Source organism: Lactuca sativa, chromosome 4 (assembly GCF_002870075.4).
Source record: "Lactuca sativa cultivar Salinas chromosome 4, Lsat_Salinas_v11, whole genome shotgun sequence".
Taxonomy (NCBI): Eukaryota; Viridiplantae; Streptophyta; class Magnoliopsida; order Asterales; family Asteraceae; genus Lactuca; species Lactuca sativa.
In genome coordinates, this window is record NC_056626.2 from 373,341,860 (window position 1) to 373,413,948 (window position 72,089).

General features: G+C 36.4%; 5 protein-coding genes across 8 annotated transcripts; 4 read left to right on the plus strand and 1 right to left on the minus strand.

Annotated features, from left to right (window-relative positions):
• The first annotated feature begins 27,173 nt into the window (after positions 1–27,173).
• LOC111893917 (uncharacterized) lies at positions 27,174–29,133 on the plus strand. The gene is made up of 5 exons (XM_023889997.3): positions 27,174–27,621; positions 27,714–27,800; positions 27,984–28,133; positions 28,340–28,537; positions 28,858–29,133. Exons 1-5 carry the CDS (start codon positions 27,388–27,390, stop codon positions 28,957–28,959), a joined length of 771 nt encoding a protein of 256 aa, XP_023745765.1. The 5' UTR covers positions 27,174–27,387; the 3' UTR covers positions 28,960–29,133.
• A 279-nt stretch (positions 29,134–29,412) lies between these two features.
• Positions 29,413–32,636, minus strand: LOC111893925 (vesicle transport v-SNARE 11). Of its 2 annotated transcripts, none has more exons than XM_023890003.2 (6): positions 32,442–32,636; positions 32,161–32,270; positions 31,680–31,738; positions 31,408–31,596; positions 31,114–31,284; positions 29,413–29,744 (listed from the first exon to the last, which is right to left on the minus strand). In XM_023890003.2, the coding sequence occupies exons 2-6, from the start codon at positions 32,252–32,254 to the stop codon at positions 29,592–29,594; spliced, it is 666 nt and encodes a 221-aa protein (XP_023745771.1). In that variant the 5' UTR covers positions 32,255–32,270; positions 32,442–32,636; the 3' UTR covers positions 29,413–29,591. The 2 variants fall into 2 exon arrangements, with proteins under 2 accessions (XP_023745771.1, XP_023745780.1); XM_023890012.2 differs by having other exon boundaries at positions 32,161–32,307.
• Positions 32,637–39,419: 6,783 nt separating this feature from the next.
• Positions 39,420–40,765, plus strand: LOC111893743 (uncharacterized). The gene is made up of 3 exons (XM_052771256.1): positions 39,420–39,703; positions 39,791–40,131; positions 40,287–40,765. Exons 1-3 carry the CDS (start codon positions 39,420–39,422, stop codon positions 40,763–40,765), a joined length of 1,104 nt encoding a protein of 367 aa, XP_052627216.1.
• A 1,696-nt stretch (positions 40,766–42,461) lies between these two features.
• On the plus strand, positions 42,462–47,680 carry LOC111893907 (CSC1-like protein HYP1). The gene is made up of 11 exons (XM_023889990.3): positions 42,462–42,619; positions 42,888–43,206; positions 44,081–44,233; positions 44,319–44,382; positions 44,471–44,680; positions 44,773–44,961; positions 45,142–45,440; positions 46,068–46,344; positions 46,415–46,690; positions 46,868–47,101; positions 47,187–47,680. Exons 2-11 carry the CDS (start codon positions 42,938–42,940, stop codon positions 47,343–47,345), a joined length of 2,130 nt encoding a protein of 709 aa, XP_023745758.1. The 5' UTR covers positions 42,462–42,619; positions 42,888–42,937; the 3' UTR covers positions 47,346–47,680.
• An 18,175-nt stretch (positions 47,681–65,855) lies between these two features.
• Positions 65,856–70,986, plus strand: LOC111893889 (CSC1-like protein HYP1). Of its 3 annotated transcripts, none has more exons than XM_023889978.1 (11): positions 65,856–66,083; positions 66,714–67,070; positions 67,178–67,330; positions 67,420–67,483; positions 67,723–67,932; positions 68,008–68,196; positions 68,366–68,664; positions 68,751–69,027; positions 69,120–69,395; positions 70,216–70,449; positions 70,651–70,986. In XM_023889978.1, the coding sequence occupies exons 2-11, from the start codon at positions 66,790–66,792 to the stop codon at positions 70,807–70,809; spliced, it is 2,142 nt and encodes a 713-aa protein (XP_023745746.1). In that variant the 5' UTR covers positions 65,856–66,083; positions 66,714–66,789; the 3' UTR covers positions 70,810–70,986. The 3 variants fall into 3 exon arrangements, with proteins under 3 accessions (XP_023745746.1, XP_023745750.1, XP_023745755.1); XM_023889982.1 differs by having other exon boundaries at positions 66,726–67,070; XM_023889987.2 differs by having other exon boundaries at positions 66,779–67,070.
• The last annotated feature ends 1,103 nt before the right edge of the window (positions 70,987–72,089 follow it).

Genomic DNA, 72,089 nt, shown 5'->3' on the forward strand with positions numbered 1-72,089 from the left:
AAACAATAAGCCAACTCCCTCTTTTCCATTCATATGAATAACCGGAGCAAAACATATTAAATCTAAGTCTAGTGTAGCATAAAAAGTAATCTAATGCAAAAATACTTGTAATAATATTTCTTACGCTAATTATATATATTCCGCATTTGAGATTCAAACCCATTGATACTTACATGTAAATTAGATAAAGCACTTTTGTTATTAAAATCTATATTTAAAGGGAAAACTACAATAAAGTCTCTACATATTGGTCTCAAAATCGATTTAGTCCTTATATTTTTTTTTATTCAATTAAGTCTCAAATACTGGTAATAGTATTCAATTTAACCCTTTGACCCGGTCAACAGGTCATCCAACTTTCAAAAATTACACTTTTGGCCCAGATTTCAAAATTTATTACAAATTTGGTCCAAAATTTACATTTTTGGCCCAGATTTTAAATTTTTTTACAAATTTGGTCCAAAATTTACCCTTTTTGCCCAAATTGTAGAATTTTATTATGAATTCATCCTAACTTTAGTTTTTTTTTACAACTTTTTATTCTCAAAATTTTGTTTTTAATATGTTTTTTCTTTAAAACTCATATTTATACAAAAAAAGTTTGTTTATAATTAGATCTTTAAAACTCATATTCTCAAAATTTTTAATATGTTTTTTCTTTAAAACTCATATTTTGTTTATAATTAAATATTTCATATACAAAAAAAGTTTTTTTTGTATAAATATGAGTTTTAAAGAAAAAACATATTAGAAACAAACTTTTGAGAAAAAAAGTTGTAAAGAAAACTAAAGTTAGGATGAATTCATAATAAAATTCTAAAATTTGGGCAAAAAGGGTAAATTTTGGACCAAATTTGTAAAAAAAAAATTAAAATATGGGCTAAAAGTGTAAATTTTGGACCAAATTTGTAATAAATTTTGAAATCTAGGCCAAAAATGCAATTTTTGAAAGTTGGATGACCTGTTGACCGGTTCAAAGGGTTAATTGAATACGATTACCGGTATTTGGGACTTAATTGAATAAAAAATATATAAGGGCTAAATCGATTATGAGGCCAATATGTAGGGACTTTATTGCAGTTTTCCCATATTTAAATGTCTCTCCGTGAAACTTACAATTTGTCTCGTACAAATTGATTTATTAGAAAATGCATTTGAAATATAGCATAGAAATGTTCAGTTTCTAGGAAATAGAATAAAAAAATAGTCGCATACTTTTTGCTACTTCATTCAGTGGCAGGGTTTATAAATGGTGCCCAAAGAATTTTGAGGGAAAGTCAATACTAGCCGAATTAATAACAATCAATTTCCATGATATTATTGAGATATAAAAATCTTGATAATGTCATTGATAGAGCAATTTCCAGAAGTTAATTACAACATAGATTAGTTTACCTCTCCTCCACAACATATGAAGATAATGACGTTGGTGCTCGACGATGTATTGGGCGGCAATGGTTGTCGGCCTTGGGGAGGGGAAACAAAGTATACGACAATGTTGATGGTGATGAAGGGTCGGTGTTTTGTAGGGTTAACAAACAAATTACCCTAATTTAATAAGGATATTAAATGTTTTAAATATTTACCATAATTAAGTGTAGCCAAAATTACTATTACACCCTTTTATGATTTATTATTGAATTTTATTTTTCTTAATTTTGATTGGTTGTTAGAAGCACACAATAATTATTGAAAACATCTGAACATAATTCTCTCTCTCTCTCTCTCTCTCTCTCTCTCTATATATATATATATATATATATATATATATATATATATATATATATATATATATATATATATATATATATATCATTTTTTTTTCATTTTACATGTATAAGTAGATTTTTTCAAGACTAAAAAAACATTTATATGCTTATTATGTTTTGATAACCGATAAGGTAATTCAAACACTTTTTATTACATTTAGTTTTGACACCAGATAAACTGATAAACACTTGTATAAAAAAAAGTTTGTTTTTAAATAAGCAATCTCAAATACAAAAAAATATATAGATTCAAATAAGATATTATCTCTAAGTAAGGATTAAATGTTTAAATTAAAAAAAATCTAAAGATAAAATGAACTGAAAGTATGTTACTTTGAGTCTTTCTTTAAAAGATATTATATTTTCAATAATATAACTTTTATAATATAGTTATTCCTAATTAAAAAAGTTTGTTATTTTTAGTCTTTCTATAAAAGAAATTATATTTTCAATAATATAACTATGTGTATTCATGTTATACAAGAATATATATATATATATATATATATATATATATATATATATATATATATATATAATTTTTTTGTGTAGTTTAGCTTTGTTATTTATAATAATAATTTTAATAGAAAATTAATAACATAAAAAATCGATTATGTTATAAGATTTCTTTGAAAAAATTTATTATATAATGAAGACAAAATTGCAAGAATGGTCCATGTGGTATGGCAAAACTAACATGTTTGGTCGAAAAAAGTTTGGGCTCACAAGTGTGGTCCAATAGTTTGGTTTGTTGCGAGTTTGGTCCAATGGCTTAACAACCATTACCATGCTCCCGTTAATTTCCACATCCCCCCCCCCTCATGTGAGGGTATTTTAGTCCATTCATTCGTGTAATGTTTCCGCAAAAGATTAACAAAGCAGTTCGTCTCCTCATTTTCTGATCGTCGTCAACAAAACCCTAGACGTAAGTTCTGCTCTATGAGTTACGATTTGTAGAGAATAGTGGTGTATGAACATACCAATGTAGTATATAAGGTTATTAAACAAACCCTTCAACTCCAAGGCTGCTTATGGTACGTAATTTTCCATATTTTCCTCCATTGAGTACTTGATTTCTTTGAAACAACTCCAACTGAGGTCGTTTTCTTTTTATTGTTTTGAAGATGGACACCCAACATTATTTACCATTAAGTTGTACCATGGATGTGAGTTCAACAAGTACTTTGATGTCTGTTACGTCGAGGAAAGTGAAAACTATGTTGGCATTATGGATATAGATGAGTTTTCAATTTATGAACTCAATGCAATCATGAAAGGTTTAAGATATAGGGTCCCTCTTGTTATATACTATCATTTCCTTGTGACTGGTGGAGACTTCCACTTTGGGAAATGATGAATATGCTGTTAACTTTGCTCAGTATGTGAGTGAGCACAAAGTCATGAAGGTATACACAGAACACGGTGAGACAAGACTATTCACCTATTTCTTGAATTCTAAACCTGTTACGAAGGTTACCCTTGTATCGTTAGATGATATTCTGGAGGATGTGCAACACATTGATGACGCTCATGATGACCAATTAGATGAAGCACTTGTGTTGCCTAACCCTAATGATATTTTAGTTGATGTGATGCCCACTCCACCAAACCAAACTAAAATCCAAGGAAATGAAATATTTCAAGTCGTGTCCTTATCACCTGAGTATAATAAGAGAAAGGTTTGGAGGAAGGACGGAAGGATGGCATCTTGTAGTAAGAAATTATGCTTGGATGATATTGGTGAGAATGAGCAAATAGCCAAAGACTTTATTGATGTAGCTACTAATTTTGATCTTAGACTATACCAACAAATATTACAGAGCAATATTGACAAAGAAGTTCTCATTTTTCAGAATGTGGATGAAGTCAATGAACCTTGGGTGAATGAAGTAAATGAACCTTACATGGACGAGACCAATGAACCTCAGGTAAATGATTGGAATGCACCTATGATGAATGAGGTGAACCAACTGCAGATGAATGACTTTTGGGATTTTGACTTTCAAACTAATACTTGTGTCCAAGATGAAAGTGAATATGAGTTTTAGTCTAACATGGATAGTAGTGGAAAACACAATGTAGATTAGCTTGAAAGTGAAGAAGGAAGTGAAATAGACCATGAAGATGATAGCGGGGATAATGATTATTGGGTGGGTGAAGATAATGTTGTTGATGATGTTGAAGTTGATATGAGAGATTTTAAAATGAGCATTGATATAGAAGCCTAGTTCTTGGATAAAAGGTCTTGGAATTCAAGACAACATGAGAGTGATGAAGAACCTGATGAGTTAGATGTCATTGAAAATGATGCTTTTGATTCTATGGATGATGATTCTAATCAGGACAGGAAAAGAAGAGCAATTATGAAACAACTAAGCAAGGGAAAAAGTTTCCCTTTAGGTGAGGTGCATCAGTGTCATTTTAAAATAGGTCAAAAGTATAACGATAAGCATAAGTTGAAAGAGAAAATCAAAATGAATACATTGGAAACAAAAAAGAATATTTCCTTTAAAAAATGATAAATGTAGATTGAGGGACATATGTAAGGGTGTTGTGGCATTTAGTAATGATGCAGTTGGTGGGCCTACCCATGCTGAGAAAAGTAAAGGGAAAACTAAGGTGAAAAGTAAAAAAAAAAAAAAACAAAAAAACAAAAAAAAAAACAAAAAGGGGTAGTTTAGGAAAAAGTAGATTCTTCTTGTCCTTGGATGTTACAAGCTTCAAGGTCTATAGTGGAAAACCTTTGGTACATTAAAACTTATGAACACACACACTTGCATGAATACAAGGAAGATTAGAGATGCAACGGAAAATTTTATGTCCAAAGAAATTATGGATCGGGTAGAATCCAACTCCACTGTCCCAGTTAAAGCTCTTCAAGACCAGCTACAGAAGAAGTATGGAGTGGATTTCTCTATTCATAAAGTTTTTAGAGCTAAAGTAGATGTAAAAAAGAACACGGTAGGTGATTACAAAAAGCATTATAAAGTTCTGAGAGCCTATATCCTTGAGTTTCAGTCAGCCAATCCTGATACCACAGTCAAATTAGAACTTGAAGATGTTTTAGAACCCACTATGCTCAATTACACTTCAAGATGTTTCAAAATACTTTATGTCTATTTAGAGGGGATGAAGAACAGCTTCAAAGCTTGTTTAATAGATTTATTGGGATTAGATGGGGATCACATTAAAGGACCTTATCCAAGCCAGATCTTAACTACAGTTGGATTAGATTACAACAATGTCATACACCCACTTGCATATGCCATTATAGAGACTGAAAATTGTCAAAGACGGAAGTGGTTCCTTGAATGTCTTGGAGATGACTTGAATCTAAATGTTATGTCCAACTTCACTTTTGTTAGTGATATACAAAAGTTAAGGGTTATTTATTTTTTATTTTTAATCTTTATTTGTTAACCTAGTTAAATACTAACTATATGTAATTTGTTGACAGGGTTTCCTACAAGCACTAAAAGACTTGTTCCCATGTGTTGAACATAGGTATTAAGGAATACAAAGATCACCTTTGGGACCGTGCCACAGTTACAACATTGCCAGATTTTAACCATTACATACACCAATTGAGTTTATATTGCAACTCAGCATGTAAATGGTTGAAGTCAATACCACCACAACATTGGGCAAAAAGCTATTTCACAGCTAAGCTATTTATATTGACAAATTGTATCCTTAGCTAACATTATGACATTTTTGCCTTTTTCATAGGGAGAGAAACCATAGACACGATATTAAACAACTTTTGTGAGGTGTTTAATGGTAAGCTAGTTGATGAGAGAGACAAACCAATTATTAACCGCTTGGAGTTTATTAGGGAGTACATGATGAAGAGGATATGAAATATCCTTAAGGTGCAATAGAAGTGTATAGGCCCACTCACCCCAACAGCAACAAAGACCATGGAGAAGAATGAAACAGCAGCTACTCGGTACATTGCAGACTAGTGTGGTGAAGAAAAATACCAAGTCAAAGGCCCATGAAATGATCAACATGTTGTTGATATGTGTGAAATGGTATGCATCTGCAAAAAATGGGAATTAACAGCCATCCCTTGCAAGCATGTGATTTATGTCTTGTTTAACAAAGCAGACCATGGTGAGCATGTAGAAGAGCTCTACACTTATGTCCACTAGGTGCACTAGCTACAAACATGGAAAACTACTTATGGGTACAAAGTGTAACCAATTAAAGGTCGGGCAATGTGGCTTAGAAGTGAGTTTCTAATGAAAATCACACTTTCTCCGACACTGTAATTAACCTAGGAGGACCAAGAGGAGGATAAGGGAATCCATGGAGGAGAGAATTCAAAGCAAGAGTCAAAGGTTAGAAGCTAGTCCCAGTGAGATTCATGGTCATGGACCATGTGATAGTAGGAAACTAACAAGAAACTTTTTTAGCGTGACTTGTAGTAAGTATGGAAACAAGGGTCACAATTTCCAGACATGTAAAGGTCCGAGTGGGAATTGATGGACTATAGCCTGAACTAGTATTGCATTTGGTTTTATCTTTTGGTTTGACTATGTTAATGTGTTATGAATTACACCTTATGAACAACTTTGTATTTTTTTTGGTGTGTTTTTGTTTACTCCTATATGTTAGGATGTCTTTTGTTGCAGTAGCTATGTTTTCAATTAACTAGGTGAGATGCATTTTGAACATAGTAATAGCTATTATGTCTTTAGTATGCTTTTGTGTTTAGTTATTTACAAAATGGATGCATTCTATTTATTTCTTTACAATGTTATGTACACGAAAAAATCCATTATTGGTTAATACATACCAACTTTTCAGTATCATTAATTTTCGTTACAACAAGGTTCTACATTTGCAAAAAAAACTACCCAAACTAGTTACATTTCCCATCATTTCCTTTTTTTTTTTTTTTGACAAAAACAACCAAACTAGTTATAACATGAATACCAACATTTTTGGACTTACAACATGAGCACCAACAACAACGAAAAAGATCCAACTATAAACTAGGTAATACTTCAGCGTAGTTGTTTGTTCTTTAATCTTTTCCAATGCTTTTTCATGCTTAGTTGCTTGTTCTTTAATATCCTCCACTGCTTTTTGCAACTTATTGATTGTCCTAAGCATACCAGGTATTATACCTTTGGAATGAGCAAACATGGGTTCATCAGACCACCCAATAAACCCATATGTTGAATTGTTGAAAAAAGAGAAGAAAGAAACAATAGATGATCAAGACCAAAGTTCAAAAATTGATTTATGCAACTTACTTACTAGCTCAGGACATCCCTAAAATCGACAACCTGGGTTACGATCTGTCCACGATGTTCAAATTATGGTCAACTCTCTGCAGAAGCACATCACCGTTGTCGTTGGAGACAATGAAATCACAGACGGGAGTGAGCGTTAGGGCTTGTTGCTGGAGACAAAAATAGAGATATTGTAGTCTCTTTGTAGACTAAATAATAATAAAATAATATAGAAGAATTCATGAATGGACTAAAATACCCTCACATGAGGTGGGCATGGGGGAATTAATGGGAGCGGGGGAATTAATGGGAGCATGGTAACGGCTGTTAAGTTATTGGACCAAAATCGCAATAAAACCAAACTATTTGATTGCCCTTGCGAGCGCAAACTTTTTGGATCAAACTTGCTAGTTTTGACATATTGTAGGAACCATTCTTGCAATTTTTTTTATAATAAAACTTGCAACTAAAAATATTTTGAAAAAGTATTATTAAAAAATGATATTAATAGCATCAAGGAGATAGAAAAGCTCAAGAAAATATACTTTGTTGAATTAGGAATGAGTTTCGGCTCATTTTAATTTTGGGCTACTTTTTAAATTTAAACCTTTAAACTATTACTTAGAGATAATATTTTATATGGATTGATATATTTTCCCATGTTTGAGATTGTTTATTTAATAAAAAAACTTATTTTTTATATATAAGTGTTTATTAGTTTATTTGGTGTCAGAATAAAGTTTTATAAAAAAGCGTTTGGATTAGTTTATCAGTTACCAAAACATATTAAGAATAAAGTTGTTTTCTTAGTATTAGAAAATTCTACTTATACTTGTAAGTAGAATTTTTCAATAGTAAAAAAATTATTTTTATTATCTTTTGGTAAGTGGTAAATTAATTCCAACGTTTTTTATAAAATTTTATTTTTATACCTGATAAACTAATAAAATTTTTTATAAAAATAAGATTTTTCTTTAATAAACAATCTCAAACATGGGAGAATTTATTGATTCACAACACAATTTTATTCTTATTATAAAAAAAACAATTTTATTCATATTATCTTTTGGTAAATAAGCTAATTCTAATGTTTTTTTTATAAAACTTTATTTTGATACCAGATAAATTAATAAAAACTTATATAAACAAATTATTTTTTTAAATGAGCAATCTCAAACACGGAAAATATATCGATTCATATAAGATATTATCTCTAAGTAATGGGTTAAATGTTTAAATTTTGAAAGTAGTCGAAAGTTAAAATGAGCCGAAAGTCATTCGTGATTCAAAAAAGTACGTTGTCTTTAGCCTTTCTATAAAAGATATATTATATTTTTCAATAATATATATAACTAGGTGCTTGTCCGCCAAATCTTTATCCAAAAATACATGTTTTAACCATTTTTAACATTGACAACAAAAAAATCCCATGATGACGGAGTTGGTTTATGTACCGAATTATACGATACCAAGTTCCTAAACACTTTAGCAAATCCAAGAGCTGGCATAACCCCATCCACCCCATGTATAAATTTTATACAATTATCTTGCAATCCAATTCCATTAGCAATAAATAGACCTACACTTTACACAATTAGCATACAATTCAATTCCATTAGCAATCAATAGTCATGACAGTTTGTGTATGTGTGTTGTGTATTCGTGTTGCAAACGAATTTACACGATTTGATTTTTTATAGCACGAACACACACAAATTGTAAAACATGTTTAGATATGAAATACAAATGCGACATGAAAATAATTCTTGTGATAAATGACATGACATTAATATGATGCGTTTTTAACCATGTTACAAGAAAACATAAATTCTCTATTTTAAAACGTAGCATGTTATATTTCACTAAATTATTCATGTCTCATAAGTGTCTAATGTGTCGCATGCCAAACAAAAATTAATCATGTATTATGCGTGTTTAAACATGTAACATCTTGATTTCTAGGTATTCTAATTATACCCTTGATATGAGAAATGTTGGCAACATGGGTCCTTTGTGGCATTTGAGGAAAATGCACAACTAGAAGGAATGATATGCATCCATTTGGCATGCATATCATTCCGAATACTATGCGTCCATGATGAACGCTATGCGTTCTCGGCCAGGACTTAAACCTTGATTTTTAGGGTTTGGACCCTATTTAAGAATCCTTAACCCCCAAGTCATCTTCCTTTCACCAGCCTCTAACCCCATTTCGACCCCTTTGCAAACCCTAATCCATTTTAGAGCATTCTTGAGCATTTTGTGTGTGTTTTGGAAACCTTGAAGGAGAGAGGAAGAAGAGAATATCATCTTGGAGGGGTGGAACTCTTTGGATCCAGAATAGCAACATCATTTGGCACCACTTGAAGGTAAAACTCTTTGAACTTGATGAAGCATTGATTAGATCTTTTTTATCCATGAAAACATGTCCTTTTAGTCCCATAAGTTTGGAATTATGAGCATGGATTACTCTAATACATATAAGCTATCCTTTCAAACATTTTAGAGCATATAGAAGCAAAAAAAAATTGATCTTGAATGTTAGTTTCCTTCCATGCATGAGTTTAAAGGTCTTAATGGGTTTAAGTAGTTAAAGTTTTTGTGTTTGGGCACTTAATGGCCATGCAAGACCATAAAGTTGGAAACTTCATGGTTAAGGACATTAGTTTAGGGCTAGATCTAGAGTTTGGACCCTATTTAAGCATCCTTCACCCCCAAGTCTTCTTTCTTTCATCAGCCTCCAACACCATTTCAACCCTTTTGCAAACCCTAATCCATTTTAGAGCATTCTTGAGCATTTTGTGTGTGTTTTGGCAACCTTGAAGGAGAGAGAAAGAAGAGAATATCATCTTGGATGAGCGGAACTCTTTGGATCCAAAATAGCAACACCATTTGGCACCATTTGAAGGTAAAGAGCTCTGAACTTGATGAAGCATTGATTAGATCTTGTTTATCCATGAAATTGTGTCATTTTGGTTCCATAAGCTTGGTATTATGAGTATGGATTACTCTAATACATATAAACTATCCTTTCAGATATTTTGGAGCATATAGAAGCATAAAAATGTGATCTTTAATGTTAGTTTCCTTTCATGCATGAGTTTCAAGGTCTTAATGGGTTAAGTAGTTAAGGTTTTTGTGTTTAGGCACTTAATGTCCATGTAAGATCATAAAGTTGGAAACTTTATGGTTAAGGATGTTAGTTTAGGGGTAGATCTGGAGTTTGGTAAAACGAGCTTATAGATTAAGCTCTTAATGGAAGAAAAAGGAAACGCCTGAAGAACGCTCTGTGTTCTCCATGAACGATATACGTTCTGGACGATATGCGTTCTCAAGATGAGTTGACTCGGTTGACTATTTGATTTTTTTACTTTTACCAAGATTTGACCAAGTTTGACCTAAGGGTATTTTGGGTAATTTGAGTTGTATTTGAGATTGGTCACTATTTGATGAATACGTAACATCCCAAAAATCCAGACCAAAATTTCGTTTTAAATCATTAATAAAAACCATAGTTATCAACCATTTCATTCATAAACAAAAATCAATATATCAAATCAGAGTATCATCTCAAAACATATTCTTTTTATCAAAGTAAACATCCCAGGCTAAAAACTTCTTGTTGTGTGTCATGTAGTCATCCCGAGCTCCTCCCTCCGCTACCGGAAGTACCTGAAACCAAAACTGAAAACTGAAAACTATAAGCACGAAGCTTAGTGAGTTCCCCATACTACCACATACCATACACATAAACACATACTGCAAACATTGGGCCTAGCCCACTACATTGGGCCCCGCCCGGCATCGGACGAATTTGACATCAGGATCTGCCTGGTATCGAGCCTCGCTCAGTATACATATATGTTTCTACTAGGCCCCGCCCGTTACACACATACAACAATAACATATAAACATGCTAATACATAACAAACAATCGCTATACTATAACTGCTAGCCTCAAGGCCCTGCCTATCTTGGACCCCGCCCCTACTCTACTACTAACGAGATATGGAACTTCGTCCACACTCAGCTAGTGATGAGATATGGGCCCCCACCCACACTCATCTCCCTACCAGGCACATACAAGTATCATAAAGACAACAAGTATAACTGAACATACACTACTTCCTCGGGTACCACCCAACATCGAACCGTAGCTCAGAAACATACCTATAATCCTTCCCCAGGCCTCTCCCGGCATCGAACCGAAATTTGGAACATATAAATTGCATCGGACTAACCCCTATCATCGGATCTAAATCTGGTATACACTAACAAACATAAACGGGCCAACATTGGTGCCTTAGACCCGTTCCTACTGGAGAAAACTCACCTCGCAAAGCTGATTGTAGTATCCTGCGAATAACCCCTCGCTGCTAGCTGGCAGATCCCCGAACTGTTGATCTCTCGACTTGTAACAGCCCGGAATTCCAGGTATTGTTATATTTATGATTTTGGGTGTTTTAAAAGGGGACTCAGCGAGTTGGAGCTCAGACTCGCCGAGTAGGATCGCGGATCTGGTCGCGGGTTCGCGACTGGACTCGGCGAGTCCGTGCTGTTTGGCGAAACCCTAACTTTCCAGGTTTGGGACATATATAAGGGGCCTTATGGCCGTCATTGTTCACCCCAGCCCTTTGAGTGAAACCCTAATTCGATTGTGAGCATCTGGAGCAAGGTAGAAGACCATTATTGATCTTGGAAGTGTTATTTTGCAAGGAAGAGGAGGCTCGGTTAAGGGAACAACAGGAGAAGCTATATTCTGAGAGTTGGGGACACAGAGCAACGTTATTCAGGTAATATTTTCGAGTTGTTCCCTTCTATGTTGATGTGTATATGGATTTAGGGTTTATTGAACCCTTTTGTGGCTAGATTGAGTGTTTCCTTAGTCCCCCATGCGATTGGAACCCTATATTGGGACCCTTGGAAGTCCAGAGTGTCCCATGCCTGAGCTTTTCGGGAATCAATGGAGGTTTTGGATTGGAATCCTTATGCCTTAGGTCAAAACGTCAATTATGAGTCATGGGGTGTATTATGAGCACCGAAATAAGGACTTTACGTGGTGAACCAGTCTAGGAAGGCCAGACCTATGAATTGCCGGAGCAGATCTGACCTTAGAAAGCAGTTTGAGCGGTTGCATGGCATGGACTCGCCGAGTCCGATGAACAGACTCGGCGAGTAGCTTGAAGATTGCCTTAGAATGGTCCTGTCCGGGTTATGGGTTGGATCGGTGAGTCAGGGCGAGTTAGAGAGGGTTAACAGGTGGTTTGAGTCGAACTGGGACTCGCCGAGTTGTTCTTCAGACTCGGCGAGTTGAGTCGGGGTGGCCCCGCGATTCTTCCAGGAGGAACTCGTCGAGTCAGGGGGGATACTCGACGTGTAGAAAGGGAATCTTAGAGAATTGGTGAGAACGTCTAGACTCGCCGAGTCGCCCTAGCGCTCGCCGAGTCCGGTCAAAGTTGACCGTTGACCGTTGACCAGAATGGACCTGTGTTGACTTCTTAGGGATAGTCAACATTAGAGATATAAAGTGTTAACTAGGGACATATGATGTTATAGGTGGATTAAAGCTCGGAGAATCGGGCACGAGGGGTTCCCAGGGTTGTGAGATATCGAGACGCGCAAGGTGAGTCTTCTCACTATACTTTACCTTGAGTATGTAACCAGAGTTATGTGATAGAGTATTTGTATGCTATGTATGATATGTGTTGTACTGCATTATTTCTATGTGATTTATGCTGTGCCTGTTTGCAGAGTTGGAACCGAAGGGTTCCTAGAGTTAGAACCTGAGGGTTCACAGAGTTGGGTGCACGGACCCAATAGAGTTATAGCCTCGAGTGGCTTATATGTGTTATATGTGTGGTATTTTGGGGAACTCACTAAGCTTCGTGCTTACAGTGTTTTGTGTTATGTTGTTTACAGGTTTCTTTCAGTATCACGGGACGGCACCGGCTTGATTGTACACACCAGAGAAAGAGTCATATTTTGGAGGATCCTGGTTTTCTATGCAAGTGAAAATGAAGCTATGTTTTGTAATTCAATTATGAATGAGATTTTAAACAAGTGTTCTAAGATTAAAATGATTATTTTAAATGAAAATTTTGTCTTGAAATTTACGGTGTTACAAGTTGGTATCAGAGCCAGGTTTGAGGGATTCGGATGCGCCTTCGGGTAAATCTGGACTCAAACTGAGGAAGTAAGAAAAGTTTTCAAATAAATAGTTTTCTAAAAGTGAATAAGAGTTCAAAGAGAAAGCAAGAAAGAGCAGTGTGTACAATCAGCCAGAGCCCGAACGGTGATTTCCCAGAATACCCTTACTTTTGTGTTATGAGATATTTATGATGCACTTTATGAGATATTATTGCATGCTAGAGACAGGCTAGGTATTTCATATCTTAGGACTAGAGTGGCCTGATTTGTGATGCCTTAGCCTAGGACTTGTTGTTATATGTGTTATGCTTTTGAGTATGTGATGAGTGAGAGTATCCAGTTAGAACCCATGAGGGGTAGAGTTACAAAGTTCAGTGGTACTTCCGAGGATGAGCCGAGAAGGTGGAGTTATCACAGAGAGGGAGTCCTATGTATTCTTCGATGCTCGAATGCTGCTTGTTTTGTGCTTTGTGGAACTCTCGATGATGGGAGTCAGCTACCAAGTGAATATGACGATATTCAGGAGGTAGATGGCTGGCATCATTAGGAGCTCTTCAGCAGCTGATAGCAAAGAAATGGGAGGACAACGGAAGAGCCTAGGGAGTAAACCTAGCCAGATGAGTGCGCCGGTAGAGTAGAGAATTTCGCTGGGGAGCGAGCACGCGCGATGGGATTGGTGAAAGAGCAGGTCGAGCAGCTACTTAGGAGCTCTGGGATGGTCCGTGTGGAAAGTATGGGTAGATGTGGCAGGTAGTATGGGCCCGTACTACTGAAAGCAGAGGACCCATACTTGATACAGGGAGTATTCTGAAGGTCCTAAGGAGCGGATTGAGGAGTGATGTTATGGTTAGGGTACCATACATCGGAGCGGATTGAGGAGTGATGTTATGGTTCGAGTACCATACATCGGAGAGGATTGAGGAGTGATGTTGTGGTTCGAGTACCATACATCGGAGCGGATTGAGGAGTGATGTTGTGGTTCGAGTACCATACATCGGAGCGGATTGAGGAGTGATGTTATGGTTCGAGTACCATACATCGGAGCGGATTGAGGTTATGGTCCAGGTACCATACATCGGAGCGGATTGGGGAGTGATGTTATGGTTAGGGTACCATACACTGGAGCATATTGAGAAGAGAGGTCATGGAATGAGTACCATGGTTTGTAGTGAATGAGGCTTGTGGTTCTCCGGTTATCCGGTCATGATTGATGAGGCAGAGATTGGACGCTATGGGTTTTAGGCCTGTAGACCATGATTGAGTTTGGAGAGGCGTCCCTCGAGAAGGAAGTCGAGTGCCTATCAGAGTATTTTGGTAAGGAGTTAGAGGGAGAGGAGAATTTCGGTCTGAGTTGAGCAATCAGTCGATAGAGGAGAGGTCACCTTCTATGTGGGTGGTGCTATTTATGTTCGTGTGCAAGACACGAGAGGCCTAATGTTTTAGTTTTGGGTTTGGGGGTAAACCCTGCAGGTCATTATCGGTGATGATTTCTCCCAGAGTATTAGGTAGCATGTGTGCCGTGAGGCAGTGACTTATCATGAGCAGACAGTCAGTTGGGACTGAGGTAGTCGAGGACCACACCACACCTATTTGAGAATAGTAGGATGTGTTGTAGTGGTATCAGTGGGGAGTTCAGTCGAGTTTTGCAGTGCAGAGAGTTTTCATCTATGTTGGGAGTGGGTCCCTGTCCTTGGGACAATTCTGGTGTTGGAGCATTGGTTGATGAGTTGAGGTGAGAGGTACGATGATTTTGCGGTTCAGTCTATGAGCCAGGGATGTTATTGAGCAGTTGAGATGCTTAGTGCTAGATTGGTATGAGATTTGGAACGACTAGAGGCAGTCGTGATGAGAAGTTCTTGAGGAGTTCATCAGAGGTTCAGAGTATAGGGGGTTGATTGATTTCCTTAAGGGGAATTATCGGGCGTTGTGTAGCACTTTCCTGGGGCAGGTGCGATTTCGCTGGTGAAAAATAGTTGTGGGTTGGTTGTGTGCTAATTGGTGATGGTTCGAACCCTAAGTGGGGGAGAACCGGGTGCAGTATGTAAGAAAGCAGAGATTTGTCAAGAGTAGTTATAAGTGGAGTATAGAGATATGTTGTAAGAAATCATGAGACCAGAGATGTCGGTGATCGAGGAAAGGGGTCAGAGTGAGTTAATGCGGGAAGTACTTGATAAGAAGGATGAATGTCTCCACGACAGGTGTTTGGTGTTGTTGCAAGTAGATAGGGAATGATTAGGCAGCCAACTCCCGGGTCGGTATGTGTATCCTTGTTTGGATTTTGAGCGGTGGAAAATGGGTTCGGAGAATTATCAGCGTATTTAGTAGCGGTAGCGTTTTCTTGTATTCCAATTGAGAAATTGGATACACCGAGATTGCAATTTGGAAAATGCAGATCTAATTTTGGGGTTCAGAGGAAATATATTATTTTGTCTATATGATGCTTGGGGCAGGAGATCAGTAGTTGTGGCAGGATCTTGTGATGTTCTGTTGGGATATTCTGAGATATCCGGGTATGATATCTTTATTTCGGAGTTACTCGTGAATCTTGAATTGAATTGACTTGTGGTATATCAAGTATCTATGGATCTAGTGGGAGCCCTTTGAGTATGGGCATCCAGGGAGATCATTTGAGAGAGTGGATTTATGCAAAGGTGGGCATTTGTTATGTTGATTGCCTCCAGAGTCTGTGATGGATATTCGAGTCGAGTATGGGTAGCCACTGATGATAGACTGCGGAGCACGAGCTAGTGGAGTCAGAGGGTGTTGTGATACTGCAGGGAGCCGTAGTACTCACTAGTCAGAGGGTGTTGTGATACTGCGGGGAGCCGTAATACTCACTAGTCAGAGGGTGTTGTGATACTGCGGGGAGCCGTAGTACTCACTATTCAGAGGGTGTTGTGATACTGCGTGGAGACGCAGTACTCACTAGATGGCAAGAGAATGTGATGTTGGAATGTTTTCCGAGTAGTGTATGATGCGGAAGAGTTTTGGGTTTGAGTAGCCCTAGTATTGAGTCTTTGGAGCCTGGATGTTGAATCGGGGGCGAGACGGGGGTCTCCGTCTCTGTCAGGAGATGCGGTGAGATGCGCAAGGGATATGCGCTGTAGAAACCGGAGATCAGAGCTGAGACGATCCTCGATTGGATCGTATTCTTCTCGCATGAGGAAAAGAGGATTTCGTGACTTGTGTGTCACTGGGCAAGGAGAGTGGTCACGGGAAAAGGTTAGTGAGATGTTTGGAGCATGTTATGGGTGACCTTTGGAGGCTCAGTTGTGGAGTCAAAAGCTAACCTGGTGCTCAGTCTCGAAGAGGGATATGAGAAATGAGCTAGAGCTTATCATGAGGTTGTCTGAGGACACTCTAGAGCGAGTGAGCGATTCAGACGCTCGAAGTCATGCTTCGGGCATGTGTATTAGATTTCGGAGGAAGCTGCGGCACGTAATTATCCCTGGTTTAGTTGTCCTATATCAACAGCCATCATTAGTGCATTGGTATGCCGCCCTTTGAGCTGTTGTATAGGAGGTGGTGTCGGACCCTCATTTGCTGAGGAGAGGTAACGCATGGACCCGAGAGTCCTTGCGAGCAGATCCAGAGCATGTGCGATACATGGAGTAGTGACAAGGTTGTCAAGTGGATTTCCCTAGGTAAGGGAAGAGAAAGGTATGTAACCCCAAAGGGGGGGGGGGAAGTGTTGGTTCACGGAAGTGAAGGTAGTAGTGTGAATGGATGATTTAGAGTATGAGGGTTGAACGCTGTGTCTGTTACAGTGGTATGGAATGACATCATGATGAGATGTCTGCTGAGGACGCGGAAGGGATTCCGCGGGTGTAGAGCCAGGAGGCTCGGAAGGGATCCAGGGAGAGAATCCTGGACTCTCAGTGTGATTCTGATCAAGGTATTGGGTATGTATCAGTGGTTCATCCTGGGGGGGGGATGTTTGAGGATATCATCAGTGTATCGGGTCTTCCAACCTGTGGGTGTTGGGGCTAGTTCAGCATGTGTATGTGATTGCAAGAGGAGAACTCGTGAGCGTTGCTCTGAGAGTGAGAATGGGTCTCTCAGTCGTTCCGGAATGGATAAAGTGGGCTTTGGATCGGGGATCCGGTGGTTCATGGTTTCCTAACCCTTATGGGTCGAGTGATCGTTGAGATTTAGAGCAGAGTTGCATCTTGGGTAATTCTCGGTTACAGAGAGTGATGGGCAGTACAGAGATCGTGCTTCAGTCGACAGAGCAGATTCAGCAGGTTAGACAGAGGTTATTGACCGCCTAGAGCCGACAGAAAAGTTATGCAGACAGACGCCGGTCCGAGCTTGAGTTTCAGGTCGGCGACTTCATACTCCTGAAGGTCTCTCCTTGGAAAGGAGTGATTCGATTCAGGAAGAGGGGCAAGTCGGGGCCCCAGTATATTGGGCCTTTTTCGTGTGATTGCGAGGGTAGGACGGGTGGCCTACCGTTTGGAGTTGCCAACGGAATTGAGACAGATCCATGACACTTTTCATGTGTCGCAATTGAGAAAGTGTATAGCCGATGAGACGACAGTAGTTCCATTAGAGGACATTCAGGTGGATGCGAGCCTGAATTATGCCGAGAGACCAGTGGCCATCAGAGATCGGAAGATCAAGGTTCTAAGGAATAAGGAGATACCTCTAGTGTTAGTTCAGTGGCAGCACTGGAAGGGATCGGAAATGACCTGGGAGCCGGAGCGTGCGATGCGGGAGCAGCATCCGGAGCTATTTTCAGAGTGAGACTTCGAGGGCGAAGTCTAGTCTTAGTGGGGGAGAGTTGTAACAGCCCGGAATTCTAGGTATTGTTATATTTATGATTTTGGGTGTTTTAAGAGGGGACTCGGCGAGTTGGAGCTCAGACTCGCCGAGTAGGATCGCGGATCTGGTCGCAGGTTCGCGACTGGACTCGGCGAGTCCGGATATGGACTCGGCGAGTCCGCGCTGTTTGGCGAAACCCTAACTTTCCAGGTTTGGGACATATATAAGGGGCCTTATGGTCGTCATTGTTCACCCCAGCCCTTTGAGTGAAACCCTAATTCGATTGTGAGCATCTGGAGCAAGGTAGAAGACCATTATTGATCTTGGAAGTGTTATTTTGCAAGGAAGAGGAGGCTCGGTTAAGGGAACAATAGGAGAAGCTATATTCTGAGAGTTAGGGACACAGAGCAACGTTATTCAGGTAATATTTTCGAGTTGTTCCCTTCTATGTTGATGTGTATATGGATTTAGGGTTTATTGAACCCTTTTGTGGCTAGATTGAGTGTTTCCTTAGTCCCCCATGCGATTGGAACCCTATATTGGGACCCTTGGAAGTCCAGAGTGTCCCATGCCTGAGCTTTTCGGGAATCAATGGAGGTTTTGGATTGGAATCCTTATGCCTTAGGTCAAAACGTCAATTATGAGTCATGGGGTGTATTATGAGCACCGAAATAAGGACTTTACGTGATGAACCAGTCTAGGAAGGCCAGACCTATGAATTGCCGGAGCAGATCTGACCTTAGAAAGCAGTTTGAGCGGTTGCATGGCATGGACTCGCCGAGTCCGATGAACAGACTCGGCGAGTAGCTTGAAGATTGCCTTAGAATGGTCCTGTCCGGGTTATGGGTTGGATCGGTGAGTCAGGGCGAGTTAGAGAGGGTTAACAGGTGGTTTGAGTCGAACTGGGACTCGCCGAGTTGTTCTTCAGACTCGGCGAGTTGAGTCGGGAACTCACTAAGCTTCGTGCTTACAGTGTTTTGTGTTATGTTGTTTACAGGTTTCTTTCAGTATCACGGGAAGGCACCGGCTTGATTGTACACACCAGAGAAAGAGTCATATTTTGGAGGATCCTGGTTTTCTATGCAAGTGAAAATGAAGCTATGTTTTGTAATTCAATTATGAATGAGATTTTAAACAAGTGTTCTAAGATTAAAATGATTGTTTTAAATGAAAATTTTGTCTTGAAATTTACGGTGTTACACGACTCCCCGAGCTATCAATGCCAAAATCTCACTAGTCCAAAACAATAATCCTTCTTAAGGTAAAATGACCATTTTACCCCTAGCCTAACTTGGTCCATATCTAAGGCTCAAAATTATAATATAAAAAGGCCCAACATTAGATGGGCTTCCCAAGCCCATTAGTGGCCCAGCTTGCTAAATTGGGCCCAATCCCTCTAGTGGGCCTTACCCTAAGCCCAAACATCTTCTTGGCCCACATTATCTGACTCCTGATGGCCACTAACGCCCAAAGGACAAAAATCCCCTACATGGCCCAAACTGAGGCCCAAAATTTGCAAGACCCATATCTGATGAGTAGGCTAGGCGTACTCCTATGTACGCTAAGCGTACTAGCCAAATGGTGTGTACGTTGGGCGTACCTGAATGTACGCTCAGCGTACTCCCCTGTTAAGTCACTTTCCCATTAAGTGCATACTCTGATCCAGAAGATAAAATCACAGTCCCAAGTCCTTTTTAACGTCTTAATCCATAAAATCACTGACTTGGACACTTTGCATGCTCCAAACAAGTCCAAACTCCAAAAATAATATTCCATTCTCATAGAAATGCACTTAACTCATGCATGAACCCAATAAGACATTCAAGATGGCAACTTTCTGCCTTAGGGACTCATTTAGAACTGAGTGTATCAACTCCAAGTCATAGAAAAATCGGATTGAACCATAAAGCTTCAACCTTTGGACCAAAATGGTCCAAAAACTCAATCCAAGAGATCTAAGAATATAATCACCAAGTTTAGATCTTTATACCTTGAAAAGGTTAGAAATGAAACAACAATCCCAGATCTGCAACCTCTCCTTTGAACCACCACCTTTCCTTGCTCCTTTCTTGTTTGGAAAATGGATCCACAATACCAAAATGCTTCTCTAGTGACCTTCTAAGCTCCAAGAACACTCAAATATGGATTAGGGTTTTGTAGTAGCTCCTTTAGGGTGGAAATGGAGGCTGGCCATCGAGACATAAGGTTCTTTATATAGGGCTCAACCCTAAAATTAGGGTTTAGGAACTCTGAGCGTACGTTGGGCGTACGCCCCTCCGCACCCGCGATCATTCTCCTTTATACGTTGGCCGTAACCCAACTTACACTCACGTCTACCACCTTGCATGCATGGTCCTTTCTTGCCATCTTTCTCCATTAAGGACCAATTTTGCCAATAACTTCAAAGTGCTATAACTCCTTCATTCTAAGTCCGTTTCCGACGAACTTTATACCCACGAAAAGGTGGCGAGAAGCCCTATGCTCCTAACTACACACCCAAGCCTAAAACCTTCCAGATAAAACCTGTGACCCATAAAAGACCGAATCACCCCTACCCTTGGCCTCCGAGACCAAAACCAAATGCTTCCAAAACTAGGTGTTACAGAATATGTGACGGGTAGAGCTGATATTCAGAGCCGAGACCTATTCATCTATTTGTTAAGACTGAGATGTGAGTTTTCCTCACTGTTCTTGAGGGTCGAAGGCACCAATGTCGGCCCATTAGTTTATGCATCCTGGTATATAGGATGTGCTTTGATGTAGTGATATGTAGATTTGTCTGTTAGTTTGTTGACTGGTTATATGATTATTTGTTCCTAGATATATTTTAATTGTTATGTATATGTCAACATAGTATGTGGGGTTGAGAGTGTATTGTTTTGTGCTGTCAGTCAACAGACCGGGGCATTCCAACTAGGAGTTTGTGGGTCGGGGGTAATCCAACCAGGAGGTTGTAGACCCGTTATGGATTAGGCAAGCTAAGCAGAAGGTTGTGGATCGAGACATTTGTAACGTCCTAAAACTTTAGACCAAAATTTTCATTTTAATTATAATAAAACCATCAACCCCAAACGTGTTTATAAAACCATACAAGAAAATTAGAGTTTGCCAATCAACCAATCCAATACATTAGACTTATATAAAGCGGAAATCATGGTATGTGTGTGTGCGATGTGATGACCTCGAGCCCTTCTCTTTTGATCCGGAAGTAACTGAAACATAAACATAAAAATGTAAGCATGAAGCTTAATGAGTTCCCCAAAACACCACATACCATACATATCAAACATACAATGGGTCATGCCCCACATCTATCAGTCCGTGCTCGGAACAGATTTGTTAATAGCATGAGATGGGCCACGCTACATCACATTAGGCCCCACCTGACATTCATACGGACACATAAAACACATGCATGAATGTGATGATTGCCTTTGTGACAATTGTCAGTTATGCCTTTATTTGCTTGATGACGTTGTGATTGCTGTTATGATATTAGTGGTAGTAGTAAGGGGTGAAATAGACCCAGTATCCAGTTGGAATAGACCAAAGGGGACTGCAAGCACCAAGATATGCTTCATAGTAGTAGGTTGAAATAGACCGAAGGGGATTTCAAGCACCCAGATATGCTTGACAGTATCCGGTTGAAATAGACTGAAGGGGTAGGCAAGCACCTAGATATGCTTGGCTATATGTTTGTTGATATATGGTATTTTGGGGGAAATCACTAAGCTTTATTCTTACAGTTTTTAGTTTTTGTTTCAGGTACTTCCAGTTCGAAGGGGAAGGACCCGGCCTGATCGCAACGCATCACCCTATGATTTCTACATTTAGAGATTTTGGGAATTTGTACTCTGATAACATGTTATTATGACACTCTTTTGACTATTTTGATATTCGTTTCGTGTGATCTGAATGAAATTAAAACAAAAAATTTATCCGTATTTTTGGGATGTTATAGCTTGGGATCTTTTAAAATATGTCTCACATTTTTAAATTATGTATTTTGTTATTTGTAGGTTTAATAAGTTATGTTAATTGTAAATTATGTTTTCTTTTTTATCTTTGTAATATGTAATAAATATTAGGGCAATAATAATTTTTATTAGTCACTCCAAATTGGTTACAAACATAATTAATTGCGATTACATAGGCATTAAAACGACCATCAATAGGTATGATATTTCCTATTCAGATGGAGGAGGAAGAGGGAGCACATTTTATGTTTGGTATGTACTTCGAAACACATCAGTCCGATAATATATCTAAACAATATCGGATAATTATGTGATTTTTGAATAACGTGATGTCGCAATAGCATGTCAACATGCTATACCTAGACTACATCATTTCCCACATAAACATGTATGGCGGTTCATATCTACAACATAAGTTGTTTTAAAAAAAAATAAAAAAAATCGATAAATATCAAAAGGGATCTCGGGTGGGATCTTTGTTGTTTGCCTCTGAACAGTCTTTTGCATCCTCCTCTGAAACACCAACACTACATATGGGTAAGTATGCTAGTTAACCTCCCTGAAAAATAAATATTATCATTTAGGGCTATTATAGAAGTATTAAATAATTCAATATACACGCAATTTTACCCCCCATGAAACTGCGTTCAACAAAAGTTCGTTGAATGTAGTCACAAATTGCCTCAGTAAGCGTTATTACCAATATTGCGTTGATTAACCGATAACACCACCATAAATTATGGAATATCAATATTGATTACATTCCAACGAATGTTGGGGAAATAGGGTATTGCCCATTTCGCATGATCGATATTGGCAAGCACCTCACGTGCATCATGGGTTGACGAAATGTTTGTTGTAAAATTCGACATAGTATAATATTCGCATGAAGGGAAGAACAAATGTTCCAATTGTCTGTTTCCGCCAATTCTTGTCCGCAAATACATGCACTCACTCTTACAACAATACCCATGATAAGCATTAAGGAACACCTGACTTATGAAAGAACTAATGACCTCGTGTTAACACGCGGTCGCGCACATATTAAACAAATAAATTTATCACCGTTGGTTGCACTAAAAATATAGCACAGGAAAGCAGGGTCGAATCCTTAGGGACACAGCCAAAAATTCAATGCCTTTTTGCATCATGCACAATCTCGTCAAGACATAAATTCTTAAGAAGGTGGATTTCAATTAAACTAAAAATGCAGTGATATTAAAATTAAACGAAAATCAATATTGAAAATAATTTTTAGTTCTGTTGCAACTTTCTTAATCATGTAACTGATCCATATCTGATTATTAGAGATGCGTTCTATCTAGGCTGGTACTGAGAAAAACTAACAAGCTCAAGTATAATCTCTTTTGCCTAAATTAGTTAATCAAAACAAGCTCTTTGAATTAACCCTAACCTTTTACTCTATAATCAAACAAGCTCTTAATTAAGATCAGAAAAGTTGCATTAAGTTCTTTGTAAAATTCTCAGCAATATCTAATACTTCTCACAAGCTCGGAAGCGTAAAGATATGATTTTTACAGTTTATACTAAATTCAAATCCCAAACACGGAACCGATTTATTACTTGTTAGTTATCACCAGTTGATAAGAAAAATTACCTTTTCTATAACTGATTAACTTGAATGATAAAACCCTAGCTAGGTGATCAGACTAACAAGAATCAAAATCAAACATTCATTAAGAGCAAAACTGAAGAATCAAGATAGAAACACAAATAAAAAACAAGATCTAATGATCAATCACATGAAAAGTACTCGTCTTTACACAACTGAAAAATAAGGTTTTAGCCAGACATGACTAAAATATGATAAAAAACAAATGAAAAGAGACATCAAATGACTAATCTTACTAATCTAATTAAAGGAGATGATCCACAGTCTTCATGTCTTTAGAAATCGGAGAAGAAACAGCTCCAAAATCGTATTTTCATCGTTTGGTACCTCTGGAATCGCCAAATTAGGTTACTAGAAGGTTATGAGGGTCTATTTACACGTCCAGCAGCAAAAACAACGCGCATGCGATCACATGTTTCAAAGTTGCGATCGCATGTTTTGAGAAAACGCGTCACGTGCCTTTTTAATTAAGTAGGATGCTATTTTGGCACTTTTTGGGATACTTGCGATCGCATAGAGGGAAGGCTGTGATCGCATGTTTTCACTTTTTACTTTCGGATGAAGTTTTGGCACTAAAAAACCTCGAATCCAAGTTGCGACCACAGTTACGATCGCATAAAGGCTCCATGCAATCGTATGGACTAGAATTACAATCACATGTTTCTCCTAAGACGTCTGAAATTTCGTTTACTTTTCAGATCATTTTGAATCGCGTCAATCGGAGTTACGGTTCATGAGATATGGTCAAAATACTAACAGGGGTTCAAAGCTGCCAGCAACATCCTTTAACTTTAGATTGCAGATTCTATCTTCGTGTGATCAATTCGATTGAATTTTTCTTCACCAAAGCATCTTCCAATCATTCCTCAACACACTCCATAAGTTCCAAGCTCCATTTTAAGCTCCAAAACACGCATCCAACTACTCCCAAAGCACTGCGCCACTCGAACTATCTAAATCGACATAAAAACATGAGCAGTACGAGAATTCTAATAGAATACATGCGCCGAACATTATTTAAATAATTAACATGAAAATGTACAAAATATGATGCTAAATGATATTAAAAACTACCCTAAAATATGCATAAAATGGCATCTGACACATCGTCCATATTGGTTATGAACGATACTTCCCTACCATCTTTGAGAGCTTCCATCAACATCATCAGGAACCATGTACAAAAGTCGACCTTATTTGCCACGCCCAGACCAAATGCTATAGGGAGGGTCTGATTGTTCCCGTCCATAACAACTGCTATAAATAGGCATGGTAATTCTCGACACGACCTGCGACACGACACGAAATAAACGGGTTTGGGTTGAGCTTTTCAACCCGTTTATTAAACAGGTCATATATGAGTTTCTCAAAAAATATACGGGTTGACCCGCCAACCCGTTTAGAATTTTGATAAAAACATTATATATATTTTAAATGTATTAAGTATTATACACTATACAGTTTATACTTTATACTAGGATATGATACTTGATACCATTGATCATTTGACATTTGGTGTTTGCCCTAAATAATCTCAGTATCTCACAACAAAATCGAATAAGTGCTTTGTTGCTATCCCCTCTGTGATGAATGACAAAACGAACTCACGAAGAACGACAACATAAATGATTGAATCATTATCGAACGACGTCGACGCATGAACGTGAACGATGAACGCACAACGAAGTAGGCAATAGATTTGCTGCGATCCAACCTACGAACACACGAACCAAAATCTGACCCACAAACCCAAATCTGACCCACGAACCCACCAACCTGTGAACCCGTATAAATAAGTGGTTGACGGGTCATATATGAGTTTATTTTCCAAACCCGCCAACCTGTGACCTGTATAGTGAAATGAGTCGTGTTCGGGTTGGTATATTTTGAGCCGCCAACCCGAACACGACACGATTGCCAGGCCTAGCTATAAACATTGTCTTTAGGTAGTCCCTCTTAGACGAACACTAAGGGTGAGTAGAAACCGAACCAAAACCCAAAAAACCGAAATAACCGCATAAACCGAAACCGAAACATAAACCGATGGTGCAATTTTTAATTTTGAAAAACCGAAAAATTGTGGCGCGGTTCGGTTTTATGTTTAATAACCACACCAAATTAACCGAAATAACCGCAAACCGCATAATTTAATATAGTATTTAAATATTTATAATAATTCTATTTAATTAATAAAAGTAAATTAGCTAATCGAAGGAATGCACATCTTTCATTGACGAAGTGGGACTCCAAAAAATTGAATCAATTTGTTTCTCACTCATTCGTCGTTTCCTTTAGTTTTTGGTGTGTAAATGTTTGTTAGTAAGTGTTAGACATATTGTTAATTGTTTGAATGAAATGAAATATGCTTGGCCGAACTCTTTTCTCGTATGCACGAAAAATTCAATTTCAGTACCACTCCGCTTAATAAAATGCAACTTGAAAGAATAAAAATGGACCAAAATTGTGATTTATTTGCAATGAAAATCTAGAAATAAATGAAAGTCGACTAATTTTTTTGTTTTGAACATGAAAAACCGCACCCTTTTAATCGAAAAACCGCACCACCTCATTTTGTGGTTAAAAAGCCAAAACCACACCGAAATAACCGCAAAACCGCAAAAATAACCGCAAAACCGAACCAAATCAAAACCACAATTTTCGGTTTTTGACTTTAAAAAACTGCAATTTGCGGTTGCTGTTGCGATTTTATACAAAAACCGTATCGAACCGCACCATACTCATCCCTAACGAACACTACCAATAAAGATAACATGCAACAAGCAACGTATGAATGCATGGAACTATACTTTTTTGAGAAAACAAAACAATTAGTTCTAGGTGTAGAAATCATATCAATTTTAAAGAAAAAAAAAATATATTGAACAAAATAAAATTTACCACAAATCCAATAGCCACTAAACAGAGTTGAAAATGATCCATGACATCAATTTAAATGTTTATGAGGGTTAGTCCACCAGTCCACCTAAGGTTGTATAGGTAACACACAGGTTGGTAAAGTTTTCTTTGTGTTCATTCTTTGAGAAACTCATCTTGAAGCAGTTATATGAGATAGTTACGGATGATAAAATCTAACGTCCAACTACATGGGATATTATTTATATATAAGGGACAGGAAATGATGTTTTTTGTAGTCCAGAATGGCTATTCGGAACGAGTGTTCGTAACTCCGTATTGTCAAATCAAAATACAAAGATGACAATAGTACTCTGGAATGTACAAAGATTCTTGTATCGGACCAAAAACTCCAGAATGAATACCCCGATTCCGAAATGCTTTATTCCAAAAAAAACGATCATTTAAAAAAAATGATTATTATTATTAAAATAACTGTTTATATGTGGTAGATTGAAGGTTCTAAAAAACTCGTCATGGCTCCGTCATAGCACGTCATGACTCCAAAACTTGTGTTTGCCGTCAAGCTTTACTAAAACGCCGTATTAACTCATATATATGTATAAAATATAATAATAGTTGAAAATACATATAAAAAAATTAATTACATATAAAATCGTCGCCTTAAATAACGCGTTAATATAAAAAAATTAATTACATATAAAATCTTCGTCTTAAATAACGCGTTACAACCAAGGTGACTCGGGGATAAAACAAGCTCTAGGTTTGATGTATTGTTTTGGTGGTGCACCCCCACCCCTACACCCAAACGCAAGCTCCTCATCCACTCATAGCCCGCCACCTAAAACTCCACAAATTCCCTTTCAAGATAATGCTCGACGTAACCACCGCATCATTTTCCGGTAGCGACTCCTTTCTCCGTCATCCTCTCCCTGTCAAACCTAAATGCACACTATTTAACCGCTGATCCTCGTATTACAATGGCGGTTCTTCCGGTACTAAGATCATGCAACTACCACCAGAGAAATTCCGCCACCAATTTCAGTTTCACGGGAGATTTGAAGCGCAAGCTACTAAAGCAAAATTGGCAGAAGAGCAAACACGAACTGTTATCAGATTCACGAAACCGATGGAGATTTGAGTGCAAAGTGTCGAATGCTTCAACTTACTCTTCGCGAATGGCTACAGATATTTATCTCTATGAAACCCCTAACGTAATCAATACTACTTCTGTGTCAGTTATTCATATGATTTTGTGTGGTTAGAGGTAGAAATTGATTTTTGTTGTGGTTGATACACGATACAGGCATCGTTCGATCAGTATTTGGAGGATAAACCCAGAGTTTTCAAAGCTATTTTTCCTGATAAGCGAAGAAGCCAACAACTAAATGACGTATGCATCTGTCTACTTTACCAAATTTCATGTTCATCAAGCTATAATTTTGTTATGCTTATTCTCTTCCTATCTGAACCCGAATTTCATCAATCATCAGTGATACTATGATATCAGTTCTGAATTTGATTGAATGTTTGCTCAATTAATTGGTTAATATGCTTCAACTTTCCTGTTTTGTAGGAAGAATGGAGAGTACATATGTTACCTATACAATTTCTTTTCTTGACATGTAATCCAGTTATTGACATGCGGTTGAGATGTAAAACAAACGGATACGATTACCCGGCTGGAGTTCCACCCCAAGTCACCAAAGTTCTTGATCTTGACATTGTAAGTTTTTTTAGATGAATCTTTTTGGGGACTGTTTGATATGCCTCTTACTGAATCCGAGTCTGTTAGACTGTTTGATAACACATTTAAAAGCCTCTTACTCAGTCTGGGCTCCTCTGATTTGTCTCTTACTCAGTCAGATTTAGGATTGTGTAGACTTTGTTTGACAATGTTGGTTATAAAATATAAATTAATTTGAATCTTAGATAAGGTGGGAGCTTCATGGGCTAGAAGATATTGTGAAGCCATCTGAATTTTCGCTTGGTGTGAAAGGGGCATTGTATCCTTTTAGACAAGGAAACCTAAGTCGACTTAAAGGTCAACTCACATTGACCATAACTTTTGAGTTACCTCCCGTGCTTGGTTTGATCCCTGAAGATGTTCGCAGAGATGTCGCGCAAACGGTTAGACCTTAAACATGATACACCAATAGCAACCTACTGAACAATTTTTTACCAATAATAGCAATGTACTTTTATTTTTACTAATAGTAGCAAAACATACTTACATTTTTCCTACTAATATGAAAATTTTAATCTTTACTTGTTACATGTTGCTATTATAAGTAAAGAACTGTAAGTATGTTCCTATTAAGTACGTTGTTTTCTATAAAGAAAATGTAGATATGTTGTTATTGGTAAAATAATTTAAGTAAGTTGCTATTATGGGAAAAAAAAATATAAGTATGTTTTTTTTTATTGTATAATGAATGTTTTGGTGATAGGTGTTGACACGATTGGTGGAGAACATGAAGGATAAAGTGAATGGTAGTTTGCTTGCCGATTATAGCAAATTCAAGAATGAACGAATGAGGAAATTAGTATAAACTATGCGCATTTGATAATTGTACATTTGATAATTGTACATTGCAAATCGAGCGAGGTTCACCATTCTTTTTGTAGAGATACTTGTGCATAAAACACAATTAAAATGCCGAGTTGTTAATTGATTTTTGAAGGGGGTTTAATAAAATAGAGAATGATGGTTCAATTTAACACAAGTAAGAGTAGATTTCATTGTACATTCTAAGTAGAAGCTCTTTCACTTCTTTTAGGGATAAAACTATAACTATGACTATGACTTTGTTGTGACTATTATTGTTGGACACTGATATCAATCTCTCATGTGTAAAATAAAATGAATGCACCCCTCATCCTCGTCAACAGACCAAACAGAGCCCTAAACAACTTGTCCAATCCAATGTAACAAAACTAAGCCATAGTGATATGTTAACAAGAACTTCCATGATGAAAAACCGATACGAAATACAAGTGTAAAAGGCATAAAAGTTGATTTTTTTTTTTTTGGAATTTCATGTTTTGAATAGAAATTAAATATCACAAATCCACAAGGAAGAGCACACATGCAAGAATAACAAAAGCCAACAAATGAGTTGGGAAACACTCTTGAGTATCAATTATCAAATAAAATAAAATAGGTTTACTTGAAATTGAAAATCTACTTCCTCAATTTGAAGTAGAGGATCAAGATGATGGCAATAACAAGAACAGCAACTATGGACCCGATTATGTACTTATTCCTGCTCATCCTTCGGGACATGTTGGTCATGATTTTTTTGCTTTTGCCTATGTTGTCATCAACTCCATGAAGCTAAATATCAGAATGGCAATACCGTAAATATTTATCATATGTCAAAATAGGTAAACTAATTAAAAAATTAGCTATAAATGAAACGTGTCCAACAACTTAAAAGTTGTTGATATGATATACTTAAGAGTATCCATATTTATTAACCTCTTGTGTAGTTTTTTTGATTTGTATTCCATTAACTTTATTTAACAAAAACTTGTCATCGTAAACCTTTCACCTATCACTGACCATTTTTAAAACTTTTTTTTAAGAAATAAATTAATTTACCCTCATCTTTATGAAATGTTTTATAGAGCTCCCTCATCTAATTTGTTACTTTTATAAGCTTTTATCAGGTCATTTCTTTAAATAAAAAAGATGATAAAATTATTACATATAGTTATAAAAAAAAACAATAAAAATATTATATAACCGTTACAAGTTAATATTTACTACTAAAGATTAAAACAAAACAAATTAATTAGTCAAAAATAATAAAGTTTTAAGCGTGAAATATAATTAAGGGAGTAACATGAAATATTATCATATGAAGGGGGTTAATTGTACAAAAAAAAAAAACATTTATTAAAATCTAAGTGAATAAGCTACCCTCTTCAATGTAAAAAACACATTTATAAGGTTCATTCTTCATACCTGACCTCTCAATTGGAGATGCTCTTAGGCTATGTACTTTTTTTTGGTTAAATGATGTCTGAATAGATGATATTTAAAAAAATATTCGAGAAAATGATGTTTAAAAAACATTTAAGAAAATGACAAAATGGAAGGAAATAATCAATGAGGGTGATTTTTAAAAAAGTTAAGACTTAAAGAGGAAAGCCTCATTTCCTTGATTCTCTTATTAAGTCATTGAGTCATTCTTTCTACATTAAGTCAAAAAATGAACACCCATATATAGCTTATCGGAGTACAAATAGAAAAAATAAATAAAAATAATCATAAAGTTTAATTATTTTTGAGACACATGTGTTTGTATCCATGTGTAATTATTACATATCATTTAAATTCAAAATTTTGTCCCATTGTCTTGTAGGCTAGCCTCTGTTTTGGAGAGGATATAGAACCTTGAATTATTTACCAATCAGAAATACAGGAAGTTTCATGTTGTTGATAAATATGTGAAAATTGTGGATTTGATTATCTTATTTGTTAAAGTTCTTGTTGTTAATGAATATAGTTAAATTGTTCAAATTGTTTCTTGATTAATCATGTTAACATAAAATTCTTGTTTTTGGTGAAAATTGTTCAAACCGTTTGTTTTCATGTTAACATAATAGTTTTATGTTAAGACCATTTTGCAGGAACGTGTTAAAATAAACAAGGGTAAAATGGTCATTTTTACTCATGTAAGTACTGTTAAAAGACATACCGTTCCATGGGCATGCAAGAGAGACTGTCGTTGTTGATTTAAATCTTGAAGAATTGAAACCCCAAGCTCTTCAGTTTCCAGCATTGTCCTTCTACTGTCTCTTACTCTACCACTTGTTTTATTCAATCTCTCTGTTGACATAAGAAGTCTTGCTTTTTGATCTGCTGAAACCTGTGACATCAGCAATTTGTAAGGCTTTAATGCAAAAACTAGCAACCTACATTCTTCATTTTAAAAACAGCAATTTGTAATGTAATTTGAATTTCAACTAAATAATAACAAAATGTTGAATACCGATGATGCATCTGCCATTCCTGATTCCAACAACTCATCTCTTGCAGCCTGATTTAAGTTGTTTGATGCAAGTCGTTTAACTTCACTCTTCAAATTATTCAGATCAGATTTGTATTCCCTTAGTTTAGCAAGGAGAACAGCTTTCACATTTGGCTGCAAGCTTCTTGCCTCAAGATCCATTTTGCGTATCTGAAGCAATATAAAAAGATAACTTTAATCTGTAATGTGTGTTTGAGAAACTATTTAGAAGTGATAACATGTAAATATGGTACCAGAGCTTCAGCTTGTTCGAGTCCAGCTGTTATTTCAGAAATTTTCTGCTTCTTTTGCTCTGCAATTCAACAATGAAATTGAAATCAACACATATGAAGCAAAAGTTAAACCGAGTTTAATGTGTGGAAGCCATGGGATATTGAAGAGTAGAGTAAGGAAAATAGAAACAAGCAACAGTAGTTACAAATATGAGAATAAATGAACAAAATTGATCCTTCACTCCTTGCGTTATCTAAACAGTAGTTGCAAAGAATAGAGTTCTCCAGAGGAAGAACAATCGATTATGTCGCTTTTAAAAAAAATTCAATAAATAGGCCAGTTGATGCTGAAGAAATCTAATTTGGTACGTATTTCAACATAACTGGTGAGGAAGTTGAAAATTATGTTACCTCATGATTCGAAGAATCCAGAACATATTATATCAACGCCAAATACATAATTGGGAAAGAAATTGTGAATCGGGTTAGGGTTTTGGCTCACCTCCATCGAGAAGACTAGCCGATGTACACTTCTTCGACAATCCAGCCGAAAGCTCGCAGTATTGGCGTTCGTAACCTTCAAATACATCACTCATCTCCTCGGCAGCAAATCTTCAATTCACGTAAACGGAATCAAACAAGAATTACACTAATTGAAAAGGAAAACGGATAAATATCAAATCTCACTTTACCTGTTAATCAATATTATAATAAGCGGATCGATTTTGATCGAGTCACGTATATGATCAACTACCAAAGCTAATTAGTACAAATAAGACGTACCTTACACTCGACGGAGAACTGAGAAATCAGATGATCGGAAAAATTAGACGGATTCTGGCAGTGGATCTAATGTTAAATTTGATTGCCGGTGACTTGCCGACTCGGGTGGATGATTTGAATTCTTCGGTATGTCTTCTTGTTCGAATGAAGGAAGGAAAAAAATAATAATTAAAAGATGATGGTAATAGAAGAAGGGACGATGGTAAAACGACCGCTAGGTGACATTGTAATCCATAAAAGCCTTGCAACGTGTTTATACATTAAGAGGCTAATTTTGCAAGTTAGAAGTAATCATCTCTAATACATAAGATTTAAATAAAACAAAATAAAAAATAAAAATTTATTGTATTTGCCTATTAAATTTTTTACTAACAAATTGAAAAATTACTTTAATATATATAAAATTTGTATAATAAAAAAATTTGCTTTAATATATATAAAATCATGTTTTTTTTTTATTATTTGAGAATGACTTATAGAATAATTTTTTTTACTTAAAAAGTTTTTTTTGCTGGAAGGTCATAATCTTTAAAAATAAAAATAAAAAAACTTGCATTGGAAATGCTTTGAATGGAAGAAAAAAAACTCATGTTTCCTTCTCTGTCTTAACCATGTTTCCTTCTAATCATTCTAGCCTCCATCAAACATCACTGCCATCTTCGACTTCAACCCTTAGACACATTGTTGCCCTCTTCGACTTTGCACAGTGTTGACGCCAACCTCGTACATCATCGCCGCCCCCATCCTACAGTGTCGCCGCCGTCGCACACCACCAGCCTTCGACCTCCATCTTGAGAACACGCCATCGTTGTCCTCATCATCATTACCATTGTGAGACGTCACCATTGTCGTTGCCTTTGTCCTCACCAACTTTGAAATCTTTGGTAAGAAGCTTTTCTCGATCTCTGAAATTGATTTTCTTTCTTCCCTAAATCGAAATATTTCTCTTTTCTAAACTTCGTAGTTTATGTTTTGATTGTTTAGTGAAAACAATTTTGCAATTGTTTGGTTTTCTTTTTTCTATGAACCGAGTTGATTTAAAGAAAAATGAATTTAGATTAAATAAGAAGAATTGATTTCTTGCATTATGTTATTATTGAAAGATAGCTAATATTATTTATACATGAGATAAGCTTGAGTAGCAAGCAAAGAACTAGACAAATAAAGAAACTAAATAAAAGGAATAAAAGGAAACTATCCTAATTGTATCTACATATCTGTATTAGAAACAAATTCCTTTACTCCCTTTAACATCCCACTTTTCAACCCAAAATTTTCATTTTTATTTATTCAAGTATATCAGAGTAATTGTATTTAAGCGGAAACATGTTGTGAATGCGTGTATGTACACTCGAACCTTGCCATTCTCAGGAATCAATGAAGTACCTGGAAAAACATGTATATTCAATTGGGTAAGCATAAAGCTTAATGAATTTCCAAAAATACCATATACTACAATACGTATACATGCATAGAAATAATGGTTCATGATCTGCCAATATTATGTGTATCTTAGACTCATGCGCCTACGTGTACTTATGGCCTACATGTCATTTCGTCAATACGGGTGTATATGTACTTATGTCCTACATGTCATTTCGTTGACACAAGTCTATGTGTTTTTACGTCCTACATGCCATCTCGTCAACATGTAGGCCTCTAGGCTTCCGACCTCTTTGTCGTTCCACCACCATCCCCTAACTAAATCTCAATAGACTATTCAAATATCACAACCATTGCACACATAGAGACTCTACTTGCCCAATATTAAGGCGGGTAATTAAGAATTTTCGTGGCATATATCCCTTATAAAAGTTGTATTTTTCTTTCCCACGTGCTATAATATGATGTTATGTGTGCTAAGTGTGAAATTTGTGATACTTTGTGATTTTTCTTTTAAGATGTTTCAACTTGAATTATTTATGTCACAATCATTATCTGTTAAATGAGGATTAGAATGGGACACTATGAGTGATCGGAAAAGTTGCTAAAAGCTAAGTTGTTAAGTTGTTGGTGTTGATCATCCACACCATGGGTCACGAATCGGATTTACTACTCGTAAGTGACTCGGAATAAGATGTGCTTTTTCCGGTATTAGTTGCACTTAGACCACAACGTTGCTAAGTTGGGCATAGGCAATTAATTCCTTTATCCCCGCCATGCCACCAGTTATGGGTGACCCCCTCCATACCACCACATGCTAAGTCTGGCATAAGCATATTGACTTGTTCACCCGCAACTACTACCACAATGTTATGAGTGAAGACCAAAGTTTTAAGAGGATTTGGATGAGTGTATTTATCTATATGCATCCAAATATGTTGATTCTTATATTTTTGAAGCATGTTCCTTTTAAGATGTTATAAAAGAATGTAAGTTGTGTATGTTGGTATGAGTCGCAAACCTTATGTATCTCGCTATGTTTTCACAACCTAACATACTATTTTGATGTGAGTCTTAGGTGTAGAGAAATAAGAGTACGTGAAAACTGATATGATAAGTGTTAGGAGTTTTTTTTTTTTTTTTTGAATGGATGATTTTTTTTTAAAAAAGGACTCTAGCAAGGAACTAGAGAACTTAAAAACGCATAAGGAAGAAAGCAACAAATTTTGGAGCCATGAGGTTCGTTTACATTTTCTATGCACTATCCACTTATAAGAAAAGGTGACTACTATCAAATAAAACAAGTTTCCTCGGTTTGCTTCTATAAAAACCGGTGCATTTATGAACTTCCAAATGCACCACCAAGCATTCAACATCATTTTTTCAACCTATTCAAATGAAACACATCCAACCATGCTTGTAAATCACACACTTAAGAGTTGGGAAAATGTCACTGTAGCCCCACAAACTTTCACATTTTGGTTTAAAAGGTCCATATTGTTATTTTTTGGCTTTATAAGGGCATGAATTCTCTTTTTACCGGCTTTTAAGGCCATTTTCTAGAAAGTGAAGGGGTCACCCGGTCACCCCTTTCACAATCAGCCAGTTATCTTATACACATCATTAAAAAAAATCTACTCATTTGCCAGATCAGATGCCACCTAATGTATACGAACAGGAGAACACGAAATTGAGGGAGAACAACCATGTGGAATCCATCGCCATTATCATCACTTCCCCTCAAAATAGCATTCATCATTTCTTTCTTTCTTTCTCATTGCTTCTTCTTCGTCTTACTTTCCCTCAACCCCAACCCCTGTTATCATTCCATCTCAATTCCGAAAGTCAACTCCAAGAAACAACGACCACTGCCACCGCTGGAGACATACCCGCACTCCTTGGCACACCTCAGCAGGCTGCATCCATCGACCCCCAATTGAGAATCTGAGATAAGTCAAGTATCCAACAACGAACCCATTCGTCAAAATCGATCAAACACAACGCCAATTTCGAGCCGAACGTTCGCAGGTAACATAGTTTTGACTTTCCCATTGACCCGTAAGAACATCTGTTCAATTTCCGATGGCAGATGAAAGTTGCTCTTCTGATATCTGTACTTCAAATCCGATTACACCGTTCACAGATCAATAATTCCAATTTTTACCTTTTAGTTTGACTTACAAGAACACCCTTACAAACACGATTTCATTCCATTGAGTTCCTGTCACGATTTCATTCGCTCGTATGACACAACCTGTGAGTTAAATTAACCATTCGGAACCCAACACATCATAAACACCAAATCCCATTTCTTCAAATCGATTTTAAGATCAAACAGCTCATCAGTCGAGTTCATTACCACAATTATTTGTATTTTCAAAACTTTATAACATCGAATCTTCATATCATCATTAATTTCATCGAATGACATAAACAAGAAACTAAATTGATGTTGAAACGAGAATGAGTAGATAGACTTTTTTAAACAAAGAATCAATTGATAAAATCAAAATTGATGTCGATAATGCCATTACTCACAAAGATCGATTCCAGAACAGATGAGCAAAAGATTTAACAATCATGGATAAGAATCATCAATTGTTATTCGTTGGCTCCGGCTTCTGCCCCCGGCCCTAAATGCCCTTTCCACCATTTCAATGACGAGAGACAGGTCAAGGACCTCATCCATACGCTTCTGCATCATCCAAAAATTCCTAATTCGATTTCATGTTAAGATACAATGAGATGGCTGATAACCTGGCATTTTGGTGAATCTAACAAACTTGGCAACGAAAATGGGTGATGAATTGGGTGACCACTGTACCCTTAGGGCCCAAGCAAGGGAACTCGTTAGTGAGTCGTTGATGTGTCATATGAGTTGGGTGAGTTGACTCTGTAACTGAGTTAAGTGATGACTAGGCAAAGAAACCGGTTGAATTGGGGCAAAATCCCTTATTAGCCGGTAAAAAGAGAATTCATGCACTTATAAAGCCAAAAATAACAATAGGGACCTTTTAAACAAAAATGTGAAAGTTCGTGGGGGATACGGTGACATTTTCCCTTAAGAGTTTACTTATTGACTTTTGGGAATAGTTTATACTATGATGTTTTGATAACACCCATAAGTTTTGGTTTTTTATCGTTCTGTTTTGGGAAATCTCCAGAAAAGTCCTAAAATTTTACCCTAATTTACAAAAAAGTCCCAAACTAAAATTTGTTTACGAAAAATCATGAATTACCGGTAAAAATGGCGATTTGACCCCTTTTTCCGGTTTACCGGTTTTATTACTTACCTGTTTCACTAAAGTCCCATTATTTTACCCTAATTTACGAATAAGTCCCAAAATAAAATTTAGAGATGATTTGACCCTTTTCTTTATGTAACATACATTTTATCAGTTTCATTGCTGACTTAGACACCTAGTCATTAAATTAACTGATAAGATAGATACGATGGGTTATATAATGCTACATTTACTGTACAATTTGATATCCATCTCATCGACTCGTTTATGACTATGCATCTAGGTTGGCAAGAAACCAATAAAATGTGTGATTCTAGGAAAAAATGGCAGAAAATGAGTTGATGTCTGAAGAGATGGATATATTGGGTTACATAAAATTAGATTGACAATTTGATATTTCTTATAAACGTAAAAATAAACGCAGTTGTTGATAGTTTATGTAATTATTATAGTCTTCGTTGGATGCGTTTTATTTCCAAAAAATATACAATACATCAGGATATCAAGTTTTATGCGAAACATAGCATTATATAACTTAACATATCCATCTCATCATCTCATTTAATGACTAGGCATCCGGGTTAGCAATGAAACCGATAAAACGTATGTTACATAGAGAAAAGGGTCAAATCATCACTGAATTTTAATTTGGAACTTATTCGTAAATTAGGGTAAAAGAATGGGACTATAATGAAACAGGTAAGAATGAAACCAGTAAATAGGGAAAAATGGGTCAAATCGCCATTTTTGCCGGTAATTCATGCTTTTTCGTAAACAAATTTTAGTTTGAGACTTTTTCGTAAATTATGGTACTCCCTCCATCCCAATATTATTGTCCACAGACAAAAAATACACAGATTAAGAAAGCATTAATTACCACTAACTTTATACAATAAAATGACAATTTTGTCATTACTTTGCATTTAATGTTCCATTAAATGTTTAGCTGGTTAAGTAATAATGAGGGGGTATTTTGGTAAAAATGTTATTTATTTTTAGAAGTGGACTATTATTTTGTGACAAATCAAAAAGGAAAGATGGACTATAATATTGGAACGGAGGGAATAAAATTTTGGGACATTTTTGGAGATTTCCCTTTTGTTTTTATCTAAACTATTTCCGCAATGCTACTTTTAAGTTATAGTAGTAGTTTTTTTTAAAGTATGCTTCTATTCACAATGACCAAAAGTGAAAGGTGTTTCATACATCTTTATTATTTATAAAAAAATTCAATCTTCTACATGTCTTTTAAAATTATTTTACATATTTCAACTGACTTATTAGCTAGTTTTTCAAAAGTCATTTTTTTTATTATTTAACAACTAGTTTTTCATCTTTCAACTAAAAACTAACTATTAAATTGATCTTCCAAACATAGTTTTATTCGAAAAGAAAACATCACCTACCAATCATATATATTACTCATACAACATTTAACAAAAAACAACCTCCTTAATAAATATTAGTCGTTATTATTTATTTTATTCGAAATCTTAACTAAATTAAATTAAAATAACTTAACAAATCTATTAACAAATATAAATATATAATCTATAAATATATAATTATATAAGATAAAAAATACAGTGAGGCGTTTGCCTATTTAAGTATTTTTAATAAGATAAATTAGAGAGAAATTGTCAGAAACGTGCAAATATTTTCGGAAAAGTTACATTTTAGTTCTAAGTTTTTTTTTAACATAGAAATTTATTTTGACTCAAATTAACAAGAAAGTTATTTTTTTTTCTTTTAACAGGAAATGACATATTATCGTGTTTTTTCAAATAATCGGGACTTTTACGTTCAAATTTTTTTTTGGACTAAAGTATAACTTTTCCAAAATATTAGGATTTTTTAACAATTTCCCTAAATTAGATGCATAAATATCATATTGATTTTTTTAACAATTTCCCTAAATTAGATGCATAAATATCATATTCTCAATATATTACGAATCATATTATGAAAAACAACGTTTAAATTAGGGTGCCAAAAATCCCAATGGTGCCAACCCGAACCACTACCGTATAACTATATGTTGGTCGGTACTTGATTCTCAATTCCATTAGTCTCTCGGGTGTGGGCAACGCCATTCAGGCGTTATCTGATGTGGCAGCGCCATAACGGGGGAACACCGCCCCGGGTAGCCGTTATTACGCGTTATGTTACCATACGTTATCACGATCACGGGCTATAACGCGTTGAATTTTGAATTTTCGACCGTTTTTCAAACGGTAATATTAAAAAAAAATTACACTATAAAATATATACAACTTATATCATTTTTAACTACAAAAAACATAAATCTCTCTCAACAACATAATTCTTTCAATATTTCAAAGCCGAAAATATGAATCGTCTTGATCCAGCTCATCCGTTCAATGATGATAACGACGATGACGATTTGTACGTGACTATGATGTACCAGTATTATATGGATAACGTACTACAGCCAGATCCAGCTCCACTACTCACGCGACGTGCGACGTTAAATAGAGATCATGAGGAAGGGCATAGACGTCTAGTCAACGATTACTTTGCGGAAAATTGTGTCTACCAGCCAAGCGATTTCAAAAGAAGATTTCGTTTGCGAAAAAATGTTTTCCAAAGGATAGTCAACGCTATGGAAGCAAGGTATCATTTGACTCGTCTTTTATAATTTACAAAATGTCATTTTTAGATAAAATAAATAAAACTTTTGCATGTTTAATATTTAATTAGGTATGAATTTTTCCAAATGAGATATGATGCTAGAGGTAAACGAGGCTTCACAGGGTTGCAAAAATGTGTAGCTGCAATTAAACTTATGGCAATGGGGGAGTCGCCCGATTCTGTTGACAATTATATGAGAATGTTTGAGAGGAGCGCACGAGAAAGTTTGTATTTATTGACAAGAGGTGTTGTCGAAACCTTCGGTGACCAATACTTGCGCAAACCTTCGTTGCATGATATGAACAACTATATGCGGCGCATGAAGAAAGACATAGTTTTCCGGGTATGCTTGGGAGCATTGACTGCACACACTGGAAATGGAGAAATTGCCCCGTGGCGTGGAAAGGCCAGTATTCGAGCGGTCATCATGGAGCGCCTTCGTTGGTATTAGAGGCCGTTGCTTCACAAGATTTATGGATTTGACATGCTTTTTTCGGGGTTGCGGGTTCTAACAACGACGTCAACGTTCTCGATCAATCACCAATATTTGACGACCTTTTGTCAGGAAAAGCCCCGGATGCTCCTTTCACAGTGAATGGAAATGAATATAAGTTTGGGTATTATCTTACAGACGGAATATATCCACAATATTCCACGTTTGTGAAGGCGTTTCGACACCCAATAGATCCAAGAGACAAATATTTCAAGAGACGACAAGAAGGAGCACGTAAGGACGTTGAACGTGCTTTTGGGGTTTTGAAATCAAAATGGCACATAGTTGAACATGCAGCGAGACCTTATGAGTTAGATACTCTACGATATATCATGTATGCATGTATCATAATGCATAACATGGTTGTTGAAGATAAAGGACGCAATATTGCAACGTATTCGCCTACGGAACCAAGACATGTGCAATTTCAACCAGGGACATCAGAATATTTACATAGAGTGGTTGATATTCAAGATCAGCGAAAACGCATGCAACTTCGTGAAGACTTGGCGGATTACATCTATGTTGGTCACGAAGATGAAGATGAATAGTTTTAGGGCAAAAAATGTAGGTTTTATCGTTTTTTTTGTTTTTTTGTTTTTTTGTTTTTTTGTTTTTTTTTGTTTTTTTAGGTTTTTAAATGTGTTTGTGTTTTGTTGTAATTTTTTTATGTTGTTTTTAATTTAAGATTTATTAAAATTTTATTTTTACGTTTCAAATATAACGCGTTAAATAAAAAAAAACAAATTCGGAATATAGAAAACAAAACATCAAAAAAAAAATAATAATAATAATTGGTGTTATCACATGTTATTAGATGTTGCCAATTTCCACCTTGGGTGTTATAACACCATGTATGAGTAGGATGCTGACATGACACATTTTGGGTGTGGTAACATGTGATAACATGTTGCCCACACCTAGTAGTCTTAAATCAAGCATTTCGATTCTCGAGACTAGCGTTACTTGGTGCTTCGGGTTTGGGTAAGTATCGAAAATGAATTGAATTTAAAGGGACACCCTTGAAAACAAAGTAAGATCATGTATGATATTCCTACCCTCAAAACTCTTTCGTGCATGCCGGTAGGTACTTGATTCCATTAAATCAAGCATTTCGGTTCTTAGGACTAGTGGTACTCGGTGCTTCGGGTTCCGGTAAGTACCAAAACCAAATCGAATTAAGGGACACCCTTGAGCCCAACTTAGATCATGTATCATATTACGACCCTCAAAACTCCTTTGTACGACCTGAATTTTCTTCACGTATCTCTTTTTTTTTTTTTTTTTTTTTTTTTTTTTTTTTTTGTCTTGGCTAGATGTTAGGCTTAAGAATCCTTTGATTTGGATGAACATATCTTGCATTACATATTCCCAACATGGGTATTTGAAAACATAAATTTTTCGAACTTAGTTTATTATTTTTACCGGAAAGCAGAACCAACTCTGACAGTGGGCAATCCGGACGGTCGCCCAGGGCCCATGTCTCTAAGGGACCCAAAATTCCTAAAGTATGTGGTATAAGTTATATATATATATATATATATATATATATATATATATATATATATATATATATATATATATATATATATATATATATAACTAACTTATCTAAAAATGTTAGGAAAAATATTTTCTTTAAATTAGTTGTTTTTATAATATTTTGACCATATTTTTGTTTTTGAATATCAACAGTGAATTTTATAACGGTGTGTGTATTTTCGATTTAATTTTTATTATATTTATGACTTTGGGTGACCCATTTTTTATTTTCGCCCTAGGCTCACTATATCTTTGGACCGGCCCTACCGGAGAGAATGCATAAATTTTCTTCAACCTTGAACACTCATAATTCTCATGTAAACTCTTATTTTTGTACTTAAGGCGGAGTTTCATAGCCCCAAAGATGAGCCGTTGCACAAAGAAAATCGGTACTAGAATACAATTGGTACTAAAGTGCCGATACTGGTCCCGGAACCGAACCGATACCATATTGTACCTATCGGTTCGGTACCCGGTACCCAAAAATCATATTTCCAATTAATTATATTTGCATTAGAAAACAACTTCTTTACTCAAACTTTTTTCATGTTTTTCTTAACATGCATGTTTTTGTAATTTTAAATTGCTTTATAAATATACATATTTTAGTTAAATATTATTGTAAGAAATGTATTTTAAAATCAAATGTTAAAAACACATATTATTATTTTTTGTACTCTATTATCAAAAGCATTTTAAAATAAAAATTGATTAAAAATATATATTCTTTCTTACCATTTGGCGAGTAGCAGATATTGACACAAACTTATATAAGTGGTTGCACTAATGGAATCCGTTTAATGGGTAAAGCAGGAACAAAGTCGAGCTAGTAGTCGACTGAAACTTCCAAATATTTAATTCAGGTATTATTTTCATGTTCAGCTTCGAAAATGTTCAGTTCTTCGATCATTCTTGCTGTATTAAAATATCCATTTTGTTATTTAATTGCTAAATTTTTATTTGATATTCTTGGGGGATTAGGTATACAAATATCATTATTTTGCTTATATAGTGTATTCAGTCTACTGTCTCCACTTTGATATTTTTATTAATTCAAATCCAATAGTTTTATTTCCAATATTCTGATTCATATATTCTAGAGACTAATTTTAGATGTTTTCTTTGCAACAGACTTTTCTGGACCTATTAAGAACCAAATTAAGACAGTATAATTCTGAAGGATGATTCTTTCTGCTCTTTTGGTTTCTGTTGGAATAAATTTCGGTTTATGTGTTATATACATCTGTCTATTCTCCATATTAAGGAAGCTTCCAGTTCATGCTGATGTTTATGCACCACGGATAGTTGCTGAAACAAAAAATGATTCTACCTTGGAAAGGTTACTTCCTTCTTCCAGTTGGGTGAGGATGGCATGGCTTCCCACAGAAGATGAACTCCTCATGCGTTCGGGTTTAGATGGTTTTGTCTTTATGCGCATTTATATCTTCAGGTTACTAACTTTCATACCATACAGCTTGTGGAATTTTGTAATCGTATTATACGCAAGAAACCATTTTAAGTTGATATGTTGAACAAATGGCGTGTTTGGCACAAAACGTTTAAGAGTTTCTAGCTTCTATCGTTTGACAAAAAGCTCCATTTTTAACAAAAAACCTCGTTTGACACTACAAATCCAAAAGTTGTGTTTAACAAAACGTTACCAGCTACCCGCTAGCTACTATCCGCTATCAGCTAGTTTTTCTGAACACGCCCAAAGTAAGGTTATATTTTTTTAGCGTGAAATTTGAAGAATGATAACAACCAACAGTGTAGTGAGATAGGAGAACATGTTGGAAAAATGGTCTCAAAGATTCCCAATAGAGAAAACTGAATACAAGAATATACGTGGATAACTCCAAATCCGAAGAAAAACCATAGAGAAAAAATCACTATGTTACATTATTACAATCACACTGACAAATCTCTCAGAGCCAATTCCCTTAAATTACACTCACACTTTCGAAAGTTTCAACTCATGCTTTTCTACTCTAAAACATGAGAAGAAAACAAAAGAATCAAAGTACTTAGAGTTTATTTGATTGGGGCTCTTTCGGAAAACTTTGTAAATTGTAGCCAAAGCCTTCAATACTTTTTTTCTAGGCATGAAGCCAACTTCACCTTCCTACACTCTACCAATGTAGGACATATTCCTTTTTTAATATAAACCAACAAATCTAAAAAATGTCAACCGAATTTTGTTGTTCCACTTAGTAGATGAAGCATTAAGCAACTAATCTCATCTGTGATCAGTTGTAATTTTATTTCCACATTTCTCATCCTTTATATCAGATTCCAAACCATGTAATCTTTTTCCTTCATTACAGTTTGAAGGTATTCACTTTTGCTGCGGTAGTTGGCCTATGTATTCTTCTACCAATCAATTATATGGGAAATCAGATATATATTGATTTTTTCGACTTTACAAACGCGTCCCTTGAATCATTCAGTATTTCAAATGTCAATGATGGATCCAAAAGGTGATTTTTACTACTTTACCTTTTTGATTCTTCAACAGTTAAATGTTACAGTTTACTCTGATCACATTATTTGGAACTTTTAAAGGTTATGGATTCACTTTGGTGCGGTGTATGCCTTCACTGCATTTGTTTGCTATCTTCTTTATGTAGTAAGCATCCTTTTACTAATAACTACTCAATATCCTTTTCCCAGTGAATAACCGCTTTAATTATTATTATTATTATTATTATATGCAGGAGTTTGGTTATATCGCTTCGAAAAGGCTTGCATTCTACTCCTCATCTAAGCCTAAGCCCAATGAATTTACTGTATTGGTTCGAGGTGTCCCAAAGTCATCCACAGAGAGCTTAAGTGAAACTGTTGAGAAATTTTTCTCCGAGTGTTATCCTACGTTATATCTATCACATTATATGATCTATAACACTTCAAAGATTTGGAAGCTACTTGTAAGTCAACTTTTGAAGCTTTTACATGATCCGATAATTGACATTCTTGATCCATTAAATTCGTTTTCGTGTTATAATTAATGTCATTCTAGGATGATGCTGAAAAGATATATAGAAAGCTTGTCAGTTTGAAGTCCACAAAGCAAAGTTCTCAAAGGTATGGTCGTGTTGGATGTTTGGGGCTTTTTGGGCCGAAAGTTGATCTCGTGGAGTATTATGAGAAGGAGTTAGAAGTTCTAGAAGATGAAGCAAAAAAGCAACAATCGTTGCTTAACGGAAAGGCGAGTTATTTACTTTCTCACATTCATATATTATCCTCCACCTTACCCCATTCTTATGTGACTCGGGTATTGTTGTTGTATTTGTATTTGTATAGAAGTGGGATCTACTTAACTTAATTACTTTTTATACTTAATGTTAATATAACTTTTTTGGTTGGTTGATAATTTTCAATTTGGTAGGAACTTCGTGCTGCATTTGTATCATTCAAATCACGGATTGGAGCCGCAATAACTTTAAACATACAACAAGGACAAAATCCTACCGAGTGGCTTACTGATCCGGCCCCAGAAGACCGAGACATATATTGGGCCTTCTTTTCTACATCTTTTTTAACAAGGTGGATTGGGAATGTAGTGGTGGTTCTTGCATGTACGGCTCTTACAATTTTGTTCTTCATACCCGTTATCATAGTGCAAGGTCTCACAAATCTATACACGTTGGAGATTTTATTCCCTTTTCTAAAAGGCATATTGAATATGTGAGTGTTCATTGCATTTCTACCTTGCATAAATTACATATTTACCCTTCCCCTGCGATGGAAGCCTAGTGGTTTGAGGTGCATGACCTCCCACGTGGGCCTTGAGGGGGCTGACATGGGCCGCTCAGATGGTACAATTTATCATTTTTTTTTATTCCTTTCATATGGACCATAGGTATTGTTGTTGTTACCTTTTATGTATGGTGTTAAGCATGTGCTTTTTGCTTTAAGCTAAATACAAGAATTAACAACCTACTTTCATTAATTTGTATATTATATAATCCTACATTCATTTCTTTCGATTACAACATAGTCCTTTCACTTCTTTTCTTATACAAACGTTGTACTTTGGAAAATCTACTACGGTATAACACTATTGTTTCAAATTTATCTTAATACGACATTACTCTTTGCAGAATCTAATCAGTTATAGAATTCAAAATTGATTTGTATTTTGAAGACATAGCTATAACTCGGTAGATTTTTCAAAGTACAATGTTGTATACGAAGAAATGAAAGTATGATGTTATAATAAACAAATTATGAATGTATACTCGCTTAGTTCATTTGTGATCAACTACTTAATAACATCCTATAAGGCTAACACAAGTAATTTATAACTTGCAGAAATGTCGTAAGCCAGGTCATCACCGGATATCTTCCGAGTCTAATTCTCAAGACGTTTTTAAAAATTGCGCCACCTGTCATGAAATTTTTATCCTCAATTCAAAGCTATGTTTCACATAGTCAGATAGAGAGAAGTGCATGTATAAAAGTGCTATGGTTTATCATATGGAACGTATTCTTTGCAAACGCTTTATCAGGATCTATTTTGTATCGCATCAATGTCTTTCTCAACCCTAAGCAAATACCAAGTATATTAGCTGCTGCTGTTCCAGGACAGGTGAAAATATTTTTAAATATAACCCTCATGTTATCATATCATTAATTCTAACCTCTATTTTTTTTTATAGGCGTCATTCTTTATATCATACGTTGTGACATCTGGCTGGACTAATACAGCTTCAGAACTTTTACGCTTGACGCCCCTCATTTTCAGTTACATAAAAAGAATTTTTGCCACTGAAAGTGATGAAGAATTTGAAGTGCCTTCACTCTCTTACGCCAGAGAGATCCCAAACATTCTCTTATTTGGACTTCTTGGCATTACATACTTTTTCCAGTCACCTTTAATTCTGCCTTTTCTACTGGTTTACTTCTGTATGGGATACTTAGTTTATCGTCACCAGGTTAGATGGATTCATGAATTATTTGTCTATTGTCTGCTGTCCACTGTCTACTGTTTACTTTACTGTCTACTGTCCACTGTCCACTTTCTACTATCCACTTTCCACTTTCCGTTGTCCACTTTCCAGTTTCCATTGTCCATTAGTAATTGTACTGATGACGTTTTCTTCTTTGTACAGTTGTTGTATGTTTATTCACCGAAATTTGAAACTGGTGGACAGTTTTGGCCAATTGTGCACCATTGTACAATTTTTTCATTGATATTAATGCAATTGATTGCTATTGGGATATTTGGTCTTAAGCAACTTTCCTTAGCTTCCACTTTGACTATTCCACTTCCAATCATCACGCTTCTCTTCAATGGCTACTGCCAAAAGCGATTTTCACCACTTTTCAAAGGCTATCCTGTTGAGGTATGTCGAAATAATAATAATTATTATTACTATTATTATAGTATATGGTCTAGTATTATCTAATTCGCAATTACTGGTGGTATAGTTGATGACAAAGAAAGACAAACGTGACGAAAATGACCCTACAATATCTGAATTTCGTGAGAAACTAATCACTGCATATCAAGATCCAGCTTTGAAGCCGATTAAATTTTCTAGTACAACAGACAACATCAATGCCCCACTTCTTGCTTTTGAGACATGAGTCTAGTAAAACCTTAATGGTGGTATTTCAAAAAGTGGGTGGTTTATGATAACAATCAATACTAACTGCACCTGGTGACTTTGTACAAATCCAAAGTGATAAAGTTGCATTGACTTGTACCTTGTGCAGTGAAAGTTATGCCTTGCATTGGATAGAGTTTAAAGGGAAGTCTTAGCTTCAAGATTGTTTGGTCTTAGTAGATACTTGTCAGTGATTATGTGGTTCATGTGATTGTATGTTGTATTATGTTCTTGGCATGTTTGATATTAGCTTGTATGTCCCCATTGTTATATTGAAGTATATAAATTTCTATAAAATTAGTATCTTGGAAAGTAGACTTTGGGTGTACTTTGGAGAACTTAGTTTAGTAACTCTATTATTTTAATAAATCTTATGTCTCAAATGCTGGTGATTTTAGTGTCACCATGTCATTTTATGTAACTAGAATTAGCATGTGAGCTAAGGGGCTTCATAATCTATATTCTAATATGTGTACGGCTTGGTGCGGAGTGCACGCATGTATAAGATCAAATTAAAAGCCGGTTCGACGACTAGTCGGGGGTCCAGAGGCAGAGCCCATGGGTCTGGGGTTTCCAAAGGGGCAGTGCCCCTTTGGCGGGGTCTAGGGGCAACACTCCTAGCAGGGTCCAAGGGGCAGAGCCCCTGGCTGGGATGATTATGGTAAAACTAATGAAACTCGTTAGTTTTGGTAACCCTAATCCGGATTGTCCTGACTTGCTTCCAAAGCAACTAAATACGGCCTAACCCTAATGAAACCCTAATCTCGTTTAATGTATAAATGACTCTTCCTTCTGAGAAGAGGGTTATGATTTTTAGCTCTCATTTTCATTAAACTCTCACAGAATCTCTCTAGCGAATTGGCTTATGATTTCTGTGCCTAGAACCGTAAGTGTCTACTTGGATTATCCTATGCCGAATTTCTTGTAACCCAGGCATAAGGTAGAAATATCAGTTCGGAAAGTGATATCACGATCCAAGTTGGTATCTAGATCTCCACCACAAACCCTATATTTTCCTACATCAAAGGTACTTATACTAGACGAAATTTGGGTTTAGTAACTCTAGTGGAGCGATTAAAGATGAAAACACACAGAAGGATATGGTGATAGAGAACTAACCGATTGGCGTGAAGAGCTACATGCATGAATCATGATGGAAATTCTGTAATTCAATTTTTGAATCTGTATTTTTTATATTTTAATTTTAAGTAACTTTTTGATTGGTGTGGATGAAGGAGAACCTAGGTTTTATGCTGGACAGAGTGGGGGTCGTTATCCACACACGTTAAAATCGCTAAGGGTACAACATACCACCCCTAGCACTCGCTAGGGGGGTCGCTAATACTCTTTCGCTATGTATGTGATGAGAAGAAAGTGAAACATATTAACGTTGTTGATTAGAGAGAGAAAGAAATCATTGCATCTCATTGGTTCTCAATTTTCTTACCCTCACTAAAAATTTGTTTACAAATATAGTTCCATTCTCAAAACTTTGATTTCAATTAAATTGTTTTAACCCTCATTTGATAATTCTCTACAAATTTGGTCCAAGCATCAAACATTGATGGTGGTTTAAAAAAATAAAATTTGATTAATATTTGTGTATAAAACATGTTTGTGTATTAAAATAAAGTAATTTAATTAAATTAGAGAAAAGAAAATCAAAATAAAAAATAAAATTGACTGCTAGAAGTGTTACCATTCTCTAGCATATGCTAAGATTAAGTGCTAAACAAAGAAAAATGAGATGTCACTCAAAAAGTTGATACGGCAAGGTGATAAGAGTGTTGCCACTCCCCGTAGCCTAGCTTAGGCTTTGGGGAGTGGTCACACTCACCCCACCGAAAAAGTGTTGCCACATGTGCGTCACGTCAGCTTCACAACCAACCCACTAAATATTGAAAATTGTCACAACTGTAAATTTTGAGCCATGTAATCTATACATTCAAATTTATGTGAATCAAAAACTTCAATCAAATACAACATGCTAGGAGTACAAATAGTCATCAAACAATTGGAGACCCTAGAAGTTCTTATTAAGTCTAATTTAGGCTAGAACTTCCTTATTGGATCCAAATGGGCCAATAAGCTTCCAATTAGACTATTATGGGCTTAGAACCCTAATTGGGCTCTAATTGGACCCACACTTATTTATTTTAACATTTTAGGTCATGTTGGGCCTAGAATTAAATAAATTAAAAGCCTTGATACATGAATAACCTAAACTAGTCCAATAAAAATATAAAAATCCTACTACATTCTTTTAGACTAAAAACATACCTAAGGCTAACTCTAATATTGGGCTTAGGAGCAAAAGGCCCAAATTTCTTTTTTTTCCCCTCCATGTTTCGGCCCAATACCCAAGCCCAAGAGGATTTGAAGATATTTGACTTAAGTGTGCCACCTCACTATTAACCAAAGGATTTCCATGCAAGAAAACCCATATCTCCATGCAACCATCACCTCAAATATCATTTCTTCTTCTCTCCTCTCTCACTCTCGGCCATACACACTTACACACACCAAAATATCTCAACTTTCTCTCTAGAACACTCAAAGAACTCTCCTTCCCTCCCCTCTCCAAAAATCTCGAAATTTAGGGACTTTCCAAGAGGATTTTGCAAGTAAATCATCATCTAAGGTAAGATTATGCATAGATCTATGGTTTAAATTCTTTTATTATCAAAATCTCTTCCTAATCCATGTAAAAACCGTGATCTTGCACTCTAGAAACCCCATAATCTCGAAAAGTTCATCAAGGAGTGCAAGGGCCAAAAATCACTTCATTTCTTCCAATTTTTCTTCAAGAACCGAAACTACCCACTCAAGGTGAGATTCATACCCCTATTTTCTGTTTTTAAGAGTTTTTGTGGGGGGGAATACAAGTGAAGGTGTAGATCTATATGTATTTGTATGCCTTGTATGATTTCCATGCTTATATGTATGCTTATATGTGTTTTAATGTTGGATCTAGCCATTAAACCCCTCAAAACCGAGATATAACTCATGTTTTATGATATTAGCTTCAAATATGTTCCTACATAATAAGTGATACTAGATAAATAGCCAAGTGGTTAGTAACAATTTTCTTTAAGCTAAAAACACACATTTTGGGCCAAAAATGTGAAAAATACAAAATTAAGGGCCCAAATTGACATTTTACAGATTCTGATGGTTGGAATGTGCCAAAACAGTTTTCATAAGACTATTTCTGGAATTCTATTCAATTGGTGGATTAAAAACATAAATTTCAAGCCTATTGGGCTAAAAATGAAAATTTCGGCCCAATAAGGCCCATTATGCGAATTTTTCTGTTTTGGAGGGCCAAAACTGTAACTTTCTGTAAAACAGTGGACTATAAGTGTTCCAAATCCTTTTCAAAGGTTTAAAATGCTTTTTAAATTTAAAAAGGACCAAAGTTGCAAAGATTTTCCATTTTGGGCCAAAATTGTCAAAATTGCGAAAAGATGGGCTAAAACCGAGAAAAACTGCATTTTCAGGGACTTAAACTGTTTTCTTTGAAAATATGCTGGAAAATATTAATTTCAATAATTTTTGGTGTTAAAATGTCAAGAAAAATAGTTTAAGGACCAAACCGGGAAATATTTAAATAAAAGGGTTGAAAATGTAAATTTTACAAATAATGAGGGGCTGAAAACAGAAATATTTCAAGGCTGATTCAATGTGTACAATTTGATCAAATAATGACACCTCGACTATCAACGAAATACAACTCATTACAATACCACAAGTCGTTGCTAAACGAATTGGCTCGGTCTCGAGCCAATGGAAATCTACAACTACTAACTCTTTGATGCATACAAATAACGATTGGTAATACATATACACACGAGTGTGCACAGACGTCTACGCACCATCTTCGGGCCCCAAAAGTGTAAAATCTTGTTTGTTGGGCCTAGCTAGCCCAATGACCTGATCTTAAGGCCCGAAGACATTTTTTTTCTACGAAGTGTTGAGTTTTACCGACTTGGCACAACGTAGGGTGACTTTCAATGGCTTGTACCACTGGTCCCCAAGGGTCCATGGTATTGCTAGAAAAGTCTACACATTTTACGAGGCGGGTCGGGGACCCCTCGCACGCATATTTTCCCCAGCCGGTTAATAGAGTTACCGGGGTCTTCGTGACCTCTTTCTCTTCGGATGTGGGACCACACATAGTCCGGGCGATTGGATAACGTGATTAGTACGGACGACGCCTTCGGGTTCATTAGTATAACTACAAACTGGGCGTTTGTGTAATGCGGGTTTGTAGTAAATAATCAATGCTCGAGAACCTTCCAACGTCGCTTGGGACCGATACTGCTATTTTCATAATGTTTTCAACGCAACTCAAGGGATTTCAAAAGAACTAGGGGAACATCGGGTTTCCCTAGGGTTTTCATTACATACAGATTTGAAACGCATACATCTTCAACGAACATTTTTTTACAAGTATAGAAACAAACAAGCATACCTATGGATCTTCACAAACGTTTTTGAAAGCTTTTCTTTTCAGAAAATATCGGATTTTCTGGTGGTTTTTCAAACAATATAAACATTCGATTTCAAACACTACTTATGAACTCACCAACATTTCATATGTTGACGTTTTTTTCAAAATACTTGTATTCTCAGGGAACCAGTGAATCAAGGGAAATCATGCTCAGTGACGGTTGCAATTATTTTTGAATGAACCAAACAATATCAATTTTTGGAAATGTAATGTCTTAAACAATGCATGACATGTAAACACTACTGGTTGTACTATGTTGATGAATGGTGATGAATGTTGTTATGTTTCATATATATTCAATGTTATGGTATTCAATTGAGTCACGACAGCCCCCGGACGTTTCCGCCGTCTGGTTCGGGGGTGTGACAGGTTGGTATCAGAGCTTTGTTTATAGTGAACTAGCATGTCGAGCCATACATTGATATGCAACTATAAACCAAAAAGAAGGACTAACATAACTCTGAACAAAACAAATAAATAAAACACACTTGCCTGCATTAGGAGTAAGGACCTAACGCTGAATCAAACACCATAATGCTGGTATCCCGGTTAACTCGGGACTGTTCTTAGTGATGCCAAGGGGCGAATGTAGCCTGATCAACTACATTCTCTCCAAGGTAAAACTAACACACGTCTTGATGAGATCGGAATAGCCAGGGAACCTACAACTATACCCTTTATCACCAAAAAGAGAATGTATGTTTAGTCTGCAATAGTGGAAGAGACATAGGATAATATTAGTGAACTTTTACGTGTTTGTTATGTGTTGCGAATCTAGGATTGTGTGCTAAATGATAGAAGTACTTAAGTCCGTACCATACCCCTAGTTAGTAGGATCACAACCTCACCGAAACCACGTACACTCAACATCTTTCCGTTTCATGACAGAAAGATGCCTCGCCCAGCTACTCGCGGAAATCCCGAACCAACCCCGCCGGAAGTTGACTCCACTGCTTTCCAGGCAGCCGTGTCTGCTGCGGTCACAGCGGCTATGGCACAACTTCACCGAGGGAACAACGGAGGAGGTAACGGGCAAGGATCCGGAAGTTCGAACAACGGGACGAACCAAGGACTCACTAAAACGTGCACCTACAAGGATTTTGCGAACGCTAAACCCCGAACTTTCAACGGTACCGGAGGAGTGATCGCCCTAAAGCGATGGATCGAGAAGGTAGAGTCGGTGTTCGAGATATGCGAGTGCCCCGAGCAGATGAAAGTGAAGTTCGCGGCCTGCACTTTCGTGGACCAAGCACTCACTTGGTGGAATGGTCATGTGGAGGCTATGACACTCCCTGTTGCCAACTCTATTCCCTGGGCAGAGATGAAAGAGATGTTGACGGCTGAGTACTGCCCCCGAGGCGAAATACAGAAGATGGAGCAGGAACTATGGAATCTCACGGTGCAGAATGGGAACATCGATGCTTACATATCGAGATTCAGCGAACTATCTCTGTTGTGCCCGGGTATGATCACATCAGAGGGGAAGAAGATTGAACGATTCATTTGGGGATTGACATCCCCCATTCAAGGGAACGTGATAGCTGCTAACCCTGAAACGTTTGACAGCGCGAAGAGATTGGCAAAGAGGCTCTATGACCATAACCACAAAAAGGGCGAGAAACCGGTAGAGACTGAGAAGAAGAAGGAGAGCGATGGTAAGAAGGGATGGAACAACAAGAGGAAGGGGCGTCAAGGTCCCGAGACCTCTAAAAAGCAGCAAACGGTGGCAGTTCACGCTGTCACTGCGCCGGTACCAGTCACATCACATGCTCCAGCCTCAGCTACTTCAAATACTTCAAGACCTTATTCCGGCACTCATCCCAAATGCAACAAGTGCGGTTTCCATCACCAAGGAGAATGTAGGGAGTTCCATTGCACCAGTTGCAACCGAAGGGGACACACTGCAAAGTTCTGCAGGACTTATCCTTCTCAGAACCAGAGTCAGGGAAACAACCAGAACAACAACAACAATCACCGCAACATCAACAACACCAATGCCGGCGGCAACAACGCAGGGCCTAGCCACACCTGTTTCGGGTGTGGAAGGACGGGACATTTCCGTCGAGATTGCCCTAACAACAACAACAACTCCGGAAACAGAGGAACAGGAAGAATGCTGACTATGGGTCAGAGTGATGCAGTTCAAGATCCCGCAGTTGTGACCGGTACGTTTCTCCTAAACCACACTTATGCATGCATCTTATTTGATACCGGAGCGGAGCGAAGTTTCGTAAGCGAGAAGTTTAAACATTTACTAAAACAACAACCCCAGAAGCTAAATGAAACCTATACGGTGGAAATGGCTAATGGGAAAACCGAATCCACTAGGGAGATCTACATCGGATGTACCCTAACCCTTAACCAGCACGTCTTTCGAATACACCTAATGCCAGTATCAATTAGGAGTTTCGATGTGATTATCGGCATGGATTGGTTAAGCCCCCACCATGCTGAGATTATGTGCCACGAGAAGGCCGTTCGCCTTCGTCTCCCAAATCACGAAACCCTAGTAATTTACGGAGACAAACCCAGTACGAATCTCCGCCTCATCTCGTGCATCAAAGCGCAAAAACATCTGCGAAAGAACAATTTAGCGTTCTTGGCCCACATAGTGGACAAGACCAAAGAAGAAACTAACATCCAAGACATTCCGGTAGCGTGTGAATATCCGGACGTGTTTCCCGAAGATCTTCCAGGAGTACCCCCAGAGAGACAGGTTGAATTCCGAATCGACCTCGTTCCAGGAGCAACTCCCCTCGCTAAATCACCATATCGACTGGCTCCTGCTGAAATGCAGGAATTGTCCAGCCAACTCAGTGAGCTTCTGGACAAGGGATTTATCCGACCTAGCTACTCGCCATGGGGAGCTCCGGTGCTCTTTGTCAAAAAGAAGGACGGATCTTTCAGAATGTGCATCGATTACAGAGAGTTGAACAAACTCACTGTCAAAAACCGCTACCCACTCCCGCGAATCGATGATTTATTCGACCAGCTCCAAGGAGCTAGCTATTTTTCTAAAATAGATCTACGGTCCGGATACCACCAACTCAAGGTCCGAGAAGAAGATATTCCTAAAACCGCTTTCCGAACCCGCTATGGACATTACGAATTCGTCGTAATGCCCTTCGGTCTAACAAATGCACCCGCCGCATTTATGGACCTGATGAATCGAATCTGTCGACCGTTCTTGGACAACTTCGTCATTGTGTTTATCGATGACATCCTCGTCTATTCTCGAAGCAAAGAGGAGCATGGCCAACATCTCCGACAAGTCCTAGAAACGCTGCGATCGGAAAAGCTTTACGCCAAACTCTCCAAGTGCGAGTTCTGGCTTCGGAGTGTGAATTTCTTAGGCCACGTAGTTAGCCAAGACGGGATTCATGTGGATCCCTCTAAGGTCAAAGCTGTGGAAGGATGGGCAACTCCGACTACGCCCACAGAAATTCGTCAGTTCTTAGGCCTAGCAGGCTACTATAGAAGATTCATCCAAAACTTCTCAAAAATCGCCAAACCACTTACCTTGCTTACGCAAAAGAGTGTGCCATTCAAGTGGACAGACAGACAAGAGATTGCGTTTCGAAACTTGAAGCAAGCTCTTTGCAGCGCTCCTGTACTATCTCTACCTGAAGGAACGGAAGATTTTGTAGTTTACTGTGACGCGTCAAATCAAGGCTTAGGTTGCGTTCTCATGCAACGTGGAAGAGTGATAGCGTATGCGTCCCGTCAACTGAAGACGCACGAAGTAAATTACACAACCCATGACCTAGAACTGGGAGCTGTGGTCTTCGCTCTAAAAATTTGGAGGCACTACCTGTACGGTACAAAGTGCACCATCTTTACGGACCACAAGAGCCTCCAGCACATCTTGAATCAGAAGGAGCTGAACATGAGACAACGAAGATGGGTGGAATTGTTAAACGACTACGAATGCGAGATCAAGTACCATCCAGGCAAGGCCAACGTGGTAGCTGACGCATTAAGTCGAAAGGAATACACAAATCGCCGTACGAAAACGCACTCGATAACCATTCAGTCTCATCTGACCACTCAAATCGCATCAGTCCAGGCAGAGGCTATGAAAGCGGAAAATAGAACTAGCGAGGCACTACGCGGAATGGAGAAGAACCTGGAAGTCAAAGAGGATGGGGTATACTACTTCATGAACCGCATTTGGGTTCCAAAAATCGGAGGATTCAGAGAGACCGTCATGAAGGAAGCCCACATGACACGATACTCCATTCATCCTGGTTCGGACAAGATGTATTTGGACATTAAGCAGCACTATTGGTGGCCTAACATGAAGGCGGAAATCGCAACTTATGTTAGTAAGTGCCTTACGTGTGCCAAAGTGAAAGTGGAATACCAGAAACCTTCCGGATTGTTACAGCAACCGGCAATCCCTGAGTGGAAATGGGAAGGGATTTCTATGGACTTCGTGACCAAGCTGCCCAAGACATCGGACGGATTGGACACCATATGGGTAATAATCGACCGACTGACGAAATCTACCCATTTCCTGCCAATCAAAGAGTCCTACAAGATGGAGAGGCTGACGCGTTTATACCTACGAGAGATTGTAAGACTTCATGGAGTGCCAAAATCCATCATTTCGGATAGGGACAGTAGATTCACGTCACGCTTTTGGCAGTCGCTTCACAAGGCAATGGGAACTCATCTTGATATGAGCACCGCGTATCACCCACAAACGGACGGTCAAAGCGAAAGAACCATTCAGACGCTTGAAGACATGCTTCGTGCATGTGTGATAGACTTCGGAAAGTCTTGGGATACCCACCTACCGTTGATCGAGTTTTCATATAACAATAGTTATCATTCGAGCATTAAGGTGGCCCCTTTCGAAGCACTGTACGGGCGTAAATGTAGATCACCGTTATGTTGGGCTGAAGTAGGTGACACCCAGCTAGCAGGAACACATACGTCGGATAGGGCAATGACAGGACCGGAAATCATTCGCGAGACCACAGAAAAGATTGTCCAAATCAAAGCTCGATTACAGGCATCGCGGGACCGGCAAAAGAGCTACGCTGATAAACGGCGAAAGCCCTTAGAGTTCCAGGTCGGTGATCGAGTATTGTTGAAGGTCTCACCCTGGAAAGGGGTTATACGTTTCGGAAAACGAGGAAAGCTAAACCCACGGTACATTGGACCTTTCGAAATCGTCGCCCGAATAGGTCCGGTAGCCTACAGACTACAACTACCCCTGGAGCTAAACGGTGTGCACCCCGTGTTTCATGTTTCTAACCTGAAAAAGTGCCTATCAGATGAAACTCTTATCATTCCTCTTGACGAAATCGAAATCAATGAGAATCTCTTGTTCGTCGAAGAACCAATCGAAATCATGGACAGGGAGGTGAAGCGTACTAAGCAGAGTCGCATCCCGATCGTGAAGGTACGGTGGAACGCAAAGCGTGGGCCAGAATTCACGTGGGAACGCGAAGATCAAATGAAGCAGAAGTACCCTCACCTATTCTAATAATTCTCAAATCTAGCTTTCAAACAGAATTTCGGGACGAAATTCCCTCTAACGGGGGGATGATGTCACAACTGTAAATTTTGAGCCATGTAATCTATACATTCAAATTTATGTGAATCAAAAACTTCAATCAAATACAACATGCTAGGAGTACAAATAGTCATCAAACAATTGGAGACCCTAGAAGTTCTTATTAAGTCTAATTTAGGCTAGAACTTCCTTATTGGATCCAAATGGGCCAATAAGCTTCCAATTAGACTATTATGGGCTTAGAACCCTAATTGGGCTCTAATTGGACCCACACTTATTTATTTTAACATTTTAGGTCATGTTGGGCCTAGAATTAAATAAATTAAAAGCCTTGATACATGAATAACCTAAACTAGTCCAATAAAAATATAAAAATCCTACTACATTCTTTTAGACTAAAAACATACCTAAGGCTAACTCTAATATTGGGCTTAGGAGCAAAAGGCCCAAATTTCTTTTTTTTCCCCTCCATGTTTCGGCCCAATACCCAAGCCCAAGAGGATTTGAAGATATTTGACTTAAGTGTGCCACCTCACTATTAACCAAAGGATTTCCATGCAAGAAAACCCATATCTCCATGCAACCATCACCTCAAATATCATTTCTTCTTCTCTCCTCTCTCACTCTCGGCCATACACACTTACACACACCAAAATATCTCAACTTTCTCTCTAGAACACTCAAAGAACTCTCCTTCCCTCCCCTCTCCAAAAATCTCGAAATTTAGGGACTTTCCAAGAGGATTTTGCAAGTAAATCATCATCTAAGGTAAGATTATGCATAGATCTATGGTTTAAATTCTTTTATTATCAAAATCTCTTCCTAATCCATGTAAAAACCGTGATCTTGCACTCTAGAAACCCCATAATCTCGAAAAGTTCATCAAGGAGTGCAAGGGCCAAAAATCACTTCATTTCTTCCAATTTTTCTTCAAGAACCGAAACTACCCACTCAAGGTGAGATTCATACCCCTATTTTCTGTTTTTAAGAGTTTTTGTGGGGGGGAATACAAGTGAAGGTGTAGATCTATATGTATTTGTATGCCTTGTATGATTTCCATGCTTATATGTATGCTTATATGTGTTTTAATGTTGGATCTAGCCATTAAACCCCTCAAAACCGAGATATAACTCATGTTTTATGATATTAGCTTCAAATATGTTCCTACATAATAAGTGATACTAGATAAATAGCCAAGTGGTTAGTAACAATTTTCTTTAAGCTAAAAACACACATTTTGGGCCAAAAATGTGAAAAATACAAAATTAAGGGCCCAAATTGACATTTTACAGATTCTGATGGTTGGAATGTGCCAAAACAGTTTTCATAAGACTATTTCTGGAATTCTATTCAATTGGTGGATTAAAAACATAAATTTCAAGCCTATTGGGCTAAAAATGAAAATTTCGGCCCAATAAGGCCCATTATGCGAATTTTTCTGTTTTGGAGGGCCAAAACTGTAACTTTCTGTAAAACAGTGGACTATAAGTGTTCCAAATCCTTTTCAAAGGTTTAAAATGCTTTTTAAATTTAAAAAGGACCAAAGTTGCAAAGATTTTCCATTTTGGGCCAAAATTGTCAAAATTGCGAAAAGATGGGCTAAAACCGAGAAAAACTGCATTTTCAGGGACTTAAACTGTTTTCTTTGAAAATATGCTGGAAAATATTAATTTCAATAATTTTTGGTGTTAAAATGTCAAGAAAAATAGTTTAAGGACCAAACCGGGAAATATTTAAATAAAAGGGTTGAAAATGTAAATTTTACAAATAATGAGGGGCTGAAAACAGAAATATTTCAAGGCTGATTCAATGTGTACAATTTGATCAAATAATGACACCTCGACTATCAACGAAATACAACTCATTACAATACCACAAGTCGTTGCTAAACGAATTGGCTCGGTCTCGAGCCAATGGAAATCTACAACTACTAACTCTTTGATGCATACAAATAACGATTGGTAATACATATACACACGAGTGTGCACAGACGTCTACGCACCATCTTCGGGCCCCAAAAGTGTAAAATCTTGTTTGTTGGGCCTAGCTAGCCCAATGACCTGATCTTAAGGCCCGAAGACATTTTTTTTCTACGAAGTGTTGAGTTTTACCGACTTGGCACAACGTAGGGTGACTTTCAATGGCTTGTACCACTGGTCCCCAAGGGTCCATGGTATTGCTAGAAAAGTCTACACATTTTACGAGGCGGGTCGGGGACCCCTCGCACGCATATTTTCCCCAGCCGGTTAATAGAGTTACCGGGGTCTTCGTGACCTCTTTCTCTTCGGATGTGGGACCACACATAGTCCGGGCGATTGGATAACGTGATTAGTACGGACGACGCCTTCGGGTTCGTTAGTATAACTACAAACTGGGCGTTTGTGTAATGCGGGTTTGTAGTAAATAATCAATGCTCGAGAACCTTCCAACGTCGCTTGGGACCGATACTGCTATTTTCATAATGTTTTCAACGCAACTCAAGGGATTTCAAAAGAACTAGGGGAACATCGGGTTTCCCTAGGGTTTTCATTACATACAGATTTGAAACGCATACATCTTCAACGAACATTTTTTTACAAGTATAGAAACAAACAAGCATACCTATGGATCTTCACAAACGTTTTTGAAAGCTTTTCTTTTCAGAAAATATCGGATTTTCTGGTGGTTTTTCAAACAATATAAACATTCGATTTCAAACACTACTTATGAACTCACCAACATTTCATATGTTGACGTTTTTTTCAAAATACTTGTATTCTCAGGGAACCAGTGAATCAAGGGAAATCATGCTCAGTGACGGTTGCAGTTATTTTTGAATGAACCAAACAATATCAATTTTTGGAAATGTAATGTCTTAAACAATGCATGACATGTAAACACTACTGGTTGTACTATGTTGATGAATGGTGATGAATGTTGTTATGTTTCATATATATTCAATGTTATGGTATTCAATTGAGTCACGACAGCCCCCGGACGTTTCCGCCGTCTGGTTCGGGGGTGTGACAAAAATGGTTACCACTCAAAAAATTCTTTTTTTTATTTTATTATTTTTTGAACATTATATTAATTAAAAAGCATAATATAACATACATTAATTTTTTAAAACATAAAAAAATAAAACCACATTTCATTAATTAAAAACATAGAAATTTAAAACTTAAATAGGTAAAATTAAACATTACGTTGTCTAAATAAAATAAAATTAAAGAACATAAAAAAACAAAGAAAAATTCTAATCGTCGTCCTTGTCGTCACTGACATCATCTGCCTCGTCGTCACCATCGTCATCCTCATTGTCGTCACCATCGTCATCCTCCTCGTATTCATCGTCATTTTGCCCTTGAAATTGTCGTTCTCATATGTATTCGGTCAAATCATGTCGTAGATTGTGACGTGTTTCACGGTTTTGTATTTCGAAAACCCTTGAGAAGTATGTCGGACTGCCAACTTGTATTACTGCAAGTGGATTAAGTATATCGTTTCTTGTATATGAGCAAATAGCCCTACCCTCTTCTTATATAATCATGTTACGCAAAATAACACAAGCAGTCAATACCGTCGTCAATTTTTGTCTGTCCCATGTTCACGCCGGATGTTTGATTATGTGCCACTTTTGTTTAAGGACTCCAAATGGCCGTTCTACATCCTTCCTTGCTGATTTTTGTGCTAACTTGAACATTTTCCGTTTATCATCGGCCGGAAATGTGTATGACTTGACAAATGTAGCATATTCTGGATATATCCCATCACCTAGGTAATACCCATATTTGTATTCATTTCCATTGACAACATATGGTATTTCTGCTACTTTACCCTGTAAAATATCGTTAAATATCGGATACGCTTGGAGCACATTCAGATCATTGTTTGACCCGACCAAACCAAAGAATGCATGTCAACCATAGGTCATTTGAAACAACCGCCTCCAAAATAACAGTCGGCACCCCATGATCACCTCGCGTAAACTTACCACGCCACGCGTTGGGACAATTTGCCCACTACCAATGTGTATAATCAATGTTACCAAGCATCCTTGGAAAACCATGTTTAGCTTGATGCGCGACATGCAACTGTTCGACATCGCTTTTAGTTGGATGTCGCAAGTATATGTCACGTTAAAGCTCTATAACATACTCACAAAATAGATATGTACACTCTCGATCCATCCTTTCAGACATTTTCAGATACTCGTCTGATGCGTCTGCGGCGATGCCGTATGCCAATTGTCTAAGAGCGTCGTACAAATTCATGCGTCCGCATTTACCTCTAGCATCCCATCGTAATTGGAACAATTCTTAATTATGTGCCAAATCTCTAGCTATACGTAAAAATAAATTTCTACTAATACGAAAACACTCTTCGAATTTCGATAGATCATATAAACTATCATCGGCAAAATAATCTCGTACAAAAAGTTCATGTGCCGCCTTACGATCCCGGTTGATCCATTTCTATGCTTCTTCTCGACGTTTTAACTTTTGTCCCTCTCACGTACCATGTCTCGTGCCGCGGACAACAACGTATACAAAATCAAATCATCATCAGAATCGTTATCATCGGATGACGAAGAAATCGGAGGTGGAAATTATCCATTTTTTGGTTTAATGTGTGTGTTTGTTTTGAAAAAATGTGGGTGTGGTTTAGTGGAAATTATATGTAAAATGGATCTATATATAGAGAGAGAATTTGAGAAAGTAATAAAAAGTTTTTTTTAATAGTCAAACGATCCGAAATTATATATATATATATATATATATATATATATATATATATATATATATATATATATATATATATAAAACGTTCGAAATTGAATTGGCCAATCAAAGATGTCGTCTCCACCCGTCCTCCACCTCACGCCACACGCAAGCCACCGGACTTGGAGGCGGTGTTCATGCGTGGGAGGCATGCCACCTCAGCCTAAGATGCGTGACATTACCCCCATACCGGGTAGCCTTATAATGAAACGATGGATAATACGGTCTGCACACTCTTTCTCTTACTTTCCATCTTCCCAACCTTTTAATGGTTAAATATTTAAAATTCGATTTTTATTTTTTTTATCTATAAACAAAACTTTACGACAAGTTGGGGCTAGCCCACTTTAACAAGGTGTCTAACAAAAAGTTACTAACAAGGAGGTATTGGGTAGACATATACTAACCCGCCGTTCTAAAAAAAACTTTATGACCCTTAATTTACCACATATTAATTCAATTATTTATCTTTTTTTTGAAACGTCAAATCTAACATACTCCTAAACTACTCCTTAAATCCACATATGTCCACGGTATGTCCACGACGTGATTTGAACCTTCAACCTCAAGGAAGGAGAGCAACACCGGATACCGTTGGGCTAGAAGCCCTTTGGTAATTATTCTATCTTTCAATATCTATTTTTCAAAACTTTCAACATGTCTTCTTCCAACAACTCAAACAATCAAAAAGCACCTACTATGTCTCTTTTGTTTTTATAAAAGAATGGGTAATTTTTATAAAAGTTGGTGATTTTTATAAAAAGTATGATAAAAATGATGTATATTAATTAATTTGAATCATTTAAAAATAATAACACATTACATGAGAGTTAGGATAATTCTTAATTTCTTTCATTAACATTTGGGTGTTTAAGCTGAGTATAGAATCTGTCGCATTTGGTGACGTATTCACCAAAATTTTGTATATGTAACATTTGTTATAAATTTTTCATGTAGTATAAGGTTTATAAACTCCACTACATTGTGTTATGAATATTATTTATACCAAAATAATATATCATTGAATTATCGAGTTGTTACGTTACTAACCCTAATTAGGGTGTATATTCGATAACTGGCAACTAGAGAGGTTCTTTGTATTATAGCTTGTCAATAATACATTAGAAACATTAGGGAATATTACATTTCTCATAAAATTCTAATACGAGTTGAGTTGGCCTGATTGATTTTTGTTGACTTTGTTTGACCAAAATTGACTGTCGTCACAGAAAATAGTCTTTAATGATCATACCGACCATGCCTTTTAAAGTTAAATCAGATTTTTGTTGGAGATCATCATACTACAAAACATATACATTTAATTTAATATAAAACTTTCGTAATTGAAATTAAAAACAAGGTTTTAAAATTACGTAGTAAATTAAGTTAAGGAAATAAATAGCAACTTACTTTCACTTTACATTATAAAATTAAAAAACACCATATTATACCATTCACATCAATTTACATTAAAAATTAAATAACAATGTACTTTCAAATTAATTGCTATAAAGGTTCATTTTGAAATTAGATGATATAAAATGGCAGAAAAAAAAGGGAAAATTAGAATTTTAGGTCATTCTGTGAAGGGTATAGGTAACTCCGCGGAGACCCCTATGCAGAGTGACCTATCCCCTTTGTGGAATGGATCTTCGCCATTTCAAATCCATTTCAGTTCCATTTGCGCCTATTTGCAGGTTATGAATTGCATATTTATACCATTTTAACCCTAAATCTAAACAATACAAAAAGGGGAAACATTAATCTAAAGAACTTTGAAAACGGATTACCCAGGAGTCGTATCCATCAACAAAAATGTTGGGGAAATGTCGATCCATCTGTCGTAGTCGAAAAATGTCGTCCGAAGGGCGGTTGCGGTCGATGTCGGAAGAAAGGGATGCTGACGAGGGTTGCTGTAGGAAGAAAAGGGGGTTGCTGTCGATGCGGAGACGCAAAGAAACGAATTGAAGTCGAGGGAGCAGGGGGACAGTGGGGGACCAAAGAGGAGACCCGATTTTACAATGAGGGGATGAGTGAATTTACGAAAGTACTTCGATTCCGCAGAGCATTCGTCAGTCTGTGGAGCCCGTAGAAGGGAGCTCTGCGGAACGTATGTCTATAGCCGAAATTTTTGTTTTCTATGGCTAAATTTTGAAACCGCCCCCCCTCCAAAAAAAATGTCTATAGCCAGTATTTTTCCTAATAAATAGGACCTTTGGACTTAATCTCGCCCCGACCCCGAAAATAAAATGAGTATAATCCTACTCATGCTCCCTATTTATTTATTTTATTTTATTTTATTTTTAAGTTATAATGTACAGTGAAGGTCCCACATGGGGTGCTTGATAAGAGGGGGGGGGGGGGGGGGGGGGGAGGAATGAAAATTAAATTAGTTAAAAAGAAAATATAAAATAAATGAAAAAGGGGATATTTTACATGTCTAAAGGATGAACCATGCAAAAAAAAATTAAACCACATGGACCAAATGCTTATTGACTTTAATAATTGTAGTGAATCAATATGTTTGGAATACCACATAATTTATAAATAATCATTAAATATTAAATAAATTTTATTTTCTTTAAACAACAACATAAATATATAATAGTCTTCTTACATCCATTATTGATATATTTTTTTTCAACAAAAGCAAATCATACAGACGAAAAAGGTTAACAAAATCACAAAAAAAAACCCAATAATTAATTTTTGATATATTATAGGGACCAATTATGTAATTTAGTCGACCTGGTGTGGCAGTTGGTCACACAAAATTATCAACCACACACTTGTGTTTTCATAACGACACTATCTCATTAAAGTCTATTCAATGAGGTAATATAATTACAAAATTATATATAAGTATATTGTTTAAATATATAATAATAGTCAAGTTTCATAAAAGCCTTTGTATCTTAGTTTTCGTTCTTTTCTTTTTAGCTTTCACTATTTAAATATTTTATTTTGGTTTAAACGTTACTATTGCGTACATACATCGTTTTTTTAGATAAAAAACAAATTCTTAATGATTAAACCGGAAAACTATAAATTCTATAAAAATCAATATAGCCTAAAACTAATTGAATTTTCTTTTTAATAATATTATCATTAAAAGTTTGATAAAAAACGAACTTTAACTTGAAAAAAATATTTTCCATTTGTTTTCTTGCAATTCTTTCCGGAAAAAAAAAAAAAAAACTCACAACAGCTATTGTTGGAAAAGAAAACAGTGATTTGGTTAAATAAAAGCATAAATAACAAGATATAGTAATTTTTATGAAATTTATAATTTAAAAATACAAATTTTTTGTCTCTATATATTGATAGGACAAATTAAACGGATAAAAGGGAAAAGGTATTCTAAATCAGCTTTACAAATTCTATAAGGCTGATCCCATTCTGATTCATTTTTGGCTAATTTTTATCTCTACCTATTAAATTATTATTTTTTATTGTATTATGAATGATGAATTGTTTATCTCCAAATGATTATACATAAAAGCTATAAAAATATTATATAAATGTCTTAGAAAAGTATGTTCAATAGCACTCTTTTATATACACTCGATTATTAAAAACCTTAAAAATAAAGTTTAAAAGTACGTAAATCTAGATATTTTAATAGATATATAAAATGTTAATTAAATTGAATTGGCATTATAAAAGGCGCGGATATCGGGTTACAAACTTATATGTCGATCTTTACTAACGAAATCAGTTTATGTGGCAAAGGATAATTGACGGCAGTTAACGGCGAACAAACGGAGTATTTCTTAATCTGGCAGCGGCACGTACTCCCATTCCCATTCAAAGTCGGTTAAAATACATTCTGACGACGAAGCTTAAACTCCGGTTCAGCTAAAGATTCCTTCTTCGATTTCTCTACCCGTATCTATCGCCGGAAACTTATCATTAATTCAGGTAATAATTTCATGAACTTTTACTTCTTCAATCGTTCTTGCTGTATTAGGCTATGCATTTTGTGATCTAATTGCTAAAATTTTGTTTTGAAGTTCTAAGTAGCCGTAGTTACACGTTTGATTGTTTTTATTTCGCGTTTAGATATCCAGTTATCATTTCTAGCTCAACATTCCTTCTTGATTATGGATTCCTTTATCCGTATCTATTGCAGTAGAATAATCGTTAATTCTGGTAATAGTCTCATAAACTTCGATGATATTTAGTAGTTCAATCGTGGTTGCTGTATTCGGGTTAACATTTTATGATCTAATTGATGTAATTTCTTCTGAAGTTCTTACTAGCCTCAGTTCTATATGTATATATTTTTTGGATTAGGTATACAGTTGTCATTATTTTTATTTCATCTATGGTTATGGTTTAGGGTTTAAGTTGATTTGTCATTCAGTTTTGGATTTTATTCTTAGGATTATGCATCTTTACAGATAAAAGTATACTTGCTTTAGGATTCAGCTTTACTTTAGATTATTAATTGCTCTTATACTTTCAGTGATTATATTTGTTTGAGTTGACTATTCCTCTTAATGGACTATGATTGATATTTAGAGACTGATTTTTGATGTTTCATGGAAGTTGACTTTTTAGGGACTATTAAGAACCAGAGAAAGCTGGAGTAACTGCAATTTTCACTTTTTCAGCATTCTGAAGGATGATTCTTTCTGCTCTTTTGACTTCTGTTGGCATAAATTTTGGTTTATGTTTAATATACATCACTCTATACTCCATATTGAGGAAGCAACCAGTGAATGCTGAAGTTTATGCACCACGGATAGTTGCTGAAGGAAAGTATGATCAGAGAAGTGATTTCAATTTGGAAAGGTTACTTCCTTCTACCAGTTGGATGATGAGGGCATGGCATCCCCCTGAAGAAGAACTCCTCATGCGTGCAGGTTTAGATGGTGTTGTCTTTATGCGCATTTTTATCTTCAGGTTACTATTTTTCATTCACAATAAATCATTCTAAGTGGATATGCTAAACAAAGTAGGGTTGTTATATTTTTAAGTATAAGCTATCTAATCTTTTTGCTTCATTACAGTTTGAAAATGTTCTGTTTTGCTGGGGTAATTGGTCTTTGTGTTCTTCTGCCAATCAATTATATGGGAAGTCAGATATTTATTGATTTTTCAGACTTCACAAACAAGTCCTTGGAATCATTCAGTATTTCAAATGTCAATGATGGATCCAAAAGGTGATTTTTACTACTTTACCTTTTTGATTCTTCAACAGTTAACTGTTACATTTAGTTAACTCTGATCACATTATTTGGAACTTTTGAAGGTTATGGATTCACTTTGGTGCAGTGTATGCCTTCACTGCATTTGTCTGCTATCTTCTTTATGATGTAAGCATTCTTTTAACCAATAGATAATCATGGTTTGTTTGGTTGTATGGAATGGAATGATGAAGGAATGGAATGGAATGGAATACACTGGGTAATGGAATAAGTCATTACATTCCATGATCATGTTTGGTTGGCCTGTACGAATGGAATGAACCATTCCATTCCCTTCCGGATTCCCACATACCAAAACACTACATCAATTCCCTTTCATCCAATGAATTATTTATTATGATCTGCAGGAGTATAATTATATCTCTTTGAAAAGGCTTGCATTCTACTCCTCATCCGAGCCTAAACCCAATGAATTTACAGTATTGGTTAGAGGTATTCCAAAGTCACCTACAGACACCTTAAGTGAAACCGTTGAGAAATTTTTCTCAGAGTTTTATCCTTCAACATATCTATCACACTATATGGTGTTTCACACTTCAAAGATTTGGAAATTAATTGTAAGTCAACTTTTAAAGCTTTACATGATGCATTTAATTCATCTGATTCCTATTTGTATTTAAATGCCATTCTAGCATGAAGGTGATGCGCTATATAAAAGAATCGCTTATCTGAAGTCCACAAAGCAGAGGTCTCAAAGGTTTGGGCGTGTTGGATTTTTTGGGCTTTGTAGGCCCAAGGTTGATCTTGTGGAGTATTACGAGAAGAAATTAGATGATCTAGAAGAAAAAACAAGAACACAACAATCTTTGCTTCATGGAAAGGTAAGCTTATTATATATTTTCCCTCAATGTTAGTATTTTCCTTCTCGTTTATTCTAGGTGCTCCAATGTTTTTAAGTGTTCAATAAAAAAAGCAAATAGTAATAAGCTACAAATAATCTATAGTATGTGTAGTTGGCTAAATTTGATAATTTTTTTTTTCATTTTGTAGGAACTTCCTGCTGCATTTGTATCTTTCAAATCACGAATTGGTGCTGCAGTAGTTTTACAAATCCAACAAGGAGCAAAGCCTACAGAGTGGCTTACTGAGCGGGCCCCAGAGCCTCGTGACACATACTGGCCTTTCTTTTCTGCATCTTTCCTAAGCAGATGGATTGGAAATGTGGTTGTGGTTATCGCGTGTGTTGTTCTTACCATTTTGTTCTTCATTCCTGTTCTCATAGTCCAGGGTCTCACAAATTTGAATCAGTTGGAGACTTGGTTCCCTTTTCTCACAGGCATTTTAAACATGTCAGTATACTATATAACCTGCTCATTTCAGTATATTATGAAATTACATATGTAACTTGTCTATATGGTGTTTAACTTGTATGCAGAACGTTTGTAAGTCAAGTCATCACGGGATATCTTCCTAGTTTGATACTGAAGACGTTTTTACAGTATGTGCCACCTGTGATGATAATATTATCCTCTATTCAAGGCTATGTTGCACGAAGCCAAATAGAGAAAAGTGCATGTAATAAAGTGCTCTGGTTTACCATATGGAATGTATTTTTTGCAAATGCTTTATCAGGATCGGTTTTATATCGGGTTAATATCTTCCTTGAGCCTAAGGAAATACCAAATATATTAGCTGTTGCTGTTCCAGTACAGGTAAAATGAATAAATAAATAAATACCCTTTTGTTCAATGCAGTTTTAATGGATATTAAAGAGGTGATACTAATATTTTAATTTTTTGAACAGGCTACATTCTTCATAACATATGTAGTGACATCTGGGTGGACTAATACATCTTCAGAACTTTTACGGTTGATGCCCCTGATTTACAGTTACACAAGAAGAATATTTTCAACTGAAAGTGGTGAAGACTTTGAAGTGCCTTCACTTTCTTACAGCAGTGTGATCCCAAGTATTCTGTTATTTGGACTTTTTGGCATTACATACTTTGTCCTCTCTCCCTTGATTCTGCCTTTTCTACTCGTTTACTTCTGTCAGGGATACATAGTTTATCGTCATCAGGTTAGATTGATTCATGATCATCAAATTTCTTGCTATTTGATTATTTATATATATTTTGTTATTACTATCTTCCTTTTAGTTGTCGGGAAAATCAGTAAATTACATTTTTGGTCCTTGTAGTGCTTAATTATTTGCAGTAGATGAGTAAATTGTATTTTTGGTCCCTGTATTTTTTAGTTTGAGTTAATTACACTTTTGGTACCTGTAGCTTTTAATTATTTGCAGGAAATGAGTAAATTACATTTTGGTCCCTGTAGCTTTTGACTATTTGCAAGAAATGAGTAAATTACATTTTTAGTTCACATAGTTTTTAATTTGAGTGAATTATGCCTTTGGTCCATGTAGTTTTTTATTTGCTAGAAATGAGTGAATAACTTTTGGCCCCTATAGTTTGCGATATCTTGCACTTTAGTCCAAGTTTTAAATTTTTACAAGAACACTAAATTATAGTTTTTGTCCTTGTGGTTTCTACTATTCTGCACTTTAGCTCCAAGTTTTGAGATTTTTACAAGAAGACTAAATTACAGTTTTGGTCCCTATGGTTCACCAACAAAGACAAATAATTTTCTAAGAAAAATGAAAAAAGTATGCAACCTTTCATGAATATCACACAGACGATCTTGATTCACAAATGGTCACGCCACATGTCTACTTGCCATTGGTTGTCTTTTTCTCATTTTTTAACTGAACTTTATATATTATAAATTAGACTTCATTTTTTTTTACATGTCTGCTTACATTAATGTTGAATATGTTACAGATTGTTTAGATCGTTAATAGATACAATACTGATTTATGTCTTTTTTGTTTTTTTTAATAGTTGCTGAATGTTTATTCACCAAAATTTGAGACTGGTGGGGAGTTTTGGCCAATTGTGCACAATTCTACAATCTTTTCATTAGTATTGATGCAATTGATTGTTGTGGGGATATTTGGTCTCAAAAAGCTTCCCTTGGCTTCCAGTTTGACTATTCCACTTCCAATCATCACTCTTCTCTTCAACAGCTACTGCAGAAAACGGTTTCTACCTGTTTTCAAAGGCTATCCTGCTGAGGTATATGTCAAAAACCATTCATCTCAAATTCTCAATCACATTCATTACATTAAAAAAAAAAAATCAAAGAAAGCACGTTGCCACTTCTCACATGTAACCCTAGATACATAATTTCCCTTCACTAAGATTCTATGAACATCAACAACCATCCATCATATATCAAACTCTAAATGTGTAGCTAAAATATTACTCATGATACAGTTGATGATAAAGAAAGACAGACGTGACGAAAATGCCCCTGGAAAGTCTGATTTCCATGAGAAACTAATCACTGCATATAAAGATCCAGCTTTACAGCCAATCCAATTTTCTAGAAGAACAGACAGCAACAATGCCCCACTTCTTGCTTCTGAATCATGAGTGTGATGATTGAACAGTGTGTAGATTTTGTGCACCTTAATTCATTTTGTTTAATAATAATTTATTTCTTTTTGAAAATTCATTTTCAACAGCTTTTGTAATTGCGTGAAAATATAAAATGATCAAGTGAGTTGTACGTTGTGCAGTGAAAGTTATGCCTTACATTGGACTTGGTTATTTCCAATGTTTTAAAAACCGGTTTTTTAGTTGAACCGGTATGGTGACTGGTTCCCGGTTCGACCGCCGGGTGAACCGGTTTCTATATTTTTCTATGTTTTTAACTTTTTTTTTTCTATTTTCCTACACATACATACATATATAAATCATGAATTTGATGTTTACAAGTGCAAACATTAAAAATACACAAAACAAATAAATTGTAGATCAATCCAAATACACTAAAATAACACATAAACATAAGTTTTAATGTTTTACATTAATCCATATACGTTAAAAACAAAAAAATAAAGTATAATACCGAAACAAAATATAGTTTTAGATGAATATGAACACATAAAAAAAACTTTATAATATTTGTCATATGTTTTTATTTAGAGAAAACTAAATGCATTTGAAAAAAAAATTATCAAAATTTATTATGTAAATGGTTCTTTTTCATTGTTTTTATTCAGTTTAACCGGTTCAACCGGTTTATTTTGACCGGTTCAATCGGCTTTTTTTTTAAAAACCAGCCGGTTCAATCCGGTTCAGAAATCAATATAAAACTGGTGATAATTAAACCGCTCCCTCCTCCGGTTCCCGGTCCAACCGGTTCAAACTGGTTTTTAAAATACTGGTTATTTCAGATCTTCAAAAGGTAGGTGAAAATTCTTTCCTGGACCTAAATCTTGTATATAATTATAAATCTGTCGTTTCACACTATGAATAATCATATAACTAATTTTTTTTTTTGGAACAGGCAAATATATTAATAAAAGGCTACACTAGCAATTGGCCCCTGTTTTATTGTAAATTTTCTGAAATGATCCTTATGTTTCATGAAATTCCATAAATTGTCCCTGTTCCAATAGAGAATTTTTAAATTGGTCCCTGTATTTCAACAAAATTACAAGAAGTGGTCTCTATGTAAGCAAATTTATAGAAATGGAACTGGTGTTTTACAAAATTACAAAAATGGTTCCTCCTTTATAATAACATTAGATAAATAGTCCCTAGGATTCACAAAAAGTTATGTAATAGAGAATTTATAAATGGTACCTGTGTTTTTAGAAAACTACATAAATGATCCCCGCTTAGAATTTTTTTTATAGAAATGGTCC

Coding starts and splice junctions, on each gene's coding strand:
- LOC111893917 (XM_023889997.3), top strand. CDS start 27,388: ATGGCGGTTCTTCCGGTACTAAGATCATGCAACTACCACCAGAGAAAT. Junction 27,801..27,983: donor GAAGCCAACAACTAAATGAC/GTATGCATCTGT, acceptor CCTGTTTTGTAG/GAAGAATGGAGAGTACATAT. Junction 28,538..28,857: donor GCAGAGATGTCGCGCAAACG/GTTAGACCTTAA, acceptor TTTTGGTGATAG/GTGTTGACACGATTGGTGGA.
- LOC111893925 (XM_023890003.2), bottom strand. CDS start 32,254: ATGAGTGATGTATTTGAAGGTTACGAACGCCAATACTGCGAGCTTTCG. Junction 31,597..31,679: donor TCGAACAAGCTGAAGCTCTG/GTACCATATTTA, acceptor ATATTGCTTCAG/ATACGCAAAATGGATCTTGA. Junction 29,745..31,113: donor TCTTGCATGCCCATGGAACG/GTATGTCTTTTA, acceptor TCTGATATTTAG/CTTCATGGAGTTGATGACAA.
- LOC111893743 (XM_052771256.1), top strand. CDS start 39,420: ATGAATCGTCTTGATCCAGCTCATCCGTTCAATGATGATAACGACGAT. Junction 39,704..39,790: donor GTCAACGCTATGGAAGCAAG/GTATCATTTGAC, acceptor ATATTTAATTAG/GTATGAATTTTTCCAAATGA. Junction 40,132..40,286: donor CCCGTGGCGTGGAAAGGCCA/GTATTCGAGCGG, acceptor ACCTTTTGTCAG/GAAAAGCCCCGGATGCTCCT.
- LOC111893907 (XM_023889990.3), top strand. CDS start 42,938: ATGATTCTTTCTGCTCTTTTGGTTTCTGTTGGAATAAATTTCGGTTTA. Junction 44,383..44,470: donor TTTGCTATCTTCTTTATGTA/GTAAGCATCCTT, acceptor TATTATATGCAG/GAGTTTGGTTATATCGCTTC. Junction 45,441..46,067: donor CTAAAAGGCATATTGAATAT/GTGAGTGTTCAT, acceptor TATAACTTGCAG/AAATGTCGTAAGCCAGGTCA.
- LOC111893889 (XM_023889978.1), top strand. CDS start 66,790: ATGATTCTTTCTGCTCTTTTGACTTCTGTTGGCATAAATTTTGGTTTA. Junction 67,071..67,177: donor ATGCGCATTTTTATCTTCAG/GTTACTATTTTT, acceptor GCTTCATTACAG/TTTGAAAATGTTCTGTTTTG. Junction 68,197..68,365: donor AATCTTTGCTTCATGGAAAG/GTAAGCTTATTA, acceptor TTCATTTTGTAG/GAACTTCCTGCTGCATTTGT.